Source organism: Nymphalis io, chromosome 3 (assembly GCF_905147045.1).
Source record: "Nymphalis io chromosome 3, ilAglIoxx1.1, whole genome shotgun sequence".
NCBI classification, from domain to species: Eukaryota; Metazoa; Arthropoda; class Insecta; order Lepidoptera; family Nymphalidae; genus Nymphalis; species Nymphalis io.
Genome location: NC_065890.1, coordinates 13,304,648 through 13,376,736, shown reverse-complemented (window position 1 = coordinate 13,376,736; position 72,089 = coordinate 13,304,648). Strand labels below are relative to the sequence as shown.

At 33.0% G+C, this 72,089-nt stretch overlaps 2 protein-coding genes across 2 annotated transcripts; one reads left to right on the top strand and one right to left on the bottom strand.

Moving 5' to 3' along the window:
- Positions 1–16,400: 16,400 nt before the first annotated feature.
- LOC126781247 (transcription factor Sox-14-like) lies at positions 16,401–30,842 on the bottom strand. Its single transcript, XM_050506139.1, has 3 exons — positions 30,640–30,842; positions 17,060–17,360; positions 16,401–16,766 (listed from the first exon to the last, which is right to left on the bottom strand). The coding sequence occupies exons 1-3, from the start codon at positions 30,840–30,842 to the stop codon at positions 16,602–16,604; spliced, it is 669 nt and encodes a 222-aa protein (XP_050362096.1). The 3' UTR covers positions 16,401–16,601.
- Positions 30,843–42,977: 12,135 nt separating this feature from the next.
- Positions 42,978–43,880, top strand: LOC126781248 (transcription factor sox-2-like). The gene has a single exon (XM_050506141.1). The coding sequence runs from the start codon at positions 43,169–43,171 to the stop codon at positions 43,835–43,837; it is 669 nt and encodes a 222-aa protein (XP_050362098.1). The 5' UTR covers positions 42,978–43,168; the 3' UTR covers positions 43,838–43,880.
- The last annotated feature ends 28,209 nt before the right edge of the window (positions 43,881–72,089 follow it).

Genomic DNA, 72,089 nt, shown 5'->3' with positions numbered 1-72,089 from the left:
AGGGTGAGTTAGCCAGTGTAATTACAGGCACAAGGGACATAACATCTTAGTTGCCAAGGTTGGTGGCGCATTGGTGATGTAAGCGATGGTTAATATTTCTTACAATGCTAATGTCTATGAGCGTTGGTGAACACATACCATCAGGTGGCCCATATGCTCGTCCGCTTTCCTATTCTATAAAAAAAAACAAATGAATTAATAGTGAAGTTTGTGAGCAGCACTCCAAAAAATATTTCATATTATATAATAAGCTGTTAAAAAGTGTTACTGTGTTTAGTTATGAAGGGTAAGTGAGCTTGTGTATGTTTATGAAATGTTCCCATTTTACTTCACCAATTATTATGAAATTGTGTTAATGATTGTGATGAAATCTTACTGCTCATTTAGTAGTGTAGTTATGTCTCCATAATATTATATTTTCCAAGGTGTTTAAGTGAAGAAATGGTGAAATTTACATGTGTCTTATAATTAAATAAAAAAAAATGCTTTTTTTTGAAGACAAAAATGTGTCGTGGTAAGACTTCAATTAAAATATTTAAAAGCGTTTAACATTAAAATAAAGATAATCTTTAATTATAAGCTAAAACAATAAAGTACTTGAATTTTGATAAACATTTTTTTGAACGAATAAGTTTTAAAAGTTTGTTTTAATAAAAATGATTTCAATTAATTTTTTTATTAAAAAAGCACGATATGAAGATTCACGCGTTCTTACCACTGGGCCATCTAGGCTTGTTGATGAATTTAATTATTTATAATACTGACCCTCTAGAAGAATTACGTGCAAAAATGGAACGGGTGAAGTTCACAAACCTGTATAAATTGATTCTTCATAATATTCCTTTGTGTTTCCTTTCATAGCTCCAGCGTTGATAAATAATTTCATTTAGCTTACAATTAAAATGACCCTTACAAATATATTAAAAAAAAATTAATAAAAATATATTGACATATCTTTGTAACAGTTACCAGATACAAAGTACTGAGTATGGACGTGAGACTTTTATTCGCTCATCCGATTAGGATGGTATGCTTATAAGCTTTTGTAGGATTTGTTGATCGCGGCGCGCCCAGCCGCGCGGAAGCCGCCTTCAAAGAGAATGTCAATTTTTTCCAATACCACTTTTGTATCAAATTTGTTGTTTTCTATTGATATAACAAGAACTTCAAAATGATGTTATAATTTGTCTTATATATATTCAGACTTTTTTTAAATTTACAAACATTAATACATTGAAAGCTATTTATTAAATAAATATGTATATATATTTTAATTGACCTCGTTTCCATTTTTTTAGGAAGGCTGGCGAACTTACATTCTATTTGATGGTATGTGGTCACCTTTGCTTACAGTCATTTTCCGAAATATAAGTAATTTCAGACAATCCACGAATGATAAGCCACGAGCCATTTACCACGGGATCTCGATGTATGTTCCTTATGTTTGTGTTTTTAATCACACTACTATATTAACTTCCTTTTTTAATTTAAAAAATAAAAAAAAACGGTATGCAGTTGGCTAAATACCAGCCTGACGGTAAGTGGTCACCAACATCCTTAGACATATGAAGAAATATTAACCTTCCCTTACATCGCCAATGCACTACCGACTATTGAAATGTGATGTATTTTATGTCCACAGTCACACCAGCTCACTCAATCTTCAAACCGGAACACTAGTTATATACATAGTTGTGCTAATTGGTGGTAGAAATATGAGGAGTGCGTTGTGCCTACCAAGTTGGCCCTGCCAAAAAAGCCCTGCGATCAAGTACAAAACCGAAAACAACAATAGATAGCATTGGTGTTTGCGGTAAAAAAAAAATATGAGTGAATGGTACCCAGTCAAACCTATACAAAGCCCTACCATTAGTAAACAGATTCCAAATCCTCTTGGCTGATTTTAATCAAAATCTAACAATTTTTTGGATTATACATATAAAATAATGTCCTCCAGACCGATTTCGGCCACGGTGGCCAATCTCAAGGGAGATTAGCTAACTGCGCAGACCATATTGTGCATAGTGCACAAGTGTGTGCTCAAACACAGGTGAACTCTCTGTTCCCTCACTCTCATAATCCGATTGGACAGCAATCCAACACTATCGAAAGAGTTCAGGCGCAGGACTAACGGCTTTACTTTCCGAGGCACGTGTACACACTTCCAACTTCCAGACTCCGGGACGCTACTGAGAATTTTCTCCGGGTCCACTTACATTAAACTACTAGACCAACGAGGCAGTCAATTGTACATATACATACACATATAAAGTGTATTTACATTTCAAGTTTACCTTATATATTTTAAAAAGAAATCCATCCTACAAAATGAAAATAAAATAAAATCTAATTAAAATGAAAAATAAATACATTCCAATTTAACATTAACATAAGATATTTGGTTACGAAAACAATAATACCATATGCATACCATTTAACTTTACGAATCCGCCTTATAATTAACGAAAACGATCGAGAGTTTTGTCTGCTTATTTGTATGAATTATGCATGATTTCCACTGAGAGGAAAAACCACAATAAGCTAATTAGAATCAACAAACGCAAAGAGCAAACAAGTAATAGAACGTACAGAACAATCATAGGCGGTAACTCAATCACACGCCCACAATTCATAATAAAGGATCCTTTATCAAATTACAGCGTTTTGCACCCCGCTATTATGCGAAGAATCGTCACAAACGAAGCATTGTCAAGTACACTAGCTGACATTGTCTGCTGTTATCGCCCTACGTCGGTTTTTGCCGGCACTCTTCCGTTTTGCAATGATTGATAATATAGATGTGTTATTCGGCATTAATATTCATGACTATATTACAACTAGCTAATTGTCCCGGCTTCGCACGGGTATATATGAACAAAAATCTATTTTAGATAGGATTTGCGTAAAATCCGTTCTTACTGAGCGTCTACATCGGGAAGGAGTAACTGTGACAAATTTCAAGTCAATCGTGCGGCTAGTTTATTTAATTAATTAGATTAACATTACCCGACGTAGTGTGGCTTATATATTTTTTATCATTATACTGTTACCTCCTCCAAACAAGCCTGCAAAAATTTTTATGTATGTCTAGAAATATTTGAAATTGTATTTTAAAATGTTTAAGCTACTATTTATACTAAGTATATTAAGCTTAAACAACAATTTTGACGATAGTTGGAAAGTGTGTTCACTCCCGTGCCTCGGAAAGCACGTAAAGCCGTTGGTCCTGCGCCTGAACTCTTTCCGGTCGTGTCGGTTAGCCGTCCCATCAGATTATGAAGTTAGGGAATAGAGAGTGCGCCTGTGTTTGCGCACACACTTGTGCACTATAATATCTCCTGCGTAGTTGGCTAATCTCTCTTGAGATTGGCCGCCGTGGCCGAAATTGGTCTAGAGGACGTTATTATCATATTGTTTATATTTTTACCCTCATTGAGGCAACAATATTTTTGGCATTAAAATGCGTAATGTAAATAATTTTATTAGATCAACTTACATTCGTTATTGACTCGACCTCGCGCCCTTACAAAAACGTTATCGCTATATTTGTACAGTTTTTATTTTCACTACGACACCTAGACAAACAATGCTCCGGTTTCGCATTATTAAATATCCTATTACTGAGGACTTAAGGTTGATATTCGCGTTAAATTTTCTTTTGTGATAGAAAATGTAATGTGGTCTTTTATATCCAGAGTTGGAGCGGAAATAAGCTTCTTTGTGACACTATCGTATCGGATCGTCAACCGCTTCCTTTCCAAAGATTATTGTAGACGTCAGAGCAAATAAAATTTATCGTTACCTCAGAGTTTTGTTATTTTTAGTTAATAATATCTCATTAAATAAAACAATATTCAATATCACTATACACATTATATGTGTATACAGAGTTTTTGTAATTAGATATTTGTTTATCTTAGTGACGTCTCCATTTATCTTTTAATATAGTATTATGTATATAACGAAAATACATGAAAATGGATGCTTTGATATCCATCAATTAGATCACAAGGGTTTATGTAATTGTAAATATATAAAGTAGATATAGCTAAAGTCCCACAGCTGGATGGATGTACATAGGTGTATACCATCTCTCTTATTAGGTAGGATTATATTCGAAGCTCTATCTGTCAGGCTTCTCCGTTGAGGATGGTTTTTAACATACTATGCTGTTTTTTTTATTTTACTGTAAGTTAATATCGTTACAGTTTTTTAATAATCATAGAGTAAAGAACGTATTGTTGACAAATGAAACTTTTATACTGTTTACTAATAAGCAAGCAATTCTTGGTATTAAATATATACACCCATCTCATGTTTACATGATTTATTCAATAATAATAATAATATCCTGGGACATTATTCGCACACGGATATCTGATCCCAAACTAAGCAGAGCTCGTACTATGGAAACCAGACAACTGATATACTACATATACTACTTTTCTTTTGCAAATACATACTCATATAGATAATTATACCCAGACTCAGGACAAACAGATGTCTGTTCTGAGTAAGAATCGAGTCCACGACCTGCAGCGCGAAAGGCAAGTGTCTACCAACCACGCCAACCGGCTCGTCGTATTCAGTAGTTTACTCGTAATTACTTAAATAATAAAACAATTTATTATAACTGCCAATCATTTTCATTTAAGACTCTCAGTCCGCAAACACTCTACAATAGACAACAAAAACTCGGTTCCAACAAAGCGGGTGTCATGGCCGCCCGGGGCGACGCCATAATGGCAATTTTTCGCATACAGCGCGTTGAATGCTATGAATGCGAGATGTCGCGTAAACGGGCCGCGACGTGCAAATTTGTGTCCTTTGTGCCTCGCTACAGACGCGCGTGACTGGCATTCGATAGCCGGCTCTGATTACGAATGATTACATTGTAAACATTTTTTTGTTTTTTTTTTTATATGTCAGAAAATCTAGTAGTCATTAATTAAGGTTTTATGTAACATTTTCTTTGAAAAAAGCTTGTGGTCTTTTTGTGACATTGAAATAATTATAAATACTTACTACTACTAGTTTGTTTATTTGTTTGTTGCGTTGTTTCGTCATAAATACTAAACTAATCATCATGAAATTTTGCATACAAGCTGTCGCGGGTATAGAAAATACATACGATTTTGATTACCAAAGTGCATATAAATTTATAGACATTTCAAGAAAATATAAAATATTTTTTTTTTTTTTTATTACTTTTTTTAATTACAATAAAAATATTAATCATTAATTTTATAATAGTTACTGACATGTTTTCTTAAGAAAAATGCACCTATCGTCTATCAAGTTATGGAATAAGCTCCGGCCCTCAATCATAGCGATTTCTGAAGTTACTTTGTAGAGTTATTTGTTTGTGCGGCCCGTGCCCCGAGCGGACGGCGATGGAGATGGAATCTGAATTATATCAAACAATTTTGATACTTCTCTTATCATTTAAACACATTCTATGTATTTTCTATACATTTAAAATAGTTGCATGTCGGACTGACATAAAGTATACCATAAACTTTAATTCACATAGACCTGAAATTTGAAGGTCAAACCTTCCTTTTTTCAATTACTAAAAACATTTAGAAATATGTAGTGAATGTTGATTATAAGTGTAAGACTAAGTCAGATTGTAATATATAATATTAGATGTGATACGAATTATTATTATATATTACTTGAGAGTATCTGTCATTTTTTATATTAATTAATAATAATCTATATTTTTAATCTGGCAACAAGAACATTGACAGATACTCTTTATGGCGGGAAACTGATAGACTTTAAATGCTGTTTACGAGCATTGTGGATTACGTGTTGAGATCTAGTTCTTACATAAGAGGGCATCGTCTACCCACGATCTTCATTCAATCGATCAAAGTGTAATTTTTTAGCACCCTTGGACAAATGACATCTTAAATGTCATACTAATTCAGTAAGTTTCCATACATTTTAAAAATAAAATAAATGTTCGCCCTCTACGCTTAAAGAACTTTTCCTTCATACGTCAAAAATATTTAATTTCAAAATATTACGTATAACCAAAGAGTATTTAATCACTGTGTTTTAGTACATTATGTTTTTTAGAATGACCAAAGAGGATATAGTCAATTGTAAAATCTACATACCATGATTGTATGCCCTTTGCGTCATATTTCCAATTATTTTCTTATCTTTCGGTCTCTACATCGCGCGGGTTAGTCTATTATAATATAAAATGTATAAACACATTTTGAGTGGAACGTTCTGTCATTTGTAAATATATCATTTAGGCTTTAAGTTTAAACCTGCTGCGTCCATATTGTAAAATACATATGCGCCGAATGTCCGATGGTCAGGTAAGCGGTTCAAATTACTGAGATCGAACTGAATCACAGTCATTGTCCCCGTATATCTTGGCTGAATTTACATGAAATTGTTTCGCTGACTGTACATAGTACTGTGTGAATGTGGCTGGCGGAATTCATGACATTAATTCAATTGAAACTTTCATTTTGTTTATAATATATAAGGAGAAAATGATAATTGTCAATATCGTTATGATATTATTCGTTTTCTAATTTTAAATTACTTTGTTTTTATAATTCTTCGTGCATTTTTGTTTGTATAATTTGTGTTTGAAAATAAAATAAAATAATAAACATATTTCCTTTTCTTTTTTATAAGTACCAATGCTGGCGATGCTTGTCACTAGTTTCATACAAGTGACAGAATTAATTAAAAAAAAAAATCATCAAAGTTGCTTGCCGAGACTTACACCCGGAATCTTCGTTTAATATTCACGTGTTCTTACCACTTAGGCACTCGGCTTAAATTAACATTAATAGAGCGTTTATATATGTCATTGGAAATATACTAATATAATATGACATTACAATTCATTTATAAAATTATTTACTGAATTATTTATTTGTTTACTGAAAAAAGAAAGCCGAGATGGCCCTGTGGTAAGAACGCGTGAATCTTAACCGATGATCGTGGGTTCAAACCCGGGCAAGCACCACTGAATTTTCATGTGCTTAATTTGTGATTATAATTCATCTCGTGCTTTACGGTGAAGGAAAACATCGTGAGGAAACCTGCATGTGTCTAATTTCACTGAAGTTCTGCCACATGTGAATTCTACCAACCCGCATTGGAGCAGCGTGGTGGAATAAGCTCCAAACCTTCTCCTCAAAAAGAGGAGAGGAGGCCTTTAGCCCAGCAGTGGGACATTCACAGGCTGTTACGGTACGGTTACTGAATATATTTTTAGTCAAGTTTTATTGATGTGAACGCAAAACCGCACCGATTTATACATAAAAGTTTATATGTTAAAATGGTAATGTCGAATAAATAGTCCGAACATTCAAAGCATTATTACCTTAATTGACCGATGAAATATCACGTCTGAAATATTATTATAAACATAGATTAACGTTGTTACAGTTTAAATTTCAATTTGTCCGTCTGTGACCGCGGGCCATTTCAATTAGAGTTAACAGATTTATTCGCTTTTTGCTGTTTTATTTTTTAATTTCAGCTCAGTTATTTTTAATGATGGAATATGAACAATATTCAGGTTCAGTTGAGTTTAAATTCGATTTTCAAAATATTATAGTTAAAACTCTTTTGTTGAGGAAAAATTTTGGAGCCTATATTTTATATAGGTTCGTTAGGGCGGATAGGTGGATGTGGCAGAATTTCGCACAAAACATGCAACTTTCCTTACTATGTTTTCACGTGCACATAGAAACGTAGAAACTGGTGCTCGGGCTCAAATCTAGATTATTCGATTGTGCCACATATGTTCTACCACAAAACTATGTTGACTTTTTATCTAAATTATTATTATAAAGACGAATGTGAAGGGCTTAGGAGAGGTATTGTCGTGTGGGTAATAAATCAAGAAGATAAATGGTTTATATGGATAAAAAGTAATGAACATTCATATAAAACCATATACCTATTTATACAAAATGAAGTCATTCATAATATATTGTTTAATTTATTAACAAATATAATTGAGCCGGTTTGCGTGGTTGGTAGATACTTGCCTTTCACGCCGAAGGTTGTGGGTTCGATTCCCACCCAGGACAGACATTTGTGTGCATGAACATGTCTGTTTGTCCTGAGTCTGGGTGAATTATCTATATAAGTATGTATTTACAAAAGAAAAGTACTATATGTAGTATATCAGTTGTCTGGTTTCCATAGCACAAGCTTTGTACAAGCTTAATTTGGGATCAGATGGCCGTGTGTGAAAAAATGTCCCAGGATATTATTATTATTATTATAATACAATAAGTATTATACTGCAAATATAACGCTGCCTGTCTGTGTGTACATCTTATCGCTAACCACGTCGTTTTACTTATCTTGTTTTTTAAACGTCTCGTAATAATTCTAAAGCCTCTGATCAAAATTTGCAGACAGTTTTTATTTAATTTAAACGTAATTTGTGTTTATAATTTATCCCGTGCTTGACGCTGAAGGAAAGCTGTGAGGAAACCTGCGTGTCTAATTTCACTGAAATTCTGCAACATGTGTATTCCACCAACTCGCATTGGAGAAGCGTGGTGGAATAAGCTCCAAAACCTCCTCAAAAAAAGGAGAGGAGGCCTTAGCCCAGCGGTGGGACATTCACAGGCTGTTACTATAAACATAAATATTCATTATGTTGTTTGTGACAACAGGGAAATAATGTAATGTATGTATGTAAATTCAACACTTAACAATAAGTGTCTATACTTAATAAGGAAATTTGAATAATAATTAATAACCACTTTAGTCTATACCAATCATAAGAGGAGTGCAAATCAATTTTTACATTGACGCGATATCATTGGACGAGACCTTGAATAGTCTATGATATTCATTATGGTTTCGCGACATGGCGTTGTGTATTTCGGTGACGTCACTATCGGAATTTCGGAAATATAATTAAAGTGAATCTAAGTTGTTAAGTGGAATAGTGTTGTGTTATAAATAAAGATATTTTTTTACTGGTGGTAGGGCTTTGTGCAAGCTCGTCTGGGTAGGTACCACCCACTCATCAGATATTCTACCGCAAAACAGCAATACTTGATATTGTTGTGTTCCGGTTTGAAGGGTGAGTGAGCCATTGTAATTACAGGCACAAGGGACATAAAATCTTAGTTCCCAAGGTTGTTGGCACATTGGCTATAAGCGATGGTTGACATTTCTTACAATGCCAATGTCTAAGGGCGTTTGGTGACCACTTACCATCAGGTGGCCCATATGCTCGTCCACCTTCCTATACTTAAAAAAAAAAAAAACGATATACTAGTTAAGAATTACTGTTTGTAGTTAAATATAGCTGAGTTATTAGCAAATCGCTTTGTTAACGTTCGGAATTAAAATAAAAAGGTGTATTAATGATATGCGTTTTACACGATTGATAGTTCAAGTGGTTATGATTTAATTTATATATTTTCAAGTGTTCAAGTGGTTATGATAAAATTTGCTATTGTTCAAGTAACCGCTCGAATACGCTTGGAATATGAATATCCAAGGTTTGTTTATATCGAATCCTTAAGCTTACATAGCATATACCAATATATCTATGTAAGTATATGTTCTACCATTAATTTCCTATATACAAAGTTTACATGTATCTAAAGTGTAAAATATAAGTTTTGGCGGCGTTGACTAGTTAAATTCTTAATTCTAATAGGAAATAAAATGAGTTTAAAGAGTATATTAAAAAATATTCAAAGAAACTGTATCGATCGTTCGATTAAAACGTATGTAATTAGGTATATGATAAAAATGTGGAATTAGTGTTTTTAGATTTCCATAAAAGATGCATTGAATTCAATTGTAATCAATGGTATGATACGGCAACGGCAATAATCCCTATAAAAGAGCAATTTCTCGATAGAAACTACATTTCCAATCTGTGGTAGCTTTACGTTTAATTAATCTTATATAATGACAATTCAAAAGCGGTTGTAAAACTTAGTAAATAAAGTTTATTCTGCTTTAATTTTAAATGTATGCACATTTTAAACGACATAAAAAATTCTTTATAACATAAAAAAAAAACTTTCAATGTTTCCTTTGAAGACGTACTTCTATTGCATTTATTTAGTAACCGTATATGACTAAGTTTTTTTTAGTGGTAAGACTTTGTGCAATCCCACCTGGGTAAGTACCATCCACTCATCAGATATTCTACCGTCAAACAACAATATTGTTGTATTGCGGTTTGACGGGTAAGGGAGCCGGTTTAGCTACAGGCACAAGGGACATAACGTCTTAGTTCGCAAGGTTGGTAACGCATGGGTGATTTAAGGAATGGTTAATATTTCTTATAGAGCCAATGCCTAAAGTAATACTTCTGCCCTGAAGCTGAATGTAGCGTGATATTAAATAGCCTATTGCAATTGAAGAATTTGATATAATACTCATATACACGTATATATAACTAACTGCATAAAATATTTTTATGGCTATCATAGCTTCCCTGTAGTAGGTTAGAAAAAGAGGAAAAAACTAAGCCCTGTCTTAATCTGCTTCCCTATTACACAACTAGTCGGTAAGTTTACCTGCCTTTGAATATACTTCATCATTTTATTTTTCTTTACTGAGCTTGAGATACATTTTAAATGCAAACGCTGAGTATAAAAACCACTCGTAAGTTTTGTCTTAGATCCATATGCTTCTCACTGCCCTTATAACATATTCACTTATAATATATAAACCCTTAGTAGAAATTGTGACTTATTTGTTATCTGATGCACCTCTTATATAAATGATTTGTACGCTCCGAAGAGTCTACTATAATGAAACCTATTGCCACCTCTACAATTAGTCGCCAAAGGGTGTTTGTTTAAAGGGAGTAAGGTACTAACTCCATGGAATCGTACTCGGTCAGGATGGCTATACACTTCGTTTAAAATACATGTTTGTTAGTTATTTAAATTAACATGTTTTACTCGTAAGTGTGGTTCAAGTCTTACTATTGAATTTTAAGCCAGTTCCACACAAGTGATTGAACTAAAAATTTGCACACAGTTTTGTCTCATATTATTCGTAGTCTGACATATTTTTTATTTGTATCTATGGAAAAAAGAAAAGCGGTTTTAAAATTAGTTGGTTTGATATTATTTCTTTTATCTATATCAAATTAAAGTATAATCAATGAAAAAAAAATTAAATGTGACTATAATACACTAAAATAAAAATAATCATTTATCACACACATAAAAATAAAACTTAAGAATTTTTTTTTATATAAAAGGATTACCGTAACCGTAACAGCCTGTGAATGTCCCACTGCTGGGCTAAAGGCCTCCTCTCCTCTTTTTGAGGAGAAGGTTTGGAGCTTATTCCACCACGCTGCTCCAATGCGGGTTGGTAGAATTCACATGTGGCAGAATTTCAGTGAAATTAGACACATGCAGGTTTCCTCACGATATTTTCCTTCACCGTAAAGCACGAGATGAATTATAATCACAAATTAAGCACATGAAAATTCAGTGGTGCTTGCCCGGGTTTGAACCCACGATCATCGGTTAAGATTCACGCGTTCTTACCACTGGGCCATCTCGGCTTACAATACATATTACGTGTAATGGCAAATAATACATAAATTACAAAAATAATCTTTCAACTGTGCTATTATATAATTAAAAAAAAAATTGACAATGTCAAAATTGCCGCCAAAATTAACATATAACCGTAAAATTTGTTTTGCTTTAAATGTCATATAATACAATATATGATATAAAATAAAATTTTATTTACAATTTACACATAATATATATGTATATAAAAAATTAAACAAACTTTTAAAAAAAAAAAGAAACACCGAGAGATTATCGTCGCTTACAATATAATAATTTTATTCAATTATATTATTACTTTCATCATCAACTTTGGAATGTCTCTCATCATTGTAGGATTCTGCTTAAATCATCGTTCCTCACCTCATATCGATGCAGGAGTTGGGACGAGTTGTAATGCCGAAAAAAAAGGATTAATAATATCGTTAATATTATAACATATTGTAGTGTAAGTGTAGTGTGTAGTAAGTGGAGGTATCAAGGAGTCCAAATGGTTAATTCGCACAGAACTGATTCACGTTTTGAATTCATATGTCCATGGTCACCCTATAGGGGACGCTACGCCCGCGGGCGCTCCCCATCAGTCGTCACCTCTAATCGCGCTAAACGGGACCGAAACGAAGCGACATAAACTGCCATTATTGTTTTTTTATCGGCTACAATAAAACATTTGATCGCCATTGAGAATTAAAGTGTAAGGCTGAGGATTTTGAAATATGAATATATTACCATATTCGATTTATGTGTTTGATTCTGTTTTATAATTTAAAAGTTTATTATTCCGCTGATATTTTACATTTACTAAGCCATGCACTTAAATAATAAATACTATATAATGACTGCCTCGTTGGTCTAGTGGCTTGATATAAGGCCGCAGACCCGTAGGTCCTGGGTTCAATTCCCAGGTCGGGCCAATAAAAAGTTATTGGGTTTTTTCTGTCAGAAAAATTCTCAGTAGCAGCCCGGAGTCTGGAAGTTAGAAGTGTGTACACTCCCGTGCCTCGGAAAGCACGTAAAGCTGTTGGTCCTGCGCCTGAACTCTTTCCGGTCGTGTCGGATTGCCATCCCATCGGATTATGAGAGTTAGGGAATAGAGAGTGCGCCTGTGTTTGCGCACACACTTGTGCACTATAATATCTCCTGCGTAGTTGGCTAATCTCTCTTGAGATTGGCCGCCGTGACCGAAATCGGTCTGGAGGACATTATTATTACTATATAATAAAAGCGTGGAAAGTTGAGTTACGCATGCGATATGTGTAAATTTTTTTTATGATTATTACATGTAATACAAGTAAATATCACGTGAATGTTTCACAGCTTGGCTAAGACCTCCTCTCCTTTTAAGGAGAAGTTTGCAGCTATCTGGGTAGGTACCACCCACTCATCAGATATTCTTCCGCAAAACAGCAGTACTTGGTATTGTTGTGTTCCGGTTTGAAGGATGAGTGAGCCAGTGTAATAACAGGCACAAGGGACATAACACCTTAGTTCCCAAGGTTGGTGGCGCATTGGCGATGTAAGCGATGGTTAACATTTCTTACAATGCCAATGTCTATGGGCGTTGGTGACCACTTATTAACAGGTGGCCCATATGCTCATCCGCCTATCTATTCTATAAAAAAAAAATATCCCATCACGCTGCTCCAATGTGGGTTGCTGGATACTCATGTGTCAGAATTTCGGTGAAATAAGTCACATGCAGGTTTCCTCGGGATGTTTTCCTTCAGTAAGTAAAATCAGCTCATAAAAATTCAGTGGTGCATGTTTGGGTTTGAATTCGAGAGAATCTGAGAAGATTCACGCGATTGATGGAAAAAGTATAAACCGAACTTTTATAGAAGCTTTTGAAGTTCGTATATTATATACTTTTAATATTATTCAGAAAATACAAACAAGACTAATCAGCTTTTATATTTAACATAAATTTGAAAACATTTTACAATATACTGAAATTATTGAATTTTTAACTTTAATATATATTTGATGATTTTAATTTGATAATCATTTATTGATTTTGCAACAAAATACAGATAATATCATCGGGAATTCACCGAGCTCTCCTCATTGGCCGAAACTAAGCATCTGGAGCTATTATTCTGTGTTTATTCGCTATAATCGAGTGGTACCGGATTAGACTCCCGTTGTTTGACGTCCGCGTGACTGACTTCTCGAGGACCTCTCAGGAGCTTCGAGGATCTCTTGTAAAGCTACAGTGCACATGTCGCTTTCTGTTACACTTTTAATTTATCGTGAATAGGATGGGCTTGTGAATTGGATAGGTGGAGTTAATATATTATGAAGTACATTTAAGTTTGTTTCTATCTTTATTTGTAGTAATAATAATTAATATAATTAGTAAAAATATTTTATGGATATGTTTTTATTTAATTCATGCGTTAAATCTGCAAAATCTCACCTTAATCGCTTGTTGAGGCTTGAGGCTTAAACTGAAGTTTAAGTCAGCTCCACACAGTTTGTTTTGTACCAACTATACAAACAGGCAAAGATGGTGATGTTAAAGAAAAGCATATAAAAATATGTAATTGGTTGATTATCAAATAATTAGTAATTAATAGTTTCTTGTAGCTTATAGGCAAATTCAGCCTTTTATTTTATTTTTACTAATCTAGTGTGATGGAATAAGCTTTAATTCAAGATACGAAACCTTAGTAGCAGTGCTTTGTGGTTTTTTACTAAAAAAATAATTTATATGTTTTATAGACGGACGAGCAAATTGGCCACATGATGGTAAGTGGCCACCACCGCCCGTAGATATTGACGACGTAAAAAAAAATAACCATTCCATACTTCGCCAATGCGATCTTGGTAAGGGAGATGTTATGTCTCTTGTGCCTGTAGTTACACTGGCTCACTCACCCTTCAAACCGGAACACACTAATACTAAATATTGCTGATTGGCTGCAAAATATCTGATGAGTAGGTGGTACCCGCCCAGACGGGCCAGCATAAAGCCCTACCACCAATTGAAACTAAAATATAGGTAAGCAAAAATTATGAAAGATAATATCTGTGATCCAAATTTCGTCGTTCTATATTCGTTATTGTTATTGAAATAACAAAGTCAATTTATTAGTGTATCATTTTAATCGTAACTGAAACCTTTGGTACAAAAAAGTAGAAAATTAAAAATAATTCATCAATTATACATTGTTATATGAAAACGGGATAGTTTTACAGTTTAATATAAAACATTAAAAATAACAACAAATTCATTAACAATAATTATTATTATAACAAAACATATCTTAAGCTATTATGAAACGGAATACAGGCAGAGAATTAGCGGTTAACAAAACTATAATAAAATGAACTTAACCACAAATAATTGTAGATTTATTGATGGCTGATATGTATAGTATTAATGATGTTTCGATGCAACAACATAAGATGCTTAAAATAAGTAAGAAAAACGATGATAAGATGATACAGATGGTGCCATTATAGCGGATATATTACGCTGCAATATAAATGATAGTTAAATAGTCATAATATCCCACAGGCCACATACGATTGTAGCACCATTAGAAATAGAAAAAAATAAATAGCGAAATACAATATGGTTTAAGTCATCTGTGATTCAATATATTACTCTGCTGATATGTACTATCCGTGGACATTATACATACAAGAATGCAACTCTTTTAGGATGTTTGTAATAAATTATTTTAAATTTTGGGTTAGATGAATAAATGTACGATATGCGGACATGTAATTCGTAATTATTTTTAAGGGACTGATTTAATTATAATTCATTATTAAATATAGTTCTTTCTATGTTTTATGTATTAATTAATATAACATGTACAAACACGCTAGCAATTTGATTTGTCATATATATGCTCTCGTAACCACGTTAAAAAAAAAAAAAACAAAAATAATATTATACTTAATACAGCAAAACTATAATCTTAAATAAAAAAACTTACAAATAATTAAAATACCTATTAAAATAAATTATAATTGAAATAAAATACGTGTTTTTTTAAATATTTTACAAATTGACATAACAATGTTTTCACCTAACTAAGCCTAGGCTTTACTAAGTACATTTTGATAAAACTATGATATGTAACCTATTCGAGTTATATAAATTTACATTGCACTATTCAATGGGATTGCACGCAGCTATATGTACAAGATTCAAAAAATATTTAAAAAAATAACCCGAAAATATTTTTACATTTACAATAACACAACTAATTATTTCATAAAGGAAGACTTATTATTAAGTAAAAACATATTTTTTTCTAAAAACGAAATTCTAAGATTTTCATTTACAAAATTCCTTTATTTTTTTTTTATTAAGACTAATATTATCTGTTATTATTTACATTATAAAATGATTAGGTTATAAAATTGATATTTTCAATATGATTTGTATAAACTATAAAGTACATTTTTTGTACTCATATATTTTGGGCTATATCCCAAAACTAGATATTCATCGCTTCTCAGCCTTAAACATTTTTCAAGTCCCATTCAGTCCTCGATATTAACCATTAGACTCTATTATGTCGAACAACATTATAAATTAAAACTTATAATGACGTAGGACATAATAAATTTAAATAAAACCCGAATGAAGTGATCTCCCGTTCATCACATCATAAATCACAGCACCTTCAAGTACCTTTATTTATACATCCTTAACTCATTTAAAAATCGTATTGCACTTTTACACAATATTGAAAATTAAATACACCATTTAAATTGTCCCTCTTACAGGCGTCGATCGGCTTTACGTATCAGGATCTGCGTCATAAGATTCGATTTTTGAATTTACGATATAAATAAGAATTCACTCAACGACGAAGCACATGGTATGTACATTTAGACACGCGGTACAGTTTGAAAATTCAAAATGATATTTGAGGAGTCCGCTACAATAAAATCACTGACAAAACTCCACCACTAGATTTTTTAAATGCTGTCAGGTGTACTGTCTCTTTCAGTGGACGTTGAAGGCTGCTCCCAAAGCGGGTAAGGCCGCGCCGGGAGAGCCACCGGCCTTCATATAACGTGCTGGGGCGGTTCTTCGTCGCTCTTCATGAGGACGTAGGCGACGGGGCGTTTGACGTCTGGTGGGGGGGATGGGGAACGTCGTGGTGGACACCCGCAGGGGGACAGTGCGCTGTTATATAGCGCTGAACTGTATAAAGCGCCTCCATATAGAGCCTGCGAATTAGAAATTGTTCTTGAATGTCACTATCCAAATACATACGATCAAGTAATTTAACGATTCTACAATGTTATATAAATTATTAAGAATACATTATTAAAAAGAAAAAAATATTATGAACTCGGTAGCTCGCTTTCGTTTATTTTCATAGTTCTTCTATATTTTTTTTGCTCGTTATAATCATCTTTCTCTAAATATTCGAGGGCCTTTTTAATGCTAGGAAGAAACTTTAAGTATACTTCTATATTGCAAATGAAATTATTTGTTGTGGTAGAAATTTAAAACATACCTGTAAGTGTGCAAGTTCAGCAGCCAGTTTCCCATCGTCAGACGGAATCTTCGCGAATGGATAGAACGGGTATGGTATAGGGGGAAAGAGTGCTCGTCCCAGGTCCGACTTATCTGGTAGCAGGTGGTGAGGCAGTGGCAACTGCGGCATCGGCTGCGGCATCGAGGGTGCCACTAGCCGTGGAACCGGTGCCATGAGACCGGAGATGTTGAATCCGAATTTTGGTTCCTTTTTAACGAGTGCCTTTGGCTTTCGCCTCGGTCTGTACTTATAGTCAGGATGTTCCTTCATATGCAGTGCTCTGTTGAAAAGATGTAACAGTCAATAAAATTATCGAAATCATTAAATTAAAGTTAATAGGATATCTTATTTCCGAAGTTTTCGAACGAATTTAATTTTATTATTGAATTAGTTCGAAGACTTCGGAATAACAGAATCATTAACAGTCATATGATGATCGTTTTTCCTATTAAATAAAAATACGAGGCTGACTAAAGAAAATATCTGACAAAACATTACAGCAACATAAGGATTTTAGGCCCAGAAGATAATTATGAATACATAAAAATGATGATATTTTAATTCGAATTGAGATAAATACACAGAATTCAAATATATACACTAAAGAAATTAAATAATTATTTATCGTGTCAAATAAATGTGAAACCACCATCGGTTGGTTGTGGGTTTGATTGTGAAAAACCGGAAAAAAAAAACATATTATGCACGTATAATATCGACTACAGCTCTATGAACGAAATTGATTGACAAAAACTGTATCTTTTAAAAAGAAACGATGTATAGTATAATACTTTGCCTTGTTCATTCAAATGTCGAAATATTGATCACAGAAAGAGATACAACATGTTGTCAAGTCTAAAACTTAAATTGTGATGCTGGCTGATAATAAACTAACATTAAAACAAAATAAAAACAAGATACGCCAAAGGCACGGACAACACGTCTGTGTTTTAATTCAATTTTAGCCATTCTGAATTAAATTTTGAAAAACCTCCATCTCCGGCGGTTGGTTGTTTAATGTATCTTTTTATAATATCGATTAATATCTTGTTTTTTTTTTAATATCTTAAAGCTGGCACACTGTTGATTTAAGAAGTGGCTTTATTATTTCTTTTTAAATTATTTTAAATTTTATATATAATATAAATTTATACCAATATGAAAGCCTGATATTCAGCAAACAGCGTTCAAAAACCTCAGCATACGAACTATCATCCGCCCTTGGTCCATTCGAATAATTACAATCGACTCGCTGACAATCGCGATTCTATCACAAAGCTCGCATAATCGGACGCTGTGTCGACTGTTTCACGTAACTAAACGTCGTAACGTACCATAATTACGAACAAATTTAAGCTTTAATGTTATATAATAGAGTTCAATATTGATTGTTTCGTTATTCGACATAGTAATGGGTATGGAATAACAGTCGATTGTGACGGGGACAATGCAATAATCCACGTATTGTTGAATTGACATTGTTGTTTTAAGGGTGGCGGGCGTTCGCGACAATTGTACGCTTTATTGCATAAATAATAATGTTATTCTGCCCAGTGGAGTTTCATTGTGGCGTTTTGTTGCTAAACTTATAGCTTTGAATGCGATTATAAAGTTACGATTCAATAAAAATTTGGAGCGAAGTTTTAACTGTACCTGATTGCCGAGTGACTGAAGCAGAGATGGCCTAGTTGTTAGAACGCGTGAATCTTAACCGATGATCGTGGGTTCAAACCCGGGTAAGCACCACTGAATTTTCATGTGCTTAATTTGTATTTATAATGCATCTCGTGCTTGACGGTGAAGAAAAACATCGTGAGGAAACCTGCATGTGTCTAATTTCATTGAAATTCTGCCACATGTATATTCTATCAACGCGCATTGGAGCAGCGTGGTGGAATAAGCTCCAAACCTTCTCCTCAAAAGGGAGAGGAGGCATTAGCCCTGCAGTGGGACATTCAATGAAATTAGACACATGCAGGTTTCCTCACGATGTTTTCCTTCACCGTTAAGCACGAGATGAATAAAGTGTCTTATTGGTCGCAATATGCTTTTTCATGATGATCCCATGATTGGTAGCGCAGTAATAAATAGTACAATACAATTAATAGTAGATAGGTATATAAATTGAATGTCAATATTTATGTAAGGAGGTCAGTACATCCCATCGAATGTTTCAATAGCTTTTCTGCTAAAAGAAAAGAAGTACTTATGGTTGATGTAGGTAAGCATATTATAATATATATATATATATGTATATATAAAATAACCCAACCCGCATCGGAGCAGCGTGGTGGAAAAAGCTCCAAACCTTCTCCTCAAAAAGGGAGAGGAGGCCTTAGCCCAGCAGTGGGACATTCACAGACTGTTACTGTATATAAAATAATAAATAGAATATATAACAGCTTATAAAAATGTTTCTTAAATTATCCGGTAAGTAGATAATTTAGATAAATTGTTCTATATTTTAATGTCTCTAGTCTTAGATGTGTAAATTTTTTGCTGATATTAAGCAAAATAAACGTCAGGTACGTAAATGATGTATTCATATAATAATTATTGTATGGTTTCCAATGTTTATTTATTCATAAGTAATATCTGCTACTGAACATATTATCATTATTATATTAATTAAAAAAAAAATCACATAAGATATCAAAAATCATAAAAAACGTTTACGAAAAAAAACAAAAATTCGGGGTCGACGACCGTCCACTATCAATTCCTTCATTACTGTTTACTAAACAAACATACACGATAACGAAAACAGAATATCTCAAGAAAAAAACCTATCTTGTTATCGGACGTTTTTTTGGCGTATATTCGACTGACTTAATCGACTTCGGTAAACATTGATGCATCGATATGATTCTCGATATGAAAAGACGCTTTATATTTGTATTTTGTAGATATTGAGTGTCAATACATATTGGTTTTTATTGGAGGTTGGATTTAGAGGTGAATAATGTTTGGTTACTGTTTAAAGGCGAACGGACTACGTGTTAATATTATGTTCAATGTATGAAGTCTTAATCATTTTATAAAAGACCTACATTGAATAATATTGCAAGATACTTTTTTGTTCAATCGAAAAACTCGATTTTTCTTGTTGACATTCTATATAGAGGGCTTTTATATTATTTTTATAAAGCAGGGCAAATGTTTTTTTTTTATATACTGATTCAAACAATGAGCTATCATGATGCTGTTTGTAATTGAATTGAAAAAAGCGTGTTCCGCATAACTCGCAGACTGTGACAGCAGAAACACAAAAAAATACGCATACATTTTGGTCTTTGTTTTAAAAAAAAATTGTATATATATTCAATGAAGATAATAATTAATATTATTATGCCAGTACAATTTAAAAAAGGTGGCAGGTACGGGATGGATGCGGACTGTCCAAGATCGGGATGGTTGGCGTTCTATGGGGGAGGCTTTCGTCCAGCAGTGGACGGCAAAAGTTAGAAATAAAAAAGAAAAAAAAAATACATGTCATCATTCGTTTATTTGAAACCAGCGCAGTGAAACATCACTACAAAAAGCTATTTAATAGATTTTTACGTCAGGTAGGCTCATTGGGAATACTTTTGCTGGAAGTTTCGTTTTTCGCCACCGGATTATTGAGGCGCTGAATACTAATTATATACAAATATATCTCTTTAATAAACCTTTTGTTCGCTTTAACTATTAACATGAAAACATATTTTATTCTTTCTTATTTGGGCCACAACTTCGACTACAAAAAACAGTAAATGTTATAAAACTATACTTTATAAAATCCAGTTATTTTTGAATAACAAATACACGTATCGAAACATTCAAATGTACGCATGAGAACGTTACAAAAGATTACCTTAACAGTCATTTGTTCGGTCACAAATTTCATAGATAAAACGAAGACCGTTGTTTGTGATGGTATTTTATCGAACGATCAAATAAATGATAAAAAATAAGTATAAATGTAAATACGGACGCGCCTTAGAGTATTGTGTGAGTATTGACCGATAGCGGGGGACAAACAGTGCGGTCGAAATTAAGTTCTGGACGCCCCCAGCTACTATGTGGACCAGTGACACGTACATACACACGAGTGTCACTCGAGAAAATTTCTAAGTCGGAATATACGTAATATTTTTTCACTGAGCTTGGAACACAACTTGCGTATGAATCATTACAATCCTATTCACTTCTTATTCAGCTTATAGAAAACAATTTTTATTTTTTAAATATATTTTGTGAACTATTTATACGGCAATGTAGTTCCTTAAAAAGTAATATTCTTATTTAATTTTTCTTTGTAGGTTAGCAATTATCTTGTAAGTTAAGCAATCTTGTAAGTTAGAAGAAACTTTTTATTATTAATTGGAATATTGTTTTTTTTTTTTTATAATTTCATAACTGCACGTTGCTATTAAGCAATGTTTCTATATCAGCCAACTATATAAAACTGTCAATTTTATTGTATTGACATGTATTGACGGATCATTTTTATTTTTTAAATTTAGCCTTCTGATTTTAAATTAACGTTACAACTTCTATTACAGATATATTTCAAAATTTTATTAATTTTTACATTTTTCGTTGGTTACATTCTAGAAGAGGCGAATACAACAGTTACCTATGGAAATATTTTTAGATAATAACGAATAATCTTCAGTAAGTGCTAACACAAGTCATTCATTTCATTTGTCAGTCATTTGATAACACATTTTATAATCTTTAATATTTAACTGCTTAAATAACAAAAAACAATTTATAAAAATTTGAAAATTCATGCTAATATAATGATTGCAAAAGTAACTCTGTGCCTGTGTGTCCGATTTTGACGAAATTTGGTATGAAGTAAGCTTGAACACAAGGCATGATATAGGTTATAGTAGTTATGAAATTAATTACCCCAAAATTATAACACAAAGACTTAACTAACCAACGAACTAACTAACGACCAAGCTAACAGTTACACATTATAAATTGTAAATTAAAAGAAGGTAAAAAAATACTTATTATAAATAACAGTATGAACTCCAAGTTTAAAAATTAACCCCTGTTTTAAAATAAAAGCAAACGATTGTTGCAATAGCCCGAAAACTACTTTAACCATTCCGACGTATTCTAAGGTCAAAACAAACGGCATCCGACCGCGTATATCCGTTATACGTATCTTTTACAAAGAGCTAGACTGAAGGCATAAGCTTGTTTTTATAGCTCTGGCGCGCCCCGATAACGCTTCACCCCAACAATGCAAGATATTATTACAATAAGACCAGATAATTGTCTTTGGGTCTTTTTGAATTGATTTGTTATCATTGAGGATTTAGTTAGGGCGCAATTAGATATTCGACGTGTATGTACATAATAATGCGTTGTATATCATATTCGTTTGAATGTGTGTCGTTGTTGAAGTTTGATAAAGTTATACAATTTGATAAAAATAATTCATCAAATGCATACATATACTCTATAAGCTATAAATAATGTAATCAATGAAGGAGCTGTCGTCGCAGTCTAATTAAAATGTGTAATTGTTTTAAGATTATATCGTATCATCAATATAATCCTACAACGTAATGATGTTAAATATAACATGACGTAAATGAAATTAATTAAAAAATATACCAAATAGACCAAATACTCGGACAACATGTACATATACGGAGATATGTCTATATAAAAAAGTCTAAAGGGTTTGCTTTAACTTTCCTCAGCGATAATGAAGTTCTCTTGACCGATTTCGGTTACGGCGGCCAATCTCAAGAAAAAATAGCCAACTGCGCGAGCATGTTATAGTGCACAAGTGCGTAATATAGGTGCACTCTCTGTTCTCTCACTTATTCATAATCCGATGGGATGGCAATACGACACGACCGGCAAGACTTCACGTACAGGACCAACGGCTCAACGTGCTTTCCGAGGTACGGGACTGTACACACTTCCAACTTCCAGACTCCGGGCTGCCAAAGAGAATCTTCGACAGAAAAGCTTAACTTTCCTCAAAGACCTACTTACTTCTCTACCTAACCCAAAAGATTTAATCAAATTGAAAATTTTAGAAGTAATGGCGTTAAATGAAGCTGGAGAGTTTGTATAGTTTGTTTAGTTTTTATTGTTTGAGCTTTATATATTTGGCGGCAACCATTATATAAATATAATAATAATTATTATAACTTACTGCATCCAACTTACTATGATTATTGGAGCGTATAGCACGAACAAATAATTAAAACATTTTGTTATTTAAAAACAAGTGATTTTTATAATAGTATATTATTTGTATATGCAAATACATATTATTAATGCAAGTGTAGTGTGAATACATTTTTACCGTTCACTTGGAAGTATACATATAGGTACGTCCTCCTTTGTACAATAATTTAAGCTTTAATTGTACTTTATTTCGATATGAATTACAAAGTCATAGCAACTGATTATTTCATAAATTCGTGAATTGTCAAATCAAAGCAATCCTTTATTCAACATATTTAAGATTACAAGCCGTTAGTACATATATAACAGAAATTAAAATAAATATGTTATTGTTCTAAGAAAACTTTATATTAAAAACAACGAACTTTTTTTTAAATATATAAGCTAGCGCTGTTATCACACCTGATGGAAAGTGCTGATACAGTCTAAGATGAAGCGCGCTTGCTTAGAAGATGCCTATTCACTCTAGACTTGAAGGTACCCATATTGTAGGTGGTGGGGAAAACGGAGGTCGGGAGGGTATTCCAGATCTTAGCGGTGCGTATCAGAAACGAGGAAGCATATCTTAGATACATCAACTACATACGGGTGCAGATCTTTCCGATGCCTCGCAGTTCTGTAGTAAAAAGGTGAACGATTAAGTTCTTATATAACGTTTAATTATAAATATGCCGTCACGTTAGCAATTAAATTTAATTTTATGAGACCAACCTATTTTTTTTATTCCACAGATTGAAATCGATGTTGTGAGGGAGAAGCGCTGGCTCGATGTCGTGAGGGACGCTAGCATGATCTCACTAAGGAGGATGCCTTAGATCGAGCAAAGTGGAGGAATAGTTGCAGGAAAGCGGACCCTAGCGTTACTAGGACGGGAAAACGCTAGGCAGAAGAAGATTTACTTATAATCTATATTTCCACTCCAAAAGTAAAATATTTTGATCCAGATTATGAAAATTTAACATATGTAACATTTTCATATTATTCATTGTAATCAATTACGTTAGTAAACATGAATGAATTATCATTGATCTTGAAAGTAGTATCATCTACTATTTGACGAGCCGGTTGGCGTGGTTGGTAGAACACTTGCCTTTCACGCCGAAGGTTGTGGGTTCGATTCCCACCCAGGACAGACATTTGTGTGCATGAACATGTCTGTTTGTCCTGAGTCTGGGTGTAATTATCTATATAAGTATGTATTTACAAAAGAAAAATAGTATATGTAGTATATCAGTTGTCTGGTTTCCATAGTACGAGCTCTGTGTAAGCTTAATTTGCGATCAGATGGCCGTGTGTGAAAAATGTCCCAGGATATTATTATTATTATATAAGTAGAAGTAAGGTAACTTAGAATTCATAAATACTCGTATTTAACAACGACAAACTAGCGCAAGTAACACTTTATTTAATATTATAGATAATATTTCACGAGTAACTTTGTTTGTTCATTCGGTATAGTTACGCTTACTGGGTGAGTAAACAATGTGTATGGATTATATGCAACTTTAAATAAAGTAAGTAAAGTACATGTATTTGTTTTGCGTTTAAAACCTCAACCGCTCAACGGCTTAAAGTATTTAATAGATACTTAGATTCTTGCTGGTAATTTACATATATTGAACCGGTTGTATCTTTAAATTAAATCTTGTGAAATGTCAAATCAAAGGTTCTTGAATTTGTATATTAAATTGAATTTTTCCTCAGTTAAACTTTTGTGATAGTATTCATAAAATTAATATCTTAATAATAATAATAATAATATCCTGGGACAATATTCACACACGGCCATCTGATGCCAAATTAAGCAGAGCTTGTACCATGAAAACCAGACTACATAGGTAATTAAACCCAGACTCAGGACAAACAGACATGTTCATGCACACAAATATCTGTCCTGGGTGCGAATCGAACCCACAACCTTCGGCGTCCTACCGACCACGCCAACCGGCTCAAACTTACTTGTACTTGTAATTTAGAAATTACTAGAATGTTTTCAAATACCATATTGTGACATTAAGTTTTATTCTTATGGTTATATACAAACAAATAATATATATGTAATAGTAATCGAATGGGAATTTCAATATCTATAACGTTGATAAATAGCTTTAAACAAGGTAACAGTAACAGTAACAGCCTGTTAACGTCCCACTGCTGGGCTAAGGCCTCCTCTCCCTTTTGAGGAGAAGGTTTGGAGCTTATTCCACCACGCTGCTCCAATGCGCGTTGGTAGAATACACATGTGGCAGGATTTCAATGAAATTAGACACATGCAGCTTTCCTCACGATGTTTTCCTTCACCGTCAAGTACGAGATGAATTATAAACACAAATTAAGCACATGAAAATTCAGTGGTGCTTGCCCGGGCTTGAACCCACGATCATCGGTTAAGATTCACGCGTTCGAACACTATAAACAAGGCCAGAAGAATAAAAACTTGATACGATCAAATTGTATTACGCTAAAGTGAAAATATTTCGACACGATATAAATTGTAGATATTAACATATAAATGTCGCGTTGCAATACTAATTCCATATTTTATTTACACTATAGCATCGTATACTAGTTTTAGGCGGTTTTTTCCGGTTTTATTTCATTGTACAATTTTAACGATCATCAATATTTAATAGGTTTTTTAAAGCCTATTGTTTCCAATATAAAAAATATATAAATCTTTATCGCAGACATCACAACCCATATGTTAGCTATTATATTAGTTATTCTTATAGTTATATAGTTATATTTATGTAATACTGAGAGTACTTGTGTTGCGCAATTCAATATCCCAAAAACAAATTATTCAATTTTATTAAGGCTTGCAAAATACAGTTGGCGCTATCGCAAGTTTTACTCATTAGGCATTTGTATATATTTGTTTCATCTTAACACATTGTTCAATTTCACTGGGCGGTAATACTTTATGCAAGACCGTATGTATCACGTCTCAGTATTGTTGTGTTCCGGTTAGAAGGATGAGTGAGCCAATGTAACAACAAGCGCAAGGGATATAACATCTTAGTTCACAGGTTATATTATAGGTTGGTGGCGCAATGGCATTCTAGGTAACGTTTAATATTTCTTACAGCTCCAATGTCTACGAGAGGTGGCCTATTTGTGTGCACGCCTACCTGTATTGTATTTTTTTTAAAGCCACATATAAGCAAATAAAATATCATATATATGCGGGTATGTATGTATGTGTGTGTGTGCGTGTGCAAAATTGCTCCTAAACAAAGCAATTCAACTTTTATATGTATGTTGGCCATCCAATCAGATAGCGAGCTTCTTCTTTTGTACATTCATATAAAAATAAGAAAGAGATAAGTATACAAACATCCGTCGTCGTATTTGCCTGTTTATTTAATCCGTCTTATTCTCCCAGCATCCCAAATATCAAAACCCTCGAAATGTTTTTGTCTCACGCTGATATCTAGCAGGTGCTTGAATTGTCGACTTTGTGATAAGAAATTAAAAGTGTTTAAATAGTTTGTTATGAGACCTACGTGGATTGTTTAATTAAAAAATTAGTTGTGTTTCCCTTTTGTTGTTTCAACGAGGCTGTGAATAAGTAATAAATACTTATTTTTATATAACGGTTATAATTTAAACAGCAGCGTCATAACATCAGCAATGTCTAAGTCTTTTGTATATAATATCTAACGGCCTAAATTATAAACGTTGCTCTACTTAAAAACTCATTTATCTCTTTTTGTCATTATTGATTTGACATTCGATAGAAGAAGACACATTATAGTTTAACCAATAACTCGCTAAAAAGTTTATGAATAAGGTCGTAAGATTTGAAGTCTCGTATACACGATTATCACAATAATATGCAATATATGTGATAATCAAGGATTCTACCACTTTTTGTTGTATACTACATTGTTACTTTCAGTTCCCCCAGCTATTCTTGCGTTCACATTGTAAATATTGCTTATTTCATAAGAACGTTTCCCCGTTTCACATTTATTTATCTTTGTATCTTCCATTCAAACGCTCTTGACATAAGAGAGACGGCAAGGTCTTCCACATGCTTTTCAATACACTCGCTTCTTATATAAATGGTATACTCTAGGAGATCTCCTGCTAAACGGTTTTTATGGAAACCGTATTGGCGATCAGACAGAATGTCGTTGATTTGTAGTCGAGGAGCTTATGGTTTTCATAGACGCTCCATGTTCTTTCTGATATTTAAGTTATTGCGATGAGTTTATCTTTGGTTGATACACCCTTTTGTAAATGTTTATATATTTTTTGGTCTTGCCGTAAAGTTTTATACATTCAGACCTAACACTTCTTCACCTTGAGGTATTTGTAGATTAATATCTTGGTACATCAGATCCGTGGGATTTCAACTCGATCGTTTGAAAAATATAATACTCAATGTGAACCCCCCTCTATAGCATCACTATGTGCACCCGCTTTTCGGTATGTTTAATTTAAGTTATGATTGATTTTTTAGTTTACTTAATGGTAAGTCTTTGTAAGCTCACATATTCTACCGTCAAACAGAAATAATTTGTATTTGTATACAGCCACGAGAGATATAATATGTCAGTTACGAAGGTACAATTACAAAGGCACATTAATGATGTAAGACATGGTTATTATTTCTTGCAGTGCCAATTTCTATAGGCAGCGGTAACCACTACTATACTAAGCTACTTTGATGGTCCGTTCTTATAACGCATATGATACTAAGTATGAAACTCTTTTCAAACTCAGGAACAGACCGGCTCATTGAGTTCTGTCCGGTCGTGTCGGATTTCTCGTACTATCGGATATTGAGAGTGAAGAAATAAAAAGAACATTACTGTTTGCGCACATACTTATATGTTCTGCGCAGTTGCGTAGTCTCCCTTGAAAATGGTCGCCAATGTATAAATCGGTCAGAAGAACACCATAGTAAATAAACCTACCCAGAAGTATTGAACGTTCTTATTCCATTTCGTCTCGTTTGAATTTGTTTTATTTTTCAGAAACATTTTGTACCATATATTTTTATAATTTTTTTATTGGCTACCTATCCGACTTGGCATGGATAGAATAAAGGTCCATATACAACTTATGTATCGTACATACATATCACTCTATGGGTTTACGCGGCGCATGAAAGTTAAATAAGTAAAATATTTGTTATATATATATATAGTTATATATAATAAATATAATTTTTATAAATAAATAAAGTTAAATAATTTTTTCCAACATCGTTAACTATGATCGCCAAATTTCAGTTAATTTACAAATGTATCATACAATTTCCTTATGAATCACTCGCCATTAGTGAAAATCGTATAAAAAACGGTTTAGTAGTTTTTGAGTTTATTGCGTTCAGACAGACAGAAAGACGCAGCGGGGAGGCTTTGTTTTATAATATAAAGTGATTCTCATCACTATTATGCATACATATATTGTTTTCAATAATGAAACTCAAAATATTTTTTTATTATTATTAAAAACGGCCTAGCAAAGTGTAGTAATACATAAACTTTATAGTTAAGTTTTAATTAACTTCAAAAAGTATATATTTTTCCTTTTCTAGCGTACGGTAAATTTCATGTATAGTCTTAAAGTAAGTGACATATCTGTTACTTGATGTGAATTGGTTATCCGATGTGAAGCTCACACCACTATCAAATGTACCACAATCACAAACTAAATGTAAAAAAAAACAATTTTGTTTAAAACACAAGGTTGAAACAGTAACAGCCTGTTAATGTCCCACTGCTGGGCTAAGGCCTCCTCTCCCTTTTGAGGAGAAGGTTTGGAGCTTATTCCACCACGCTGCTCCAATGCGGGTTGGTAGAATTCACATGTGGCAGAATTTCAATGAAATTAGACACATGCAGGTTTCCTCACGATGTTTTCCTTCACCGTTAAGCACGAGATGAATTATAAACACAAATTAAGCACATGAAAATTCAGTGGTGCTTGCCCGGGTTTGAACCCACGATCATCGGTTAAGATTCACGCGTTCTTACAACTAGGCCATCTCGGCTTTTTGGGCCATCTCGGCTTTTGCCAAGGTTGAAAAGGTACATTAAAATAACAGGAATTTAAATAATAGAAAATATACTCCAAAGACACGGACAGACAAGTTGCCACTAATATCAATAGTTATGAAGGCTTTTGTTTCATTAACAAATGTCATCATGTTATCTCCTGTATTGCAGAAAAAAAATTCAACTCAACTTTATGTATTCAAAAATAATTATTTTGTAAATACAGTTTTCACGTGATATTAAGAATTGTTATTGTTAAACACAACACGAATTTAATAATAAAACCAAACTTTGGTCTTACTCAAATAAGATCAACGTCATCTTAATATGTATCTTTTATAATGTATTCCGTACAAGTTATTGAAGTAATTTGGAAGTATTATGTGTGTCTCAAAATATTTGGATTTATCGAGCACCGATTTATATTAACGGTATTATTTTCCTTATAAGATAATCATCAATCACACAGCGCCATTGTCTGTTTACATAAAATCTCAAAAATAAAATAAAATCTACAAAACACACGCATAGTCAGAATTTAAATGAATTTAAAATACAAAATAATATTTAAAAAAAAGTCTAATTACATAACGAAAGAAGAAATTTATGTTATTAAAAAAAAAAACGAAAATATATTTCACATAGTAAAGTGTAATTAAAATAGCTTTATTAAGCCTTGGACATATGCCGCTTTTTTCTTAGCGTTACTTTTAATATCATTTGCCATCATTAAAAGCATATATTTTAAAGTCTCAGGCCTTATGTCATTCTTATGACACACCACGCGACGAATACTAATTTATTTATTTATTAACATAAGAATTGCCAACAAAAGTAACAATAAACCATGAACAATAATATTTCGTGGCACTTATATACTATGAACTTTTAATTATTTCATCATCGTCTTTCATACAATTATATTAAAGCTTATTAATTTTGCTATATATATTTTGAAATATTACAATCATTACAAACACAATAATGATAACCTATACACGAATTTACTATATACAATGTCACTATTAAAAGTATTTTTCGTGTTACTTTAATTTTTAAGGTTTTTTTTAAATTAAAAATCTAGTTGCATTAAATATATCGTTAAATAATATATTTAACAAAAACTACCAATTTACCGTATCATTTTACAAATTAAACAAAATGTAAGTAATATTTTTTAGTCTGTTGGAATGTTTGTTTATTTGAGAAAAAACTTATTACTTAATTTAAAAAATCTTTATGAGATATTAAAAAAAAAACACTTTAATATAGTCAATTTTATATAGATAATTGGATAATTGTGGGCATTATTATTATTAATATTTTAAATATTTAAGAACTTACCGTAATCTCTTTGCTTCATCAATGAACGGCCTCTTCTCCATCTCAGTAAGGAGTTTCCACTCCGCTCCAAGCCTTTTTGAAATTTCTGAATTGTGCATTTTAGGATTATCTTGTGCCATTTTTCGCCTCTGACCTCTTGACCATACCATGAACGCGTTCATTGGCCTCTTTATGTGGTCTGACGGTTGCTTTCCGAGTGACATTTTTATTTTTGACAAATTTAAAATTGAATTTGGAATGGAATGTTTCAATTGGAATTTAGTCCGCAATGTCACTTGGCATTTTTATTATAGTTTTTTGTTAAAATATTTTTACTTCTAGTATAATTTACCAACACTAAAGATTATTTTTTTAAATTTTATTTTACTCAAATATAAATACAACGAGTGAAATACTTAAGCAACGATTGAAATCGTGTTTAATTCCCGCGCGCCCGTGAAAAGCTCCCGAAAGCTCAATGCGGCGCTTTTCTTGACAGTGTCATGTTTAACGCTCAGACCTGACCGGTTTCCCCCTCGGCGATTCCCCCCCTCAGAAACGGCGGCCAATCAGAGCGCGCCGTGGGCGGCCGCTGGTTCCAGATTGGCTGAGGCGCTGTCCGTCTCGCGGGCCGCAACAGGTGATCGTGTGTTCTTGTTAGCATGTTTATTAGCGAGATTAAATTCCTTTTTTAAACCGCAACCTTGGTTTGAAAAAGAAGCGTGCTCCGGTAATTGGATGAATTCGATTTGTAATGCGAGGTGTGTGCGAATTGGAAAATTGTCTTATAAAGTATATTGCACACGTGCGGAGATTGTAGTTAGTAAAGCTGAATACACATTGTATAAATAGATTGAAACGTTGACACGAAAAAAAATTGTATTGTTAAAAATATAAGTAAAACTGTTTAAATTAGTTTTATTAGTGTTCTACATGAAACATTCGATTGGTATCTTAAAAATATAATTTAAGCACATACTATTGAATTATCCCCTTGACGATAGAAATCTTAAATTAATTTTCCTATCTACATTTATCTATGTAGTATATATATAAAATCTCCCTGTATCATCTATTAGGTGCACCAACAGATTAAGTTTATCTGAGATTTATAAGCTAAGATAAACTTAACTTATAATGAGCTATTAATATTAATTCCATGGCAAGGATTGGCGTTCTACATATTTAGTATCTCATGATAAGCTGAGTTTTAAGTTTTTTCAAGTTTCTTGAAAATATAATTCCTGTCAATGTGGCTACGGCTGTTTCAGGAGAAGTTTCGTTACTTATTCCACCACGCCGCGCCAATGGTGGATACATATGAGGCAGATCTTCATTCGGCGCAAGGAAAACAAGATGTTTTCTTACATGCGGAATACGAGATGAATTATAAGCACAAATGATCATACAGTAGATTACAGTAACAGCCTGTTAATGTTCCACTGCTGGGCTAAGGCCTCCTCTCCCTTTTTGAGGAGAAGGTTTTGACAATAGGACAAATGATCATGCAGCTCGGCAATACGTAGTTTTTTCACGAAAACGAATTTGTTTAAGGCCATAATTTCGTCGAAATAAATCCTGTAATTATCAAATCCTCACATGCAGATAGATAAACGTTTATGTATATTAAGTTAATTCTTTAAATGATTTTTAAATACCGCCAGTTATCAATTAGTCCTTAACAGATATGCAACAAATAATATATTTGCATAAAGTCGTGTAGAATATTAGCTAAGATGTTTTTTTTTTTATATATAGAATAGGAAGGTGGACGAGCATATGGGCCACCTGATGTTAAGTGGACACCAAACGCCCTTAGACATTGGCATTGTAAGAAATGTCAACCATCGCTTATAGCCGATGCGCCACCAACCTTGGGAACTAAGATTTTATGTCCCTTGTGCCTGTAATTACACTGGCTCACTCACCCTTCAAACCGAAACACAACAATATCAAGTATTGCTGTTTTGCGGTAGAATATCTGATGAGTGGGTGGTACCTACCCAGACGAGCTTGCACAAAGCCCTACCACCAGTTTGTTGACCTTTGATCTTTGTATATAGCAAATTATTCGCCCATTAAACATTATACGTAAGATTTACTCCTTTCATCTTCTACTTTCATAATGATAATAATTTAATCTTGACAATTGATTTTTGTTACTGGAATCGTAACAAAGATCATTGTCAATGGAGACTATAGTTCGCAGCACACGACCGAACTTTCTATGACCACTCTCACTATCTATCTATATAGAAATGACAAAAACATTGACAGTATCAACCTTCGGACTATTAAAGAAAATTTATTGAATAGAAATGCAATAACATTTTACTGGTCCGATTCGCGATTCGAACCTAGGACTTCGATCTACAATCTTATAAGCTAGACAGTAGACCAAGAGTACAATTCTAATAATAAATACATATTTGTTTAATTTTTCATTTGTTTAGGATAAATTTGATTTAAAAATATTGGTTACTTATAAACGATACTTAGCTGCTGTTTTGTTAAACATTGATTTATCTCTTTCTGTCATTATTGATTTGGCATTCGAAAGAAGAGGACACAGCATTGTTAAACAAATCACCTTTTAAAAATCGTTTTAAAATTAAGTCCCATTGTGTTTAATTTTAAATATAATAATTATTGAATATTTTAACTTTTATTTAAAGTAATAATTTTAACTACTTTTACATAAACACCTGATCAATATGACGTAATGTTATTAGTGGTTATTACGTCATAGTTGGTTATTGTTATACATAGAGAATGTGTGGTTTCTTGTAATATGAATTTACATGAGACAGGACTAAAGGCTGCGGCGTAAACAATCAGCTCACAATACGCCCTAATTGAACTAAATTCAGTACTAGGCATTGAATGGACTTGATATTGTAGTTCTGGCTTTATTTATGAATTTGAGAAAGGCAAAGTGAAACACATGTATCATAACTGGCACAAGGGCAGTTGATATTTACTTTTAAATATATTTTTCAAGGTTAATTTCATTACTCGTGTGATGTCTTTCATTCGTTTTCACTTCAGGACATACTTATACATAAAAAAAGCTTTGGTAAGCTTGATCTGAGACTCAAGCCTACTTTATTTCTGAATTAAAAAAAAAATAGTTTTTATCACATTATCAATGTTTCATGTATACGGTACAAAATAAAATATACTGAAGCACGTGACGTTTAATTTCAGTGTAGTTTGGTTTCATTATAATGTCATTCCAATAGTAATAATTACATTTAAATAAAATCAAAATATTTACTATTATATAAATATTTTATTCAAACACACTTTTACAAGTACCTACTTATGAATTGTAAAAGGCTACCACCAGTTCACAATGTGGATTCTACCGAGAAGAACCGAAAAGAAACTTAGTAGTTATATTTTTTTAAATACAAATTTGTATGAAGTATAACCACATAGTTCCTACACGAGATCTAGCAATCATTCAAATCATGCATGTTTTTAGCTTTATTAAGACGGAAGCTTAGAATGATTATTTTATTTTTATTTTAGTATTAAATTTATGCACTTCCTTTTTTGTACAATGTTTAATATTGTTACATATATCATTAATAATAATGTCCTCCAGACCGGTTTCGGCCACGGCGGCCAATCTCAAGAGAGATTAGCCAACTACGCAGGAGATATTACAGTGCACAAGTGTGTGCGCAAACACAGGTGCAGTCTCTGTTCCCTAACTCTAATAATCCGATGGGACGGCAATCAGACACGACCGGAAAGAGGTCAGGCGCAGGAGTGTAAACACTTCCAACTTCCAGACTCCGGGCCGCTACTTAGAATTTTCTGACAGAAAAACCCCAATAACTTTTTATTGGCCCGACTTGGGAATTGAATCCAGGACCTCCGGGTCTGCGGCCTTACAGCAAGCCACTAGACCAACGAGGCAGTCCATGTATATCATATATTATTATACAAAAAATATACGTCAATTATATAACGTGTATCGAACCAACGGATCTCTTACCCGTACTATGGATACATCTTACCGCACCTTTAAACGTTCATTTAATTATCTTGTAATATCTCGAAAAGTGCTGATACAAATTGAAAAATGTAAACGGTGTTTTTTATTCACTGAACACGTTTGACATTAATATGTTGTCTATTTTGATAAGGATTAATACTGTGCGACAAATAAATTGAACTTAGGTTACATAAATGGGTTCGTTTTATTTTTAAATATAATTGATACTATAACCTATTTATAAAATAAAGTTATTTTATAAAGAAGAATAATAGCAATTACTTTTTTATTTTCAGGTAATAATAATATTCCTGTTTACTAGGTATAAGCATTAGGTCTTTTATACTAGTGTTAAAAGAATAAATAAATATTGAAAATAAAGTTTTTTTTTTACATATAAAACCAAATAATTGTATTAAAACGCTTAGTAACAATATGACTTATGTTTTACTGTACATAAAACAATCCGTCGTGTTCGTTCCAGCGTACATCGCCACAATATCGTGTTATGCACCGTTTTGCCGCTTCGCCGCCTCGCCGCAAGCGCTTCCATCGCTTAAAACACACGATACACTTTATTACAAAATCCTTTCAATGAAAAATATATTTTAATCCGTTCACATAAAGTGCATTTTTCAGTAATGTTTCGTGTATGTTGTGACATTTTAAGGTGATGAATAGTACATCGCCTATTATGTCGACGTATTGAATATGTATTTATATAGTATTGTGAAGTAATGGCCTATTACTTGGTAAGTGCTGAAATGTACCTACTTATATTTTTTTTACTAAATAATACATATATATAAAAAACAAATATAATATATTATTTATCTATTAAAGTAAATAAATTCATATATCTTTTAAAGTATGTATTTGTTAGTATTTACAAGATACATGCCCTATTTAAAAGATAGTTTATTGATAGTGTGGGTATGTTTTCACCGTGTGACGGCAGTAGCGAGAATAACCTTGTTACAGACGTGTTCCGATATCACTGAAAATATGAGATAAATTTTAAAACTTCACACCTTTAATATAACCATTAGAATTCAATAATAAAAGTTTATTTTGTAGTGTTACAAATATTTAATAATAATAATATCCTGGGACATTTTTCACACACGGCCATCTGATCCCAAATTAAGCTTGTATAAAGCTTATGTTATGGAAACCAGACAACTGATGTAAATACATACTTATATAGATAATTACATCTAGACTCAGGAAAAACAGACATGTTCATGCACACAAATGTCTGTCCTGGGTGGGAATCGAACCCACAACCTTCGGCGTGAAAGGCGAGTATCTACCAACCACACCAACCGGCTCGTCGTACACGTCGTACTCATATTTACAACAGATGTAAAAATATCTTTATACAATACAAATAGAAATATAACTGTAATAGACGTTTACAAAAAAATACTATAATTTAACAAACCGGTAATGGCTTATCGTAATGTGATAAAAAAATATCATTCGATACAAATAATTTTAGAAATGTTATAAATCACAACATTCTAAATTTAAATTGTACAAATAACGTAGCACAGCGCTACGCCGTAGCCCTTAAGTTACATATTACAGAGAATGCTCGATTTAGTTGGCCAATTGACAGCAACGAGGTCAAATTTTTTGACGTTTTTACATCATGTTAATTTCTTTTTCTGAAACAACATCCATTGTTTTCAGGTTGAATTTATTGAGGTAGTATAATAAGACAAGATCCGTTTCTTATTCTATCAAATATATCGCCATGAGTAAGCCATAGCCCTTGTACTACACAATAATTAGTTTTAAGCATTTTTCTAGTACTATTTCAGTTACACTTTATTTTACAGGACGTGATTAATAAATAAATAAGATTAATAATAAAACTGGCCAAGCATACTTCTCTAAATTGATCTCAATCTGTTTTTCTTCCTAAACATTTTACCATATGAGCTCATACCTGTCTCTGCTTATTTCTACGGCTGTCTGGTGGAGCTTACAATTAATGGTTTGGTAAATCAAAATAACATGTCCGGGCTATTCGTACAGACGTCATGTTTTTATTACTGCAATGAGCATAAACAACGAAAGAACAGTTTTCAACGTCTACAAATAGTATCTTCATATAAAAAACATTACAAGCGAAGACACGTGCAGAGCTAAAGCTTGAAGTATATATAAATATAAAACGATATATCTAAATACATATAAAAGTTAACAAGAAAGCGAGGAGCACAAAGCGAGGCGAGCGCCTTCTGTATTGAACGAAGGAAATAAAAATATCGTATCAATAGCGACATAAAGAAGTCTCGCGACCATCGCTACACACGTAGTAGGATATATAGGACTGAAGTTCAATCCCGACTGATATTGGTGTATTTTAACATTAGTCCGCCTATTGTTTCATTGTTTAATGTTGTTATTATTTTGTGCGGATACACATGTGGCAGAATTTCAGCATCCGATACGTACAAGCCCTATGTATTTATTATGTATTCTTTCACCGGCCAACACGAAAAGATCTATAAGCCCAAATTAAACATATGTAGTCATGTTCCCAAGTTCAGTCATGCTTGTCTAGTTTTAAGCCTCAGCCTGTTTTAAGTTCAAATAGATTAACGTGTTTTATCCATTGACCTATAACCGCTCTTATTCGTTTACAAAACAATAATTTTTCATTTCATTAAAAAAAATATGTATCTTTAGATTTATATTTGGATAGATTTCCTCATGTGGCGTATTGTATACACGTTTTATTATTCGTATCGAGGGCGACATTTCACTCTATTCTGTATCGTATTTGTGTTTTTTTTTCTTAATATTGTGAAATATCCTATGTGCCTTTTATTTACAAACATTAGGTCGCAAATCATATTAAATTTAATTTTGTATAATTATACTAGCAGTATATAAAATATAATATTATAAATATATTAAATAGGTAGACTGACGGACAGGTGGGCCACTTGAGGGCAAGTGGTCACCACCGCCCAACCCATATACATTTGCGCTGTAATATTAACCATTCCTTACATTGCCTCACTTATTTCAAGAAGGTTTTATTTTTTATAGAGTAGGAAGGCGGACGAGCATATGGGCCACCTGATAGTAAGTGGTCACTAAATGCCCTTAGACAAAGCCAATGCGCCACCAACCTTGGGAACTAAGATTTTATGTCCCTTGTGCCTGTAATTACACTGGCTCACTCACCCTTCAAACAGGAACACAACAATATCAAGTATTGTTGTTTTGTGGTAGAATATCTGATGAGTGGGTGGTACTTACCCAGACGAGCTTGCACAAAACCCTACCTGGTTCTTATGAAACAAGCACTATTTTTACGAATCTTATTTTACAAGTTAATTATATAATTTATAACAACACAAGTACTTTTGTCCAACGATATGAATGTGAGCAATTCGTGTTTATAACTCATCTCGACGGTGTACCAACACATATTGAAGAGATTTCTATGTGTCAGATGAAAATCTGCCACACGTGTATCGACCAACCTTCATTGGAACTGATTGGTGCAATAAGGTCCAAACTCTTCTTCTTTAGCTCGCTATTCATGAAATATGGCGTATTGTATCTTTTTTTATTTTTTGAATTAAAAATATAAAGTCATATATTATAGAAGCATGTTACTTACACCATGAATGTTGATACCACATCCATAAGACTAGTAAGATACTGGAGTTGCAGGGCATGGTTCGACCGTTCGGACTATAATTACATTATTTCGTGACGAATTTTCGACGAGATAACAGCAACCTGGATCAATCTGTACCTAAAAAATCCCTTATACAATATATACAAAATAAGTTTAAAGTCGTTAGAGCGATTTTATATTATCGAGTAAATAAACTGTACAAAAATCAATGTTTACGTATTATGTATACTCAAATACAATGAAAAGCGAAATCAATTTTACATATATTATGAAAATATAAATAATAAAATAAAAATCGTTGTATTAATAACAATCAATGTAATATATTTATTATATTATATTATATTGTATACACTCTTATATTTAGCTTATGCTCGAAATGAATTCAAATACATCTTAATTTTTTTTAGTTTTTTCAACCTTTTTATAATAAGCACAATAAACCTAATTTTATTTATATATAATATTTACATTATCGTAAATACATTATACGTGCTTAGTGTAAGTTATTCCAAATGCTTGGAAACTAAAAACTTAAAGTCGTTTACTTTACTGGTGGTAGAGCTTTGTGCAAGCTCGTCTAGGTAGGTACAACCTACTCATCAGATATCCTACCGCAAAACAGCAGTACTTGGTATTGTTGTTCGGTTCGGTTTCGGTCCGATTTGAAGGGTGAGTGAACCAGTGTAATTACTAATTAATTAAAGATGTAAGCGATGGTTAACATTTCTTACAATGCCAATGTCTATGGGCGTTGGTGACCACTTACCATCAGATAGCCCATATGCTCGTCCGTCTTTCTATTCTATAAAAAAAAACTTATGTTTTAAAGTAACAGTCTGGTCTATCACCTATCCTTCTCACGCAAGGTGACGAGCCGGTTGGCGTGGTTGGTAGATACTTGCCTTTTACACCGAAGTTTGTGGGTTCGATTTCCACCCATGACAGACATTTGTGTGCATGTCTGTTTGTCCTTAGTCTGGGTGTAATTATCTATGTATGTATTTATAAAAGTAGTATATGTAGTATATCAGTTGTCTGGTTTCCATAGCACAAGATTTGTACAAGCTTAATTTGGGATCTGATGGCCGTGTGTGAACAATGTTCAAAAAAAAAAAAAGGTGACGACGACGAAAGACGAGTATATAAGAATAAGATATCTGCGAGTTTCAGAATACAAACGTAGGGGATAGCAACCACTCGCCTCAATGTTTTCTACATTAAAGGTTTCATGGAATTGGATTATTGATACACCTCAATTCTCTATTTATTTCTTTATATACAGATGATGTGAACTCGATTTTCTTGGCACGTATTGCTGTAATAAATCTCAATAAACGCAAATAGATGCAGAGACTCACGGCGGACCGTTTGAAAACATAAAACTGAGGCTTAAAACCCGCAATAACAATAAGTTACGGCTTATATCTTCTTTATACTTTGCGAAATTGCGTTTACATTTTATATGTACTTTGTTAAGTTCCATATATCTGCCTCGTTAGTTTAGTTAGTAAAGATAGCGAGGTTCTGGGTTTTAGTCTCAATTTAAAATTATTCAGTTTCTTGTCAGTTTGGAAGTGTGTGGAACTCCATTATCTCCTAAAGGGACCTTGGATGGTGTGCTAAATTTGGTTAAACAAACCCTGACGATTTTACAGTATAATATTTTAAGTACGTCTTATCTTCACTCAGCATTTAACGATATATAGTTAATTTTTTTTGGTGGTTGGATTTAATTCAAAGTTGAATGAAAAAATTGTGAATTAACCAATGTGAAATTAAAGTATATGCATGAATATCCATGATTTATATATAAAATATGTAGGTATATCTTTAAACAACCGAAGAATAGCAATTTCAAAATTCGACAATGTTATTAAACGTATTATTAAAAAAGGAATTTTAATTATAATTAATTATTTGTCGATGGAATCATCTTACATTATTTATGAGTATAGCCTAATTATTATCCCGTTCCATACCTTGATTTCACAATGCATTTTTATTGATTAACTAGTTTCTGTCAGTGGTTTTGCTAGCGTGTTAGGTGGGTACAGACCTGAGTCCCCCGTCGAATGCTATATCCTTTTTTGTTCCCTGGCCATCCTAATGATCGGTTGAGTAGTTTAGATGTAAAAGCATAACAAACTAAGAAATAAACAAACAAACTTGCATATATCATATTAGCTAGGATAAAGTCTTATTCAATATTATTATCGTGTCGTTAATTGTAAGTACGACTTCTTCCCTACGACGACATTCGGGGCGGTCGCGTTTTGTATTTCACATTACAGCTTTATAGGATCTTATTTTCATAAATATGGCGGCTTAAATACACCCTTTATGTCGACCGTGATTTACAAAGAGGTCCGTGTTACATTCGAGACAACTTTACGAGTTCTGTGATAAATTGAAAAGTGTTTTTATTTAGGCTTATATTTGAATGTGTAGGAAGGCACTCTTAGCTTAGTAGGTACTGTTGGCTAAAAAATATTGATATAATATTTTCAGATAATGTCGAAAGTATATATGAATTGCTGATGAAAACCCTATGGCTGATTTAAAGGAATATAAATATTGGATGATAAAACATTTTACAAACATATTTTAGTCAAAAAACACGACTACGCTGTATCGTTTATTGACGAGAGCTTATTTTTCTTTGCGAAAATACCTTTGATACAAGACCGCCACAACCTACAAACCATGGAACAAGCATGGCAACCTAATTAAAGTAATTAATCTTTTAAATACTTAATCTGGAACATTAATCTTTGAGTCTTGATTAAATAAAAACATTGATAAGTGTAGCATAAAAATAGAAAAAAGAAGAAGCCATATAAATCATCCTTCAAAGGTCTGGGGTGCAATTTAGTTTCAATCTATTTCTAAAGCTTTATATGCAAACAACATGAGGAGTTTTCTTGAAATTTATATTATTTTTTTGCTCATCATATGTGAGCCAAAAAAAACTTAATAACACCTAACACTATATGCGCCTTTATCATTTGGTAAAAAGTAGATTTGCCACTAGCGTCATCTGTTTTATAAGCTAGTAAGTATAAAATAATAAGTTGTACACTAGATGACGCTACACGCGCTATACCTTGCGACATTAAATTGAGGCTAAGAACGAAATACGTTATAGTTGTTAGAATATTCAACAGATGGCGTGACTTACGCATTAATGTGTCGAGAATCTCCATTTGTAGTATTTAAAAGGAATAGAATATAGATGGCACTACTTGTTACACTATGAAAATTCTTTGACTATGGTATAATATTATATTGTGTATACCTTTTTAAAAAAATCTCACAATATATTTCTTTCATAATGATTTAAGTGATATATAAAAAGTAATTATTGACGGTAATAAGTTAGTTGTTAAAATAAAAATGTAAATATTATAACCAAATGAATACCTCTTTAATTCAATGACTATTTTTTTTTATTATAACAAGTCAATATTTATTCTGTGGTTTTTATTACTTTTAAAAATAATCTTATAACATAGTTTTTAAATATTTCGTACGCAAGATAGTTATGTAATATCGAAAAGACTTCCAGGCTCAAAATGATATAGGATACAATATTGCACAAAGCGGTCAGGTACTGAGCTATTCGTAACAGCCAAGCCTAGGTCGTAACAATCGCTGATCTATGGCTTATCATGGCATCAATAGTGCATTATGAGGAAAGATTAAGCCACACCTCAGCTCTACTATACGCAATTGAATGCTCAACTAATCTACAATTCCATTGCGTAAACACCAATACATTTGTAATAGTGTTATTTGTCTTTCGGGTTAATATGAAAATTTTATTGGTAACTAATATTTACCTTATTTAAATTTAATAGGAAATTATACCTTATTTGTGTATTATATAATATAGTAATAGATAATATATCCATGATAGTGGGTAGTTTAAATTTACCTTAGCTAGATAAAATAGGAATTTTGTAATAGTCAATCATGTATTTGGTTAATTCGTGAAGAGAACCCGGGATGAAAATAATTTTATTTTTCTCCTTTTAATTCGAAATGGACCGTTAGTTACAATTATTAATCAATGCTTTTGGATAAAGGTTGATAACAAGGTTGTTTTTTTTTTTAAACGACAGATAATCGTACAAACGTTTATCTTAGTTTCCGCTCATGAGGTATTTAATAAATAATCAGTCAAATTATAAATCAGCTCCGACAATATCCAATGTCAGCGTAACGTCTGACTGAGTTCTTTTACCAATATCAAGAAGTAAGTATAATGCTTGCACATTAAATAAAGTTATTTGTTTTTGAATTTATCGAATATATTTCATTTCTTTTATCTAGTTTTAATCCATTTCATCCATCAATTTAAGCTGGATTCTTAGTCACATTATCTTAATAAAGTGAGTAGTTATTCGTTAAGAAAAATAAAGGTCTCTAAATGCAAAATAAAGATCAGTCTGGCATTCAAGAATACAAGAGAGATTGTTTAATAGATCACTCGCAGGCGCGCCTCGCACAAAACATACAGCAGTATCATTTGACAATTTGTGAGCAATCAATGCATTGTCGCCGCTCTTTATTCAACGGCAAATAATACATGGAAAATTGTCATTCCTATTGTGCGGTGACCATTGTTGGTCTAATGACAGCGTTCAGATTTAGTCGGCTTCGGAACCGGTCATCAGTGCGGGCCCGGTCGCGGACTTGATAGCCTTTACGCGATCCCAATTGTTGGAGAAATCAGACCATTTATCGTGAGCTTGTAACAAAAGTTGTGCTAACACAGGCCTTCGGTCACTAGTTGCGTGAAATATCTTTTTCTATTAAGCTTGTCACTATAAGAATGAATGATGTTAACTAGCTAAAAAAATATATTTAAACTAATGGCGTATCCCATAGAAACTTCGCCAGCAAAATCACTGCCTAAATTGTCGAGAAATTCTAATCCTTATCACATCAAACGTCCAATGAACGCGTTCATGGTGTGGTCGAGATTGCAAAGAAAGAAGATATCAATGATGAACCCCAAGCTGCATAACTCGGAGATTTCAAAACGACTCGGCTTAGAGTGGAAAAGCTTGGATGAAACCGAGAAGAGACCGTTCATAGACGAGGCGAAGAGATTAAGGTTGAAGCACATGAATGATTATCCTGATTATAAATACCGGCCGCGTCGAAAGAACAGACTAGACACGTCTACTTATGGGAACCCAGCTTTATATTCCACTCGCGAGACCTTTGTCGAGATTGAGCCTCGAGTTGATAGTAATTATCAGTTGCCAGTAAACTACACAGACCCTCAGTACATGTATAACAACGTCATAAGTTACACAGTGCCGATAACTCAAGGTTCCTTCATGTCACCAATGAGGCCTAAAGAGGAGAATTTGCCGAGTCTAGATTTGAGGCCATTGCCGTCGATTGAGAGTATTTCACCCAGGCCTTTTGCAGTTGTTAATCAACAAATGATGGTGAAGGCATACCCGAATTTACACTACGTACCCGAAGATGTTGCAAGATTATCATATCATTACCCTTTCAGTGTTCAATAGATTGACGACACATGTTTGATGCTAGATCTTTTCTTTTTTTCGTTTATCATGAAACCTCTTTTAAAAGTCTTTATAATGAAATTAAATAATTTATTCTTAAATATAAATTTCTAAAAACCTATAATGTATTTTCAAAATGCGAACGAAAATATGTGGTATAAAATATGCAATGGTAGTTCTTTCAGTGTAGCAACTAGCGTTTAGGTTATTTTAAAACTAAGCAGTATTTAACTGAACTATTGTAGTTGCCATAATTAAACTAGATTTATAAATAAATTAAAGTAATCAATATTATTTGTTTTATTATTATTATAATGAATTAATTATTTAATTTTTTTAAAGTTATATTTTTTTTTTAATTTGAAATACATATGCAGCAGCCATCTTTCTATTATATTCTGATATTGATCTATAAGAGGTCGCTTTAATAACCTAATTGAATTCCATTTCGTTTTTTTTTATTTTTTTATTGTCACAAATTGTTTAACTACATATCTATATTTCTTTTAATTTATCTATTTGGATCTCCAACAGTTGTACATAACACACATTCAAATCACTTTTTACATTAACTTAAAACTAACTATGCACAACCGATTAAGGAATAATAATTTAAGGAAGGAGACTTAATTAAAAACTGCGCATCTAATTACAGTAATAATCTATTATACATATATCAAGTTAAATTGTACTCAGGGGACCAAAATATTTTCCACTTGGATTCCGTCACTTCCTCAAAGCATCAGAGAAAGATCGCTCACGAATGATTTGGCAGAACGTCACGTCGGAAGCTGTAGGAATAATGTACGCGAGATGACGGGACGTTTTCACAGGGATTGATGGAGAACTGTAATTGATTGAATGTTTACAGAAAGGGTGTCTGTTAGGGATTTAGATTTCAAAGGTTATTGTGATTGGATCATCATTTTAGAATGCGATTTCGTATTTTGTTAGATAATGGTCTGCTTATATTTTACGTAACATTTGTTTGATTTCATAATCAATATTTTTAAAGTAATTAATATGCCAAACAATGCTGTGGTTATGCACTTCGTCTAAATAAATGATAACTGTATTTGGTATTTTTTTTAAAAAGTAGTATTAAAAAGTAAGACCTCCTCTCCTTTTTGAGGAGGTTTGGAGCTTATTCCAACACGCTGCTCCAATGCGTCTTGGTGAAATACACGCGCAGAGTTTCAGTGAAATTAGGTACATGCAGGTATCCTCACCATGTTTACCTTCACCGTCAAGCACGAGATAAATTAAAAACACAAATTGAGCACTGGTACTATTATAGTATTAAAAAAGTTGTCCCTTCGTTTACTGTTCACGCGTCGCTAACTACGGCTTCTAATACATAAAATATGTACCCTGTGCCTTTAATATTGGCTTACTTGAAACCTATTGATTTATTTGGGTCTGCAACAGTTGTGCATAACATACATTCAAAACACGCTCTACTTTATATTAAAACTAACGATGTACAACGAACAGATTACAGGAGAACACACCATTCCCAGACACAATTACAAAAAGCGGTAACAAAACATACATGGTACTTGTAGAATGACTGGTTGTTGTTACTTACCCTGGAATTACAAAGTACCCCGTACAAAGTTCTTCACTTTTAAATAGATTATCTTGGTATGTTTAATAACAAGAGTTTTCTTTTATATTGTTAGACAGTGGTAACGCATATTAATTGTTTCTTTCATGTGACAATTAAATTAATAAAATTTAATTAGAACCTTATAAAATCTTTGAATATATAGTATAATAAATCAGTTAATTTATTATTAAATAATAATTAATTGCCAAGTTAATAAATAACGATAGGCAACAAACGAATCGACACGTGAATGAAAATCTTTAATTAACAAGATATTATTTCGTACAAACGTGTTTGCGAATTCGTAAGCGAGAAATGGGGTTTAATTAAATTGTCACGCTTCCCTTCGACCTACGCAGCTCTTTATCAAAACCGAAATTGTTTTTCTAATAGACCGTCTTATCGTTAATACTGATTTGGATATTATATATATAAAGTTGTTATTACAATGCTACGTTAGTTAAGTGCATACATTGAGGCAGTTCATACATAGCTACTGTCGTTAATGGTATGTAAATTCTGGTATGTAAAAGAGAGATATTTTTTTATTAATTTTAAAAACTTAATTGCCCAGTAATGTTTATGATTTTGTTGCTGTTTCATTTGTTACTAATATAATACATATATAAAAGAAAATTTATGAAAAAAATGTCTTAATATTTTTTTATTAGAATTATAAAAAATAATATGATAAAAAAGTCAGTACGGTAGAATTTGAACTTACTATTTTCGGTTATGATATATGTTAACCACTAACGCAGACGACACCCTCATCACGGCGACGGGACGTACCTTTCATGATGCGACCCGCCTGGCTGAGGTCGGAGCGTCGCACACGGTTGATCGGATCAGGATACTGGGATTTAGGGTCTCTGTAACAAAAATGGAGGCCCTCCTGTTCCACTATCCACGTCGGGGTCCCCGGGGCCCTCTAGGTGCGCTTATCACCTTCCAGGGGACGGCGATTAAAGTGCATTTTCAAAGTGCTGATTCTGGTTGGAAGATGGAGCTTCGGGCAGAATTTTGTCCAACAGAGCCCGAAGCTCATCAACGCCGCTGCCGCCTTGGACCGCCTCCTACCCAACGTAGGATGGCCGGAAACACCTTGCCGGCATTTATACGCTGGTGTTATGCGCTCCATGGCGCTGTACGCTGCACCCATCTGGGTGGACGCTCGTAACAAGGCTCTTTCGCGGAGACCGCAGAGAGTCATAGCGGTGAGAGCGATAGGTGGTTACCGTACAGTGTCATGGACGGCAGCGACACTTTTCGCGAGCGATCCGCTCTGGGAACTCCAGGCAGAGGTGCTTGCAGAGGTGTAATGGTTCCGGGTGGAAGCGAGGTCGAGCGGCGACCGTCCAGGATTGTCGGAGGCGGAGTGAATGAGGGCTCTAGCCTAGCGAGCCTTGATTCGCAGGTGGGAGGAGGACCTGGAGTCACACTCGGCAGGCCTGGCGACAGTGGAGGCGGTCCATCCCCACTTGAGTCGCTAGGTGGAACGGAGTCGCGGCACACTCACATTCAGGCTGACGTAGGTACTTACCGGGCACCGTTGCTTCGGTAAGTATCTACCGGATAGCGAGGCGGGAGGTCGCTACCTCCTGCCACGAGTACGGCGCGCCTTCGGACACGGCGCGTCACACCCTGATTGCTGTATGGAGGCCTTTCGCTGCCGAGCGTGATAAGCGCCATGATCGGTAGCGAGAGGTGCTTGAAGGAGATGGTCACTTTCTGCGAAAACGTCATGTCGCAGAAGGAGACCGCGGAGCTCCTGCTCCGCTCCTGCGTGAGAACAGTGCTTCCGCTGACCCGCTTCGCCGAAGAAGACAGAGGAGAAGACGTCGGCGCTATGCACAGCTTCTCCTACCGTCGTAAGTGTCGCCGGGGCTAGGGATCTCTTTACCCCGAGAACCTCCAAGAATTTGGAGGCCTGCAGAGGCATGCCTACCGTCGGGACGTCACGGTAGTATGCGCAAGCGATCCCGTGGCATCCCCCGAAAAGACGGTGTGGGTGACCGCTGGACTTTTTAGTGCGTAGTCCGGCACCTTCAACGTCGGCGAGTCCCACATATCCCACCTCATGTGGGGGAAACGCGTAAACGCGTTATTCCAGCGGAAAAAATAAATAAAAATATATGTTAACCGCTAACCCATCTAGATCATAAGTGATAAGGATATAAATTTCCTTAAACTATATGATAAATGATGATTAACGAATAAGAAATAAATCCGCATTATGAAACATAAACCTATACATATATTACATAATTAAAAAACTTAATATAAAACCTTATTTGTGTCCAAAAAAAGGGTCGATAGTTTTTTAACGTAGGTGGTAATAACAGCGCTATATCTGCTACCAATATTGTATCTTAAACAAATTGAAGCCATATCGTAGTATTTATAATTAAAACATTTAAAGCAACAGTTTAACCGGTCTATAGTTTTAATATTTGTTTCCTTTTCTTTGTTAGTAAAAGTTTATTTCGAAGTAATAAATAAATAATGGACTATTTTAACACGAACAACTTTAGTTAAGTAATTGAATTTGAAAAGCAAGTTATTCAGAAGTTTTTAATACTAGAAGATAAGCAAATAAACTTTCCTTTTAAGTTGTCACCTAGGCTTATATATAATTGTTTCATATTAATAATTTAATATAATTTTAAGTTATTTTATTTTTTTTGTGCACAAATTAAAATTATTGAGTTGGTGGTGTACAATTTTTTTGCTACAGTATTTTTTTTTGTTTTGTTTTATATTCAAAGCTTGTATTGTGATAACATATTACGAGACTTGAAACAATATAGCGATATAATAAGAAATGTCAGTATATACAATATACCACTGGCGGTAGAGCTTTGTGTAAGCTCGTCTGGGTAGGTACCAACTACTTATCAGATATTCTACCGCAAAACAGCAGTACTTGGTATTGTTGTGTTCCAGTTTGAAGGGTGAGTGAGCCAGTGTAATTATAGGCAGACTACTTACCATCATATGGCGCATATGTTCGTCCGCCTACCTATTCTATAAAAAAAATGTCATAAACAGGAATCATATCCTGCAATTATATCGTAGAAACAATTTGTAATACCCCAAATATCGACTACAAATAATAATGTAATTCATAATTTCAATGGCTTGGTCATTTTGATTTATAAGATAAAGCTGTCAAAACCCATCCTAGACTCTTTAGCGCGTCGCTGTCATATATTGCTGGTACTGAATCATCAGCGAGGGGAACAAAGACCACACAACTGTCTACGTTTACCCTAGATCCCTATAAACCGCTGCTCGGCGATAATCAACCGTATTAACAGTCACCTAAGACATATCGAGAACGCGTGAACATCCAAATACAATTCCGTCGAATAACTGGAGTATTATCAAGGCTTAGTTACATCTCATTTCGAATTACAAAATAGCTTAACTACACTTAAACGTACCCGATTTTGACCCTTAAAGCAAACAACAAAAGACGATTCTACAAAAACAGCACCCTAGAAGTTATGTATCAAGTTCCGTGTACACACAAAAGTGTCTAAAGTACTACAAAGCTGGTGCATACCGTTGTGCATACTAAAATAGTGTTTATCACAATTGCGTAAGATCGACCTCGTTGGCAAGTAATAGTTGTCACACCTAAGCGAACGTCATAATCGTCACGGCGTCTTTCACACCGAATACGAAGAATGAATGATGGATGAATCGCACAGAGAATCCAGCTTTTTCCTGCGTATGGTGGAACCAAATGACGATTTCAGTCGTAATATTTGATTTAGACGATTTTAATCCTTATTGCAATGAAATAAGATGATTTTCTGTTTCTTGGTGTGAATGTTAATGTTGTCTTCGTGATATCTGTGTACGTTCAAGCAAGTTGCAAATGGGCCGAAAGTTGTATGCGGAAAATGGGACGTGCGAAGATGTATAGAAGATAAACTGGAAGTATTGTAGCGCTTAGTTTAGTGCTTTTGAGTTTTTTATTTCTACCTTCTAAAGATTCAGAAACAAAAGTGTCCAATGAAAAAGTAACATACAAACATTTTAAAACCGTAATTTTGTTTGTTTATAGTCTAACTGGCCTTGAACGAATAAGATTAGAACTTACTATACCTCTAAATTGCTTCAATATGTGTATCGAGTATCGATTATATACAGCATTTTTAAGTATATTATATTTTCATAATTTACTAACTTATCTGTATTATTATATTTTAAGTCATTTCTAAGTATATGCTTTGCGCCTTTGACTTGGCTATTTGGTCTAGGTACAATAATTATTTATCCTACCATCGAACAGCATTACGTCATTTTTTTAATAGAATAGGAAGGTGAACGAGCATATAGTCCACCTAATGGTAAGTGGTCACCAACGCTCTTAGACATTGGCATTGTAAGAAATGTCAACCATCGCTTACATAGCCAATGCGCCACCAACCTTGGGAACTAATATTTTATGTCCCTTGTGCCTGTAATTACGTATTGCTATGATACGTTTTGAAAGGTGATGTATTTAATAGGTACAAGAATCAAAACATCTGGATTTTTGGTTGGTGATGAATTTACTATATTCATCATGAATTTCGAGAGATTTCTCTTCGTTCGACCTGGCTGTTGAACTGGGTCTCAAATAATATATCTATAAATTAAAAGTTTATTTAAGTATTTATTTAAAGGCTATATATATGTTTTGTAATAATATACTATATATTTGTTTGAACGCTTATCTAGTTGCGTAAAACCTAGGTCTAAGCGTCACGTCACGGCATTTGGACACGAGTAGATCTAACTTTGCCTGTTACACGCCATATTTATGCATTTGTTGACTTAACGACTTACCTCCGTATCGTTTTAAAGGCTGAAAAACGTATACGGTTCTATTCGAGGAGGCCTTTGTCGACAGTTTTATAAATGTGTCGTATATAAAAAAACACTTTTAATGATCTAGAATGAACCAGAATAAAAATATTCTGTTGGATAGAACGTTTAATTCAAGTGGAAATAATTTGAAAGTTTAAATAACATGTTTTTTTTTTATAGCCATAGAATAAAAATTAAATAAAGGAGATATGATACAATGATAGATAAACATACTATTTTGTATCTTATACCCATGTTTGCTGGTATGAAAAATAATAAATCTATATTGAAATGCCATGTTTTTAGGTACATAGAATCAAATAGATGATAAATTTTAATTTAAAGATTATTTGTGTTATATGTTACTCCACTAATGAATGACATAATATTATTTCATTACGATAAATAATTTTAAATTTAAGTAAGGAACGTCGTATCTCATTTTTCTTTTTAGGACCATTACGTCCGATGCAAAATAAAAATCATTTGCGAAGTAAATGAATCGTTAAAAACTCTGTTAGTATTAGAAAAAGCGTTATTAGTTTGGTGTTAGAATTGGAAGCTTTTATGGAAAGTAAATTATAAACAAGCGGTCGTTGAACTCGTTAACGATGACTTAACGTAATTTTTTTCCAATATTGTCCAATTATAAAATATTTTTAAAAATATAATTTAAAATAAGAAGGGTAATGCAATTTACGTAATTAGGAATAATAAACCAGTATTGCCCATATTAATTGCGGTTTCCATATATAAATCTATTTGAAAACCAGTATCTCTTACTTTGAACATAAGCTGATACTAGCGAATAAATCAAATTTGATATATTTAAGGCAATATGGTAATAATAATTTACTTAATTAAATAAAAATGGAACTTTTTAAATATAGAATATGAAGGCGGACGAGCATACGGGCACCAACGCTCTTAGACATTGGCATTGTAAGAAATGTCAACCATCGCATCGTAATATAACGTGTATATATATATCATTTGACGAGCCGGTTGGCGTGGTTGGTAGAACACTTGCCTTTCACGCCGAAGGTTGTGGGTTCGATTCCCACCCAGGACAGATATTTGTGTGCATGAACATGTCTGTTTGTCCTGAGTCTGGGTGTAATTATCTATATAAGTATGTATTTACAAAAAGAAAAGTAGTATATGTAGTATATCAGTTGTCTGGTTTCCATAGCACAAGCTTTGTACAAGCTTAATTTGGGATCAGATGGCCGTGTGTGAAAAATGTCCCAGGATATTAACAAGGATATCATGTTATACAGTTGTTGTAATATTATTTTTTAAATCTAAAAATAGGATGCACAGTGAAATCTATTTTAAGACGCCACGTGCTTTTTTAATTTTGAAAGTAAACTTATAAGTTACAAATATATACTTATTATTTATATAAAAGAACATTTATAAAGTAATTAAAAGTTTAACTAAAAATAAATAAACTAAAACATTAAATCATAAAACACCTCTCCTTAATAACTATATATTAAGTTTTTTAAATATTGTTGTATATTCTGCACATATAATATTATAATACTGATGAAATATTATGAGCTCAGTGCTACCTTGTGGATCTCCCGTCTTACTATAAACAAAAATGAAATGTTTTGTACAATACTAATGAAACTAAAAGCATTAAGTTACGGTGTTCTCTATTGTGAAATGAATAAAGCGGTATTGAATAACACTGAGCTAATTGAATACATTCGTTAATGGAGCTCTGATCGATTCAAGTATTGACTTAGTTCGTAATATTTGAACATCTGCCGGTCGGTTTAATTTGATTGTTTGTTTGTTGGCGCGATAAAGATTTGGGGTGTTGAAAATCATTCTTTATTTTCACTAAGTAACTTGTTTTGGTTTTTATGATTAATGGATAAATATAGATGTACATTATAATAAATATTCGTATATAATTGATAATATCATCCGCGCATGTAACTACAGAAGTTTTATTAGTTTTTTATTTGTGTTCAAAATTCATCTGCACGGCGGTGAAGTAAAACTACGTGTGGAAATTTGTATGTATGAAATTCTGTCACATGTTTAACCAACCCGCAATGGAGTGGCATGTTAGAATAAATTTCAAACCTCCTCAGAAGATCGGTAGGCGTTAGCATAGCAGTGAAAAAATTATAGGCTGTAATAAAATAAAGTATTATTACATAGGGTTCATATATATCCTTGTTCTAGCGTTAATAACAACTTTTTTTTTTTCTCGCTTGAAAAACACATTTATTTGTTTCCCTCACATGAGGTGGGGGGGTATGTGGGTGCACTCGCCGGTGCTGAAGGCGCCGAAATACCCACTAAAAAACCAGCGGTACCCACTCCGTCTTGTCGGGGGACGTCACGGGATCGCTTGCGCATACTACCGTGCCGTCCCGACGGTTGGCCCGCTTCTGCGGGCCTCCAAATCCTAGGGGGTACTCGGGGTACGGAGACCCCCTGGCCCCGGCGACACTCACGGCGGGAGGAGAAGATGCGCATAGCGCCGACTTCTTCTCCCCGGTCTTCTTCGGCGAAGCGGGTCAGCGGAGGCACTCTCCTCGCGCTCCCGCTCCGCGACCTCCTTCTGCGACATGACATTTTCGCAGAAGGAGACCATCTCCATCCAGCACCTTTCGCTACCAAGCATGGCATTAATAACAACTTTACTGAACTCTTGAATAAAACATTTTGTATGTCAAAAATAAAAAAAATATACTTTGTATATAAAGAAAGATTATTCAAATTGATTTCCACTAGCGAATTTGCCGGAAACAGTTTATCAAGTTAAAGTCAATCTAGTTCGATTTAAGGATAAACACATATAAATCTGATCACCAAAGTGGATTTAAGTGATCATGACCCTCTGAGTTATAATAAACATAACTTCTGTAACTGTTACACGCACTTCATTTCAATGAGGGTTGCCATGAATTAATTTAGAAAATCAAGACCGAAAAGGGGGAAATCGAAAGTATTTATCGATTGTATGTTATTGAAAATTAAACTAAGATTTAATTGTTAAAATGATAGATGGATGGAAGCAGTGCATTTTTTTAAATGATTATAATGTATACTTATTTATATAATACAAACAACGATTGGTGCTTTTAATATTTGCTTTAAATATACATCACCCTTCAAATCGGAAAATAACAAAGCTGAGTATTGCTGTTTGGTGGTAGAATATCTGTTAAGTGGTAGCTACCAAACTTACATAGACTGGCTTGCACAAAGCCCTACCAAATTTGGTGGTACAAAAGCCTTACCACCAAGTGTGATAGGGCTTGTGTAAGCTGGATTTAAGCAAGGGTGTTTTTTCACATATCTAGGACTTTTAAATATATTGAAAACCTGATGACGGACATGTCCTGGGAAAACAATGTTGTTGGTAACACCAATATAAACAAAAGCAAATATTATGGACACTCGCCTTGGGCATAAGTTCCGTATCATTTCACGCCGGTAATATATTTCCGTACACAATTAATTTCGTTCATCTTTATCGTATGTTTCTTGTGTCGGTTATTTATCCTTTTGTGTTGGGGATATATTCGTTACACATTTCTGTTAACTTTATTTCGTATATTAGTGACAAATTGTCTTTGATGGTTCTTTTATGTAAATGAGAGTGACTTTATTGTGTTCGCTAAAATGTTGAGTGCTTTTATATGTTTATCAGCGATGGTACTTCTTAAATGTTATTTAGTAAATATGTTTTATTGTTATTAGTTAATTTCGTCACATAAACTCGCATCACGCTGAGAGAATGAGTTACAGGTCTGTGATCGATTGATCATTTTTGAAAAACTATTAATTATGTCAGCGTCTAAAACAACAACTACCACTGATTTACATTTATGAAATAGCTGTGCATCCAATACGCTATCAGTAGGGCTATTATGTAAGAATAAAGTCGAAAATCAACGCAGAAAGCGGTCGTGAAATATGAGAAAATGATATGCGACATTGGCAATAATAATTATAATATTTCAAGAATAACGCATCAAAATAGTATATCACCATAAGTCGTCTGTCAACATTTCACGTGTGAGTAATGAAGTGAATTCTTTAAGAATCGCACTCGCAGGTAACTATTAATAGGCATTTTTAAAAAAAAATATCTTATATAAAATATTTGGGTTTTATTTCCTATCTTTCAATAATACTTCCACAGGATTGAGTGTATGTTTGTATTATTTGTGTACTCAAGCTTGTTTCGAATTTGTTGTGTTGTGGATGACGTCACTATTCGTCCCGTTACTATCAGCATTAAGGTAGGTTGTTTAAGCCAAAGTTCTTTAAAAAACTGTGGCTTATTGAATCTAACTTTGCTCGGTAATCATACACAAAAAACGGTTTGTTTAGTTTAAGGATTGTAGAATTGTCTACGATGCGTAGCTCAGAAGCTACTAACGGGTCAGACCGCTACGAGTAACGGTTTGTAGATAAAATTACGAAGATGGCGGAAACTAGTGTTTAAAAAAGTGCAAACGTCAAATAGATACTACTATTTGTGGTTTTCTTTTTCTATATATTAACCGGGCTTTAATGGACGTCAAAGGTCAGTTCATATTGTTATGATGCCACTAACATTACGGTACCATTTTTATGAAATTACTTGAAAAACTGGAGTGACTTTTAAAATATCTAACAAAAGAATATGTGTACTTTGTAAGTTAACAACGTCAGCACAAAGGGTATTAAATAACACTAGATCGCTTGTGAAAATGCAAATCCTTCCCGGCTCCTTCGTTGGTCAATTTATAGAGACGATAAACGAAGATTTGAACTGAGAGTAAGAATTGTAGCGCGACTGAATAGCCTTGATCATTAATAATAATCATTTGAAATTTATTTTATACGAAAACTTTCGTTGTTTTGTGTAGGTTTTAGCCTTGAATATATAATGATATCTACTCTTTAACGGATTACCAGTCCACAACCTGGTAGGTTTTTCTAGCCTATACACATCAACATACCAAGAAGTATTATTAATTAATAATATACATACATGTAACAATCATATACTATTATTTTTTTATATCCTGTATAAAAAAATATTGACACAAAGCTCTCTCATGTAATATGTATTCTATATAATAATAATAAGCATTATATGTTTCTTTTTATATGAACTTTATATTTATAATTTAGTAAATTTTATCTGCATGATTTTTTGAATAAACTAAAAAACTAAACAAAAATGTATTCAATCGTTACATTTTCTTTTAAATCATCAATAAAATTATTATCAAGTAAATGCAGCAACGTCCTTAGGAGAGCTACCGCGATTGAGTTAGCGACTTTGTCTCGTTCCATTCACTCGCACCAACGCTAAGTGATCGAGACCGAATGAATGGGATTGGCTCTAAAGCGTTTCACATTAATGAAGGTTTTATTCCATAGTTAGCGGCTAAATGGCTCATTGTCGGGTTATAAAGTTTTACTTAGTGTATTGAAAATTTATTACGTTTTTCTTAAGTGGCTTCTTTTACAGAAAATGAATAATTGTTTCTTTTTAATTTATTGTAATGCATTCAGATAATAAATTATATTAGATTTTATATTTGAAAATTGATTTAACGATACAAAGTACCTTTAATCTGTGTAGCCCTCGTTAGGACGTTGTTAATGCGGTTTTTACTGGTGTAAGGGCTTTCTGCAAGCTCGTCTGGGTAGGTATCACCCACTCATCTGATATTCTGTCGCAATACAGCAGTACTTGGTATTGTTGTGTTCCGGCTTAAAAGGTAAGTGAGCCAGTGTAATTACAGGCACAAGACACTTAACATCTTAGTTCCCAAGGTTGGTGGCGCATTGACAATGTAAACGATGGTTAACATTTCTTACAATGCCAATATCTGGGCGTTGGTGACAACTTACCATCAGGTGGCCCATACGCTCGTCTGCCTATCTATTTTGTTTTAAAGGTCGGCAACGCACCTGCAGGCATTCGGGTGTTGCAGATGTCCACAGGCGGTGCAGTCACTTTTCATCAGGTGAGTCACCTGCCCATTTGCCCCCTCTTACATAAAAAAAATCCGTACCTCGGAAAGGACGTTAATTCGCTGACTTTGCATCTGATCTCTCGATACGGTAGTGTCGGTTTGTCGTCCTATTTTAATACGTAAATGCAAATATTTGAGAACGGCCGTTATGACCGAAAATCGGTCAAGAGGACTTCGTTACTAATTTATTATTACAAATGTTATTAGATTCCGTCAAATGGTCCTAGCGTGCTTAACAAACGTAAACACAATCCACCGCATTTATATATTTTTATTATAACTGACAAAGATCCGAAACAATATTCCTAAAAAAAAATCCAAATAACTTCTCTCCATTTGATACAAACATAAAAGGGCTACGAAAAGGGCAGAAATGAAAATAATCCCCGCAAAGTATTATATTAATGCTGGGAAAGCATTAGGCGGCGGAAATGGTGGCGTACACGTAGCTTTGTCAGGAAAGTGATATAATATCATAACATACTTTATGACCGGCCCGCCCTTGGCGCAAAGACTTAAGATACAGATGTGTAGTGAGTTAAAAAAAATAATTAAATTAATTTCAAAATAAACAAAAAAAAAATTAAATTTCTACCGTTAATTTAAAAAATGTTTTTTTTTTTGTTTATTTCGAAATTAATTGAATACTTAATACTTAATTTAAATGTGTACAAAGCTGTTTGAAGTCTGTGCCAAGCGCTTAAAGAATTGTTAACTTTTTTTTTGTTTTACATAACAGGTCAGGCCGGTGTTGTTTATACTCCTCAGAGATGGCCTCATAGTAGTTCTTAAAGGGCAATCCTTTATCCAGCGATTTATATCAACCTTGTTTATAATCATATTATATCTTTGGTTATATATTCAATGTTTCAGTTTATTATATATATATATATATATATATATATATATTTAGTTAAATCCAGCAGCGTGGTGAAATAAGCGCAAAACCTCATTAAGAGAAGAAATCCTTTTCTCAGATGTGCGTTTATTGGCTGTTACATTATATTAAATATTAATAGTTATATTTTTATTATTTACCTGTGCTAAAATTATCTTATTATTCTTTTTGAAACGTATATATGTTCTTTTTTAAAATTACATATTCTTTTAATTATAATGATTTTTGTTTATGTATTTAGTCATTTTTGTGTTAACACTGTTTCCGTTACTGTTACGTATTAATATATAATTGATAGTAGAGCGAACTGTTTTATAATCTTTGTCAAATCTGCCCTACGCGAGACAAATCGTAGCTGGTCATTTGTCAAAAAACCTGCATCCGCCCACTGAAAGCGGTCATTGTTGATATTGCCACGTTTCCTAAACAACATCACCTTAATACAAACGCGATAAAGTTCAATATCGCATCAAACATTTTAATACGTTTGTATGACATAATGGATGAATGAATATAAAGCGTCTTTTTGAGTTTTGTTAAAAAATAAATCCGGGAGCGTTTCGCTATTGTCAATATTTACCCCTATTTTTTATTTATATAGATTTATGTGTTTTTAAACACATTCTCAAAAAAAAACATATTTTTGCAACCATATTTTACGTGATAATTGAAATTGGAGGATATTTGAATCCTCTGTTTTGGTACTTAATTAGTTATGCTGACCTATTCGTTTTATACATGACTCTATGATTATGACGACATTAGTCTGGCATCTATAATACATTTCATTTGTACTTTTAGTTTGCACTTAGCTTATTTATTTAATCACTAACAAAATATTCGCTAATACAAAAAATACTAATGACACAGTTGTTTAGCTTAGAACTATGTCGTATCATAATAGTATGTGATATCGACTTGAAGTAATACACGCAGCCATAACTAATAACATTAACTTAATGTAAGTTAATGTTATATGTTACGTAGCTTCCTACGTACAAAAAGATAGATGAAAAAAAAATTAATATGGTACAGAATAAATATAGTACAGGGAAAAAAGAAAACCATATATATAAATCAAGATACTTAGACTAATTGTTCACAAAAACATGTGTATTCTTCGAGAACAACACATCAACTATTATTTATAAAATTATACCCTAACCCAAAAAATTGCTTATTGTAGATTACAATTCCAAAAAATATATAACGATTTAATAAGATCACAAAAGTACCTTATTTACATTCACAATAGTTAAAAAAAAAGTCAATTTCGTATAGGATAAACAGATAATATTTAAATTTGTGATTAAAATTCATCTCGTGCTTGACGGTGAAGGAAAACATCGTGATGAAACCTGCATGTGTCTAATTTCATTGAAATTATGTCATATGTGTATTCTACCAACCCGCATTAGAGCAGCGTGGTGGAATAAGCTCTAAAACCTTCTCCTCAAAAAGGGAGAGGACGCCTTAGCCCAGCAGTGGGACATTAATAGGCTGTTACTGTAAACAGATAATATAATCTTTTTTATATCAGATAAAATAATTTCAGCATTAATTATAATCTGTATTCATATACAAATGTCTGTATAGGTAGAACATCTGATGGATAATAGGCGACAATATTTAGCAAAAGCAATGTAATTTAAATTTCATTATAGACTACTTTAAAACAAATAAATGTAAAGTTTTGGCTTTAAAATAGTTAGTCAAGAAAAAAACTATGAATTTGTTAAATAAAAAACCTACAACAAAATAGCAATATCGGTAATCGGGTAAAAAGTATCAATTGCTTTTTCTACTATTGTATTATTCTATACGATTCTGAGAGACATGACGAGGCTATTTATTTGATGAACTTATTTTTAGTTATTCTTTAAATTGGTTTAAGGAAATAAGTATTTTTGGAAACTGTTTCTTTTAGTTTTGAATTTTAGTTACAATAATGATAGATTTGTGATAAAATTCTTGTGCAATCTCTCTCAGGGGGCTTTTCAAATCATAAATCAATCGTAAATCTTCTATGTGGAATAAATATTTTACTACTTCACTAATTTAAAAACAAGATATATTTGTTTGTATGTAAAATAAGTTGATTAAAGTATATTATTTTCTAAGTATCTTATTAACATATAATATTTAACAGATCTATTATCGAAATCATGAAAAGGTTCGATTTTAAGTTAAATATATGATTTTTATTTAATTGTTTCAATGGACTTATTTAATAAACTGGTAGTAGAGCTTTGTGCAAGCTCGTCTGGGTAGGTACCACCCACTCATCAGATATTCTACCGCAAAACAGCAGTACTTGGTATTGTTGTGTTCCGGTTTGAAGGGTGAGTGAGCCAGTGTAATTACAGACACAAGGGACATAACATCTTAGTTCCCAAGGTTGGTGGCGCATTGGTGATGTAAGCGATGGTTAACATTTCTTACAATGAAAATGTCTAAGGGCGTTTGGTGACCACTTACCATCAGGTGGCCCATATGCTCGTCAGCCTTCCTATTCTATAAAAAAAAAAAACTTTCTTATTATTGTATAATTGTATATATGTAAAATTACGTTAAATTGGCTTAAAATGTTCTCATTTATTGTTATATTAATGATTTACACGTTTACATAAGAAAAATATATAAATTTACACATAAAATAGCTAAACGATTTCGTGACGGTTTTTGCTTTATAAATTTTAGCAGGCGTTAGTTTATAAAATGTAACAGCCCAAATAAAAATTTAATTGTTCCACTGGTGAGCAAAGTTTTCGTTACACTTTTATACTTTATATTTTAAAAGTAATTGCAACAGTAAACGCGTTACAAATATTTGTGTTTTAAACTTTAATGGCGAAAGAAACTTGCTGCAGGCAACAATATAATCAAAGACATAATGGTGATGTTTTTAAGAATATACATCGTGATTTAAATAGTTGGTACTCTTCATAAACAGTACAATAAAAACCTTTTAAGGATTTATTTAGATTGTTGATTTTTATTATATATAGGAAATAGCCTACCTAATGGATAAGTAAATTACACCTACAAGTAACAAAGGTATATTTGCGCAGACTTATATAAAAATATATCTATACGAGTACTCAACAATACATATTGTTAGTATATTCACGCGTTGGCATGTGTGACTAAAAATATAAATAATAAATATAAAGTTATGCTATATAATAATTGGTTAAGATTTTACATTCGAGTTCTGACTTTATTTTCTCTTGGTTCTCAAGAAAGCCATTCAAAATGTTAATGGAATCCATTACATTTCAAATTAAAGAACGCTTTCGTAAATACAATCGGTAATTACGTTTTGTACCGCAAAAGTAAAAATATTAATAGCGAAGAGGTTGAATATCCTCGACACTTGAAAAACACTTGAGGACCCTTTTAGAAAAAAAAACTTTACAAATACTGGCCGGTATTGCATAGAAAAACAATTGGAATCGAAATTCAAAAAGAGAAAACAAAAAAGGCGCGATTACATCTTCAAGTACCGAGTAGTGCCCGCGGTTTCTCATGGGGTGATGTTTTGGTAAAATCGCTAGAGGGAGCCGTTGAGACTAGGGTGTGTATGTATTCAGGCAAGGTAAGACTCTTATATATACAATTTAACATTCTTATTTAAACGAAAAAATAAATTAATAAAATAAATATACATTTAATTAACAAAAAAAAAAGAAATATTCGGTTAAAGGTTGTTATTAAAAATTTCGGAATTTCTTTAAAACGTAATTTGTTTAAAGTGATCTATTATGGTGAACATAAAATTAAATCACACTTTTAAAATACACTCAAAATATTTTACATTTTATTGTTGCTTATTAGAAGTCTATTAAATACTTCATATATTTTCTTTCAATTTCTATATTATATTCATTTAGTTATGAAATAACTTATCCTTGTTCCGAAGAAAATCTGGTCCCCACGATTTCCGTCGCCCGCGGCGATCGGCTCCCACGGGTTTGACGGCTTTCCGAGTACGAATTAGCGCTCAATTAAGCGAGATGATTCGATTTGCACCCTGTGTGACGATCCTTCAGTTAGTTGACCGTGATGAGTTTTGGAATTTATTGCTGTTTTTTTTTCTAGAAGGTATCGTTCAACAATTTTCCAATTGCAATGTTAATAAATATATAAATAGATTATTAATGGTAAACATAAGTATTTTAAGAGATATTTTTAAACTGTCTCAGAGCAAATGAGATTTAATTTATGGGTCTTGTGGTTGCTATTACACTGGCTTACTCGTCCTTATCTATACAGAGGGTGCTGCACTGGACTCTTTTACAAGTACACCTTTAAGAAAGATCCGACGGATAAAACTTTTCAAAAATGGTTCCATTCTTGTAATTTATAGGCATTCATAAAACAAACAATTATGTTTTCTTCTAAAACGTATCAATCAAACTAATAACAATGGCAACAAGAACTAAAATGCACTTATTCCGACTCTTCAGTAGGCGCTACGGGATCGCTTGCGCATACTACTGCGATCCATTAGCAGATCGATTAAGTTTGAGCTTCAGAAGAAGTGTCCGTAATACTTCTAAATGGTTAATTGGTAGTGTTTGGAACACAAATTTATATTCTTATCCAAGTTCCAAAAAGTTCCTAACAAATTTAGCAAATCCTAGCAGATTTAACATTAAATATTATTTTACCAAATGCAATTATTGCCTAATTAACTTACAAATTCTTGTACCCTATATATATTTACTAACGTAGTGTTTTTTTTCATCATGCAAAATTTATATTGACTAAATAACGATAGAAGATTACAGGATTGTAAAGTGTGTGTAAAATCTGTGTCGTTATATCTTCACACACCCATGTAATTATGACGTAATAAAAACTAATATATACCGGTTTAACAAATCGTAAAACAAATAGGAACGAATAAATACAGTAATGTCATCGTGTCATCGATTATACGGCATTAAAAGGTCATTGCTACTGTCAGACTGACATTTCAACGTGCATTAAAACTATAGTATTTCAATAATAGAATACCTACCATAGATTAAAAAAGTAAATAAGTACATTTCATTAACCGAGTAGATAAGGACTTTCATCCAACAGTTCAGCCTGTGGATATACAATTGGCAAGTTGTTATCTGGACGTAATGTCAAACTGTCCGGTTTTCGTATTACGTTACATTTTCTCTGTCACGTCGCTTCCGATGCGTTCTTTTTAATGTGTATTTTGTTTAAAAAATATTTCATCTATTACATTATTAACATAAGTATATGTTATACCAAAATATAAAATAACATCAGTATGAATATTTGGCTTTCGGAAATTCGACCAGTAATACCGTATATAAATATATATATTTTAAGGCTAATAAATTTAATCAAATATTTGTTCAAAATAGATCAAATACTATTTTTCTTTTTTGGACTATCCTCTACATAATATTAAAAATTTGGTAATTCATTAAATTTGAGTTTTAGAGCTGACTCCGGCTTATTCCTTTACTGTGTGCGTATTTTCAAATATTTTCCATCTGCGTTGATTACACAAAATCATATGTGTATAGTCTATTCCAATCGAACAAATAAAGATAAACAAACATTAGAATGTGAAATATTCCATGCGTTTTGCTAATAGCTGTGTTATATTTTGCACTACAGATTTTAATTAATAGGTATATCTTTATTTATAATACAAAACTGTCCGACTCAACTAGTTATATTCACTTTTAATTTACATCCGAAGCTCCGAGCAATTTTACCGACATTCAAGACGCCATTTTTTCGCAAATCGTTAATAATAATCATAGATTATTTAATATCTCTACAATAACCTCCCTGGAGGTGGGCGCTAATGGCTGCAACACAGTCGATGACTAATGTAGCTGTTAACAGCTACACACCATCACAACACATAACGATTACAACAATCACATTTGTTAATGTTAACTTTTTAATGTTTCAATAAAAAAAATAAAAAAAAAATATATCGTGTCAATTCAATGTCAATGTTGTCTATTGTCTTCACTAGCTCGTCTGGGTAGGTACCACCCACTTATCAGATATTCTACCGCAAAATAGCAGTACTTGGTATTGTTGTGTTCCGGTTTGAAGGGTGAGTGAGCCAGTGTAATTACAGGCACAAGGGACATAACATCTTAGGTCCCAAGGTTGGTGACGCATTGGCGATGTAAGCGATGATTACCATTTCTTACAATAGCAATGTCTATGAGCGTTGGTGATCAGGTGGCCCATATGCTCGTCCGCCTTCCTATACTTTAAAAAACAAAAAAAACTCCTCCTGTGGTTGGAATTGTACTTGTTACCTTCAGTTCTTCTGGTTCTAAAGATAATGTTCTTCTAATTATACAGTGCGAGGCGTAAATGATTTGATATTGGAAGTAATATGTTGTTAATATTTTTATAAAGGAATATAAAATATTATTTTTAAAATAATAATATGAGATTGAGAATAATTCATAAGTCCTTTTAAATTTAGAAGAAATTTGTCAATTGTTCCCTGTTATATTGATATTTATATAAAAAATAATGTGTTCATTTATTTACCACATAAAATTAAACCAAACCGGACACAATTTATCCCATAATGAAAGTTGATGTATCGATAACGCTAATATCATTACAGTCATAATAGTAATAAATATCGATTACAGAGCCAGTATGAGCACTCGAGTCGAGTGCCTTCCCCTAACATCGGTATGAGAACTGTACTCGACTTGGCTATTGTTTTTCAAACCCTTTGTTAACAATTCCTATTAACAAGGCGATCTGATAACAGACTTGTTTTTGTTCTGCTCTGTTTGTAAACTTTGTATTTAATCCGAGATGCCGTTGATAAGGGATTAGTTCGCTACTGTTTTGTTCCGAACCGGTTCAAAAGGTTTCTTCGCCGGCCGATATGTACGTTCAGATCTTTGGTGATTTATCGCTAACACAATAATATCTCACGGACAACATATATAGACCTTTCCTATTGGTCACACGTTCGAATGTTCTAATTTCAAATTTCTCATTCAATTTGCTCGCTGATTTTATAAAATACTAGCTACCGGTCCCGGTCTATATAGATCGCTTATATCATAATACATTTGACTAATATATAATATATGCGGCATACATCAAAGCTCCAAACATTTATCGTCATATTTCAGTCAATTTTCACAAAACCTTAATAAATTATACACTTAAACCTTAATCATGAACCATTCTATCTTTTGATAAAAAACGTATGAAAATCCATTACGCAGTTTTTTTGAGTTTATCGTGTTAACTCAGAGCGTCCGCGTCTGTACGCGGCGGTGGCTTTGTTTTGTAATATGTAGTGATAACGGTTTTTCGATAATTATAAAAGAGTTGTATGTCATTTTATATTAGAATAAAGATTTATTAAGTGTAAAAGACGTATTGGGGCATGAAGCTGACTATAAATTAGCTATTCATGGCCCGTAATACTGCGCTTACTGGTACACCAATTTGTTTCATAGAGATTTGTAAACTACGCGTCCATTGTGTGAAGCCGAATAATATAAGTGGTTTAATTAACAATATAAATTTATAAATGACTGATTTAAAAATGCTGATAGGATTCTACTTGATTATAGTATATTTTAATTTCACATATACTTAGCATAAGTGTTTTTGTAGGCCGTTATTTTATTTGTAATTTTAACAAGGCTTTGAAAATAATTGTTACAAGTAAAAATGCTTTGTTAAGATAAAACAAAGATAGTCATAAACTATTACAAACAAAACAGATGAAATCAAACGAAACAGATTACAAAGAAAAAAATGACCACTACACTTGATTGAATGAGCATTACTTCTCTGTATATCCTGCGGTACAATGATTAAGAAATGAATTACTTTTATCGTATCTTACAGCAATGCAAACGCGCCAAAACATAATCCGAGGTGCCGCGTGTGAAAACAGGCAATTTTGTCGCGAACACGCCCGTATTGTGTCAGCAGCAGTTCGATTTGTTGCCATAAATACGTCACATATTACACCGTGATTAGTACGGGGGCGGGTTTGGGTGGTGGGAAATGCGAGATGAGATTGTTGTACTAAACACTGTTATTAGCCTTTTGTCTGTAACCGCTTGACGTTCAATAAAAACTTTGAATTGTTGTGTTGCTTCATTAGACTTACGTAATGTATGGTTTTATTTGTGCTTTCTATTTGAATATACTACGGTTGAAATTAAAGCAATAGTATTTTATTAATCGTCTTTTATTTCAGTACACGAACGAACCTGAAGTTACAAGAGCAATTGTACGAACAAAGATGAAATTATTTCTATTAATAATACAATATAATTGTATTGAAAACACAACTTATTTAGATTTTATTTTGTATGAAACTATTAAAAAACGAAAATTAATTTTGACACGTAGGTATGTTATATCGTTTAATATAACAGTTTAAGTTACAAATATCAACATCTCCACGTTTCGAAACGACCGCATACATCAGCCTGTCCGAAGCTATTTGCATTGATCCGTTAACCGGATTTGTCCGGTTTCGGGTGGATCCGGGGCCGGTTATATCCGGATTTTGCATGGATAGATACGACGGAGGACGGATGTGCACCGAGCGTGCATTTTAATACGGGTTAGAAAATTGGAACTTGTGATACGGTGTTGGAAATGTTGACACTAGAATTTAAGCACCTATATTTTGGTTATAGCGACCTTTAAAACGAAAATTTAAGTATATTTTCAATACTTTGATCAAATGTTTTATAAGAGATATACATATGTATATAATATATTTGAATTGCAAGCTTTTGAAAATTTATAAGCTCTTTTCTAGATAAATTCTTTTTGTGAGCGTTGAAAGCGTATTTTAAACGTAAATAATATAAAAAATTTATAACGGCTTCATATGATATAAAACTAAAAAATGGATATTTGTAATATCTTTGTTCCATTCAATACCAATGTAACTACATTATTACTTTTCACGTAAAATCCAAGCCGAAATTTCTTGTTGTTATTTTTCTTACATTAAAATAAAAAAGACCGCATCACGCCCTATTTATAGACTTCCTATTTATGGCGCGTCTTTCAAATCCAGGGCTTCTCATCCCCTAATGAGCATAATCAAATAGGTGGTAGGGTCTAGGAAGGTACAACGGAAGGGCCCAGGGTCTACAATGACGAATCGGCCTCGGGCGTACACTAATTGTCTAAGTGCATAATGAACTTGTTTGTGACAACCCTATGCAACTTTGAAACTATCCTCATTGAAATATCAACCTTAAATAACACCATCTAGAGTTAATTTTTAAAATACGTTGAAATTCATCTGTTTTGCTTGAAATATTTTTCGGGATCGTTGTTTGGATTCTATGTAATGGTGATAGAGGTTAACTTGGCTTGACAAGGAATAGTTTTATATAATTAAAGGAAGTACTAGTAACACTTCTTGTCACCCTCGGTGTTGTTTATGTGTGGCTCACACTCATTGTGCTCGCGGGTTAATTAGAAAGTTTGGACAAAAATCCCAGTGAAGTTGGTAAGAATTGCTGCTTTGGCTGGGTAATTATATTATCTGAACAGTTTCTAACATATCATGTGATGGGAATAAAGGCTTTACTTTAACGAGGTTCCGGTACAGTCGCATCTTTGATTTTAATGTTTATCATGGATAATAAGAATGTTTCTAACTAGCGAATGAATTTTTAAAGCTTCAACATTTATACGTCATAATAATGACGAATAATTGAAAAAAGAAAATGATCCTCTTCCTGATAAGACTTCGTCACCGGTACTGTAAGAAGTATAAAACACTTTACATTAAAATTATTTTATAGAAAATACTAGAGAGGTTTACTGGTGGTAGGGCTTTGTTGCACAAAGCTCGTCTGGGTAGGTACCACACACTCATCAGATATTCTACCGCAAAACAGCAGTACTTGATATTGTTGTGTTCCGGTTTGAAGGGTGAATGAGCCAGTGTAATTACAGGCACAAGCGACATAAAATCTTAGTTCCCAAGGTTGGTGGCGCATTGGCTATGTAAGCGATAGTTGACATTTCTTACAATGCCAATGTCTAAGGGCGTTGGTGACTACTTACCATCAGGTGGCATATATGCTCGTCGGCCTTCTGTTCTATAAAAAAAAAGAGAAATGAGACGAAAGATTATGGACACTTGCATGTACAATCATGATACTGCAATTAATAAAAATATGTTTTAAGTTTTTTATATACATTTCGGCGCATTTTTTTATTAATTAAAATTGAGTTAAATTTTAATTCCTGATATAAGTCCATTGGAAAATGCGTTACAAATGGCAAGGACTGTCCCACTGCTATTCAAAAGATTCCACGTCCTTTAAGTAAGTTTTTAGATCACAAGTTTTACCATGTTGCTTCAATGGGTTTTGGTGGATGTCCATATGACGAAGAAGCAGCAGATTCATGAAGACCCACTTTCGCTGACCAGTGGTTTATATTAATTGGTTTTACTTACGGTTAAAGATTCTTGTCATTGATTTTTATGATCTTTCATGGTAAAATACGACATAAAGCTAAACATCTGTTATGTGGTAGAAAAATCTATAAACATACTCATGGGCAAGATCTTATCATAAGGTCATAAAAATTTAAGCTTTTCTTGTAAGTAATATACGGATTATATAACGACAATGATATCAATTTAGGAACAATTATATTTGTATTTCATTACTGAGAAAAGTTAGACTATACTTTGTCGGTATAGGAACAAAACGTAATTCCTTGACAACAATCATAAGGAGTAAAATTTTTTTTGCTTGTCTAATTTCGATCTTATGTTACTTATAATTTATGACCAGTTTCGCATTCTTCTTCTTTTAAAAACCGTTATTTTCAAATATTTATTGCGGTTATAAGGAAGTTATTGTATTATTATTTACAATTTACGTTTTTATTGGTATCTTTTATAAAGTTTCTTTTGTTCATTGTTCGTTTCTAAAGTGCAGTAATATACTTATTGTTTACTTAATAGAAGTATTTGGAACTAGACGTTTTGAAAAAAAAAAGTGAAAATATTTAAATTGACAGTTGTTAAATTTTGTCACATGTTTGGAATTTGTGCAATAGATAATAATTATTGTTCTTAGAAATGGGTTTGAAGCGTTTAGGATTCTTTCGACATTATATAATATATGTATGTATTTATCTTTAATATGTGGACGAAGAAAAACATACATAATTTCATTAGGTTGCTTGTAAGAAATTGCTATTAGTGATAAGGCCGCTTTTAGTGATTATGTAATTTTAATCTCGGAAAAGCAATTTCACAGATATCTGTCTATATATATGTGTGTATCAAATGACTTCGATATAACAATTCTAGTTATAAATGTAGGTATTGGTTAAGTTTTGTTACAGTTTGAAGTTTAGCAAAGTTCAGCTGTCAACTGCAGTTCAACTGGACCTAAGCTCATTTCGCATCTCACTCGTGGATTATTGAAAACTGATTTACGGTGATGCGATATGTTGATATACATGTGTAAACTTTAAATGTTATAAATATTAAAGCCAATGTCGCATATCACTGACATTTCACGTTTGTATTTTGTGACGTTCGTATTCTAATTATCTAAGCGAAATATCAATGATGAATCACTTACCATCAGGTTACCAGTCTACCTTCCCTAGATTAAATAAAATAGATTTATCTGTAAAATAGTGAGAACGTAGCACTCGTGATACATAACATAGTATTTACTACTTATATAAGGCAGGTCACCGGTTAAACTACGTTATATACATAAAACTATATAACATGGATTAAAGCATCTTTTTACATTAAAAAGTGATTAATTATCACGTTACAAATTATTTAATGATAATATACCAATCATCCACTCAGATGTAAAAACTTAAGTCCGCCGAGCCATCAGGCATTACCTTAATTGGATAATATTAAAAATATAACTCGTCGTGCACAATACATAGCCTACATTATTCTGATTGCCCGCGAGACGATACCACAATACGTATTATCATTGGCGGCCATTAACTGTGTGCATTCTGCTGAAAAATAATAGATCCCTTCGTACAGCGAGGCTCGGTGACACCGGCGCAGCTTACATTTATTTAATCATTTCTGGTTCATTATCTGGATACGAGAAAGTGATATTCTATTTATGTATTTATTTACTTTAATATTGGTCATATATATAACTACTAACTAGGACAAAAACTAGATTTAGATTTTGGTTATTAATTTTTGATTGTCAAGGTGTTTCCTTCATCAATTGAATTGTAATTAAAGCAAAGCAACTTTTTACTTAATATTATTCATTCTCACTAAAAATATTGTATTTATTTCCATAATATAATAATTAATTAGTCGTTACACTTTCAAAAATACTACAATGATTCCAAATGTGAAATAGTTAAGAAAAATATTTTATAATAAAATTGTTCATTTAGTTACTTAAATGTTTTGAGCGAACAAGATAACACACTTAAATCAACAAATTTCCTGTTATTTTTATAAGAACGAGACATAATTTTTTTTATCGTATGTAGTTTGTAACTCTGTTTAGGATCAACAGCTGATTTTACTTAAGAAAACTTACAAATGCAATTGTCTTTGCAAGTGAATTTCTTAGTTATCTCCTGTTATATTCATATTCGTTTTTGCATTTAAGTTGTTCGTAACTTTAATTCAATTAAATTCTTAGGTAAAAAATTTTTACTGCATTTTGGTAGTTTGACAACAAATCGTTGCAACTTTATCGATCTATCAAAGGATTTCCGATGTGAACATTGCATATTTGGAAGAATATTAGGCGTTTTTTGCGTGGCGGCTGAATCTCTTTTAGGCTAAGTAATCATGAATTTTACTACATTAAACCCGAATTGAAGATAAAATTATTATAGCGTTTATATAAGTGTATCGATTTAAATGTGTATTTTTATATTTTCCAAATGTAATCGATGATGGAAAATGTAGCAGAAAAACTATGGTAATATAAATATTGTTTATTATCTGTACCTACTTTGTACAGTAACAGCCTGTAAGTGTCCCACAGCTGGGCTGAGGCCTCCTCTCACTTTTTGAGGAGAAGGTTTGGAGCTTATTCCACCACGCTGCTCTAATGCGGGTTGGTGGAATAACACATGTGGCAGGATTTCGATGAAATTAGACACATGCAGGTTTTCTCGCGGTGTTTTCCTTCATCGAAAAGCACGAGATGAATTTTAAACAGAAATTTAGCACATGAAAATTCAGAGGTGCTTGCCCGGGTTTGAACCCACGTTCATCGGTTAAGATTCACGCGTTCTTACCACTGGGCCATCTCTACTTTGTTAAATGAATAAAAATCTAATTAGGCAACTTTTTAAATTTTATATTCGCATAATCATCGCTGTGTCCCAGATAGCTAGCTACTAAGACAACAGATATAGCGTAATCAGCTCCAACAAGTTAATAATAAAATTTTCATAAGCCTAGATTTTCTAACACGCGTTCCGAAACGGATGTTTAAAAAAATCCATTGAAACCGGGCACGTAAAAAAAAAAAAATTCAATGTTATGTCGAGCGAGGTGTCGAGGGAAATTTTAGTAAATTAAAATAGGAAGATAGGGCGAATAAGGTTGCGACCCGTCATTGTGTTCAATGCGAACTGAGTGAAAAACTAACTAGCTTTTTATTTTACATCCCTCTCACACCCCATTGTGGCGATAGAGATGGTGGTATGGTGGATTATTGTGACTCCGAGAGACGCCTGACTCCATTGTGACGGTCGCGGAGTAAGTAATTAGGTGCGAGATTCATTTATATACTATAATGTTATTATATTGCGTTGCATAGATCTCTAGGGTTGATTTTTAGTACATAGAAGTTATCTTACATTAAAATAGACTTATAGATTACTATATTACTTAACAAGACATGACAAATATTAAATTGAATACCAAAAGTAGCTGTATATATTATCAAAAATACAAAATTTTGACAAATTATATTATACCGGGTCTTAGAAAATATTAAACAAATTAACATATAACACTATAGTATGACACTCTAGTGTATATATATATATATTTAGAGAGCCTAATTCCTTAATTTCTGTTTATAATTCATCTCGTGCTTGACGGTGAAGGAAAACTTCGTGAGGAAAGCTGCATGTGTCTAATTTCATCGAAATTCTGCCACATGTGTATTCCACCAGCCCCCATTGGATCAGCGTGGTGTATTAACTCTAAACCTTCTCCTCAAAAAAGGAGAAGAGGCCTTCAGTCAGGCCTCCATCAGTGGGATATTCACAGGTTACTTTTTACTATAATATGATAGTGTAGTTGACTATTACTCAAAAAAACAGTTAGTTATTATTATGTGTGTGTGTGTTAAGGCAAGTGTGCGCCTTTGTGTGATAGTTTTAACTTACATTTGCAATAAGTAATTGTAATGTTGTATATGAATTTGTACAATAGGTTTGATCGATTGGTCGACTTTGCCGCAATTGGTCAGAATTCCTCTTGACCTAATTATAATTTGTTTTATTCACGTCATTTAAAGAACAGATGAAATCTAAGTAAAGCAGTCACAACAACAGTAATAAATAAACATAAATGTAAACATAATTTTTATTAATATTGGTTCTTAAAATGATTATAAATTTCGCTTATCTCGCAATTGAATTTCTGTAGGTAAATGTGATGGAGAAGACCCTTTCAAGGAAGTCAACTGACACACACGTCAAATGCAAACCATATTTATATTGCAAATTAAAACCATATCTCTATCAAGCGTTGGCACATACATAAGTTACACCAAAGGTACGGACAACACGAAAAAAATATATATTAAAAAAAATTGCAATACTGAGGCAAAGAATAAGTAGTAAAAACATATTTAA

Bases quoted from the DNA above. Each gene is read 5' to 3' on its own strand.
- LOC126781247 (XM_050506139.1), bottom strand. From the start codon at position 30,842: ATGTCACTCGGAAAGCAACCGTCAGACCACATAAAGAGGCCAATGAAC. The intron at 17,361-30,639 runs GTAAGTTCTTAA...TCTTTTCAACAG, and splicing joins GATGAAGCAAAGAGATTACG to AGCACTGCATATGAAGGAAC. The intron at 16,767-17,059 runs GTATGTTTTAAA...TCTAATTCGCAG, and splicing joins CTGAACTTGCACACTTACAG to GCTCTATATGGAGGCGCTTT.
- LOC126781248 (XM_050506141.1), top strand. From the start codon at position 43,169: ATGGCGTATCCCATAGAAACTTCGCCAGCAAAATCACTGCCTAAATTG.